The sequence below is a fragment of the Hypanus sabinus genome, chromosome 9, assembly GCF_030144855.1.
Source record: "Hypanus sabinus isolate sHypSab1 chromosome 9, sHypSab1.hap1, whole genome shotgun sequence".
NCBI classification, from domain to species: domain Eukaryota; kingdom Metazoa; phylum Chordata; class Chondrichthyes; order Myliobatiformes; family Dasyatidae; genus Hypanus; species Hypanus sabinus.
The window spans coordinates 30,419,843-30,491,931 of record NC_082714.1 but is presented as its reverse complement, the minus strand read 5'-3'; the positions used below and the strand labels follow the sequence as shown (position 1 = coordinate 30,491,931).

The following is a 72,089-nucleotide window of genomic DNA, read 5'->3' as shown; positions in this document are numbered from 1 at the left end:
CAGGTTCTTGAACCAGTGGGGCTATGGACTCACTTTCAAGGACTCTTCATCTTATGTTCTTGATATTTATTGTTTATTTATTTATTATTATCATTTCTTTTTTCTTTTCTATTTTGACAGTTTGCTGTCTTTTACATGTTGGCTGTTTGTCCGCCCTGTTGTGTATGGTCTATCATTGACTCTATTATGGTTATTGGGTGTTTTGAGTATGTTGTCAAGAAAACAAATCTCAGGGTTGTATATGGTGACATATATGATAATAAATTTACTTTGAACTTTCAACTTTTTGATTTGAATATACTGTACATACAATTCAAAATAGTAGGAGATAAATTCTGATTACAGTAGTACACAGAGGAATATCTTTGACTTTCCATAGAGATAAGCTATTTTTGTTAGACTATCTTCGACTACAGGAAACTGAGGAGGTGCCTGATAAAGGTGTACAATATGATGTGTTGACAGTAGCAGGGGTATTTATAAGTAGACAGCTTAGATTTAAGAGACTAAGATGGGAATCTTTTGGTTAGAACTTGGAACTTGGACTACCAATGAGGATGACGGAAGCAGAGACTTTTACAACATTCAAGGAGTACCAAAACAGGTACTTGATTTGCCAAGGCATTGAAAGCTACAGACCAAATACTAGTGAATAGAATTGGCATAGATAATACTTTATAGTTCCTTAAGGTTGTTATAGCCAGGGGTGGTAATTTGGACCAGTTCCCATTACCTATTAAATGCTCCAATGGCATGTGCTTCAAATAGCCTCTGACAATCAAGTTCAGCTCCTGGCCTTCACGTATGGTTTAGCTACTAAGCCTGGTGGAACCATTTCTACTGTCCAGACAAGGGGCAAAGACAGGTTAAGGGTGCCTTAAAACCAGTTGCTTCAGGTAGATGGGACTTGTCAGCCACGGTTAGCAGCTCACCTAGGAGAAGGAAAACTCTGATCTCAAACGTGCACTGCCTTGTGCCTATACCCACTCAAGGAGAAGGTTTTGGAAATAAACCCTGAGAGGAAAAATCTGAAGGTGGAGTCCCGAAGGCAGTCCTACATTGAGTTCAATGTAGACTGGCAACTCCAGCGACTCAGCTGGTACCAATCTGTATTGGTCTCTGCCATTCCTTTGGGTCCTTCAGAAGCCTGGAGAGGGGGAGCTTGCTACATGGGCAACAGCTTGCTCTCCATAATGTACTTCCAAGGCTTGCGTATCTAGTCAGCTAGGCTACAATATCCATGGTCAACTCCGACTGACGAAGACCCTCACAATACTTTATAGTCAGCATGGATAGATCAGCCTGTTTCTGTGTTGATTGTATTCTATGACAAGTTAACCTTCCTCCTCACTCCTTCATTAATTTTTCCAGTCACTACAATGGGATCTGTAGTGCCAGTACTGAACATAAAGAGATTGGAGAAGATCTTCTAATAATTGGTGAGGTTCTCAAGTTCACTGGTTGTACACCAATGGGAACAAACTTTTCACTCAGAATGTTCTCAGGTGCCTTCTTCCAAAAGGAGGCCAAGAACGGAATCAGATTCAGAATCAGGTTTATTATCACTCTGACATTGTTGTGAAATTTGATTTTTTGCAGCAACAGTACAGTGCAAGATATTAAAAAACACTAAAAGTTACAAAAATAAATAAAATAGTGCTAAAGGTGAATAGTAAGGTCATGTGCCTGGTACATGGACTATTCAGAAACCTGATTGCAGAAGGTAAGAAGTTACCTTGGGGCTCAGGATAGATCCTTGGAAATGTTGACATCTAGGAACTTAAAGCTGCTTTTTCTTTCCACCACTGACTCTCCAATGAGGATTATTGAGTGTCTTCCTACCTTCCCCTTCCTGAAGTCCACAGTCAGTACCTTGTTCTTGCTGGCATTGAGTGTGAGGTTTTTGTGAAAACACTCAATCTGCTGATCCATTTCACTCCTGTGCATTTTCTCTTCGCTATTTGAGATTCTACCAACACTGGTGGATGGGCAAAGTCCTACACAGTGCAGGTCCCTCTGATCAAAAGTCTGGCTCACCCTAAAAGTCTTGACAACTTGGCAGATTATTGCCAGCAGGCTTGCAGCCATTAAATAAACTGGATCCTCTGACTGCTGCCAGCAAAATTTTCCTTACAAATCAGATTAATTTTACTGTGTTGACCTCCCAATGAGGAGCAGTTTTTTAATGTGCCAAATGGCTGCATATTTTCTCATTGGTATCTTCCTTCTCTAAGATCATCATTATTGACAATGACCCTAAATAATCTCCAGTCTGTGACCAAGCTGGCTGAAACATCCCAATTAACTCAAATCAGCTCACTGAGCTGAGCTCTGGGCTTATCTTGCAGCTGACCTCAGGACACCCTGGACAAAACCCAAATCTGATCTCTGGGATGCACAAGAGATTCTGCCAATGCTGGAAACCTGGAACAACACATACCAAAATGCTCCAGGAACTCATCAGGTGAGGCAGCATCAATGGAGGAGAATAAATAGTCGATGTTTCACACTGAGATGTCCCGATGAAGGTTCTTGGCCCGTAACATCAACAGTTTGTTCTTCTGTAGGTGCTGCCTAACCTGCTGAGGTCCTCCAGCATTTTGTGTCTGAATGCAGGGGTGCACTGGGTTAAAGCTGAGGAATCTGATGTCTGTTGACCTACAGAAAAATAGCGCACCCACCTCCCAGCAGTCCAACCCATGTCAGTAGGTAGTTAGTAACAGAGGCCGTTCAGGACCAGGAGGCACCTACTCATTGAAACTCAACCTTGCAAGTGGACAACATTCCATCACACTTCTGGCTTGTGCCTTGTAGATGATGGAAAGGTTGAATCTGGAACTGAATAAGTCACCTCGGGGGATCCAGCCTGTGATAGGACATCTGCAGGGATGGTCTGGTTAATTTCTGGTCAGTTGTGGTCTCCAGAGTATTTACAGTGCTGATGGCAATATCATAGACTATCAGATTCAATTGGTTAGACATGTTCTTGTTGAAAATAGTTATTTCCTAGCATTGTTGAGGCACAAATGTTACCTGTCATTTATTACTCCATGTATGGAAATAGACTTAGAGTTATTTGCATATTAGTGTAGAATATTTAATTTGTTGAGGAGTCGAGAATGGTGCAAATATTAATGAACATCTGGTCTTAAGATGAAAAAAAAAGATCACTGATGATGCAGCTGAAGATGGCCTAGGACGGGGGTCGGCAACCCGCGGCTCCGGAGCCACATGCGACTCTTTTACCTCTGTGCTGCGGCTCCCTGTTGCTTTGGGAAATAATTGGTCTTTTGCAGCATCCGCGCCCATGGGGGCCAGGTTGAGGGAGGCTTAAAAGCAAGGCTGTTTAGTTCGAATAAAGTTATTCCACTGCAGTTTACTGACTGCGTGAGCACACCGCTACAACGTGTTTTTATCGCTATTAATATACGTCACCACTGCCAATACCTGACACCCGTCAGTGCGTGATTTCTTTAATTTTTCGATCCAAGGTAGGCCAACTATGGAGAATTCTAAAAAAAAGAAAAGTGACTGAAGAAAACAGAACGTTTAATGATACGTGGGCAGATTCATTTGCTTTCACTGTTGACGAGACTGGTTTACCGGTATGCTTAATATGCAATGAGAAACTAGCAAACAACAAAAAGTCAAATGTTGCAAAGCATTTCTAGAATAAACACGCAGCCTTTGCTCAAAAATATCCGGATGGAGATGAGAGAAAAAAAGCCGTTTCGGAACTGATGCGGAAGGTTGATCTGAGCAAAAATCATTTCAAGCAATGGATGAAGTCCGGAAAACCAACGACATACGCTAGTTACATTGCCGCTCAGGAAATAGTCAGGCACGGGAAGCAGTTTACAGATGGTGAATATATAAAAGAATCTTTCATTAAGATTTCAGAACATCTATTCACGGACTTTAAAAACAAGAGTGAAATTGTGCAGAAAATCAGGGATATGCCCCTCTCTGCAAAGACTGTCAAAGACAGAACCATAAAAATGGCAGAAGGCATCACAAGACAGCAAATTAAAGACATCAATTCAGCTGTGGCCTACTCGGTTGCCTGTGACGAGTCTAAAGACAAAGGTGATATTGAACAAATAGCGTTGTTCTGCCGGTATGTAAACTCCGCCGGGCCACAGGAAGAACTGATTGAGTTGATACCTCTAAAAGGCCAAACACGGGGAGAGGACATCTGTGAGGCTGTCTTGAATTGTTTAAGAGCCAAAGGAATAAAGACTACCCACCTGGTGTCAGTAGCTACTGATGGGGCACCGACTATGACGGGAACGCACAAGGGAATTGTGGCTTTACTGCAGAAGTCGCTGGACAGAAAGCTGCTGATTTTTCACTGCATCTTGCACCAAGAGGCACTGTGCGCTCAAACATTTCCTCTGGAATGCACAGAAGTAATGGATGTTGTCATTCAGATTGTTAATAAAATAATGGCAAAAAGTTTAAATCACCGTCAATTCCGTTTGTTACTGGACGAGCTGGAAAGCGCATATTCTGATCTCCTGCTGCACAACAAAGTCCGGTGGCTGTCCAGAGGGGAGGTGCTGAAACGCTTTGTCCCGTGTCTGGAAGAAGTGAAAACTTTCCTGAGCAGCAAAGGGCTGGAAAAGCTACACTTCATGGTAGTCATGACAGCGCACCTGAACACGCTGAACACAGCTCTTCAGGGGAAAGGACGTACAGCCCTGCACATGTTGGAGGATGTTTTGGCATTCGAGCGCAAGTTGACAGTGCTTGCCAGAGATTGACAGAAAGGCACTTTGTCTCACTTCCCCAATTTGAGAGAGTTCAAACAAGGTCACGATATGATAAGTTCGGAGTATTTACATTCTGCAATCATCGCAATGCAAACATCGTTTGGGAAACACTTCTGTGAGTTCAGAGAGGAAAAAAACACATTATCCTTCCCGGTCACTCCCCCAAGCATCGATTCATCTCTACTGAATACGACTGCATTGGCAGGTGTGAGTAAACCTGATCTTGAGATGGAACTGGCTGAAATAGCCGACAAAGACATATGGGTGTCCAAGTTTAGACGCTTGACAGCAGACCTTGAAGATGTTGCCCGTCAGAAGGCCGTTCTTGCTCAGAATCACAAATGGAGTGATATTGAAAACCTCCCTAAACCGGACAAACTTGTGTTCGAAACATGGAATACTATCCCCGACATTTATGTAAACATTAAAAAGTATGCGCTTGGAGTCCTGTCGATCTTTGGATCCACATATGTATGTGAGCAGGTGTTCTCCAACATGAACTTTATTAAAAACAAACATTGCGCACGCCTCACAGATGACAGCTTGCGATCTTGTGTAAAGATGAAGGTGACGTCATACAGCCCTGATGTGCAGATGCTGTGCGCTGAGGTCCAGGAGCAGAAATCCCATTAACCAAGTATGATACATATTTTAATTGCCTATTATTTTAGGAATATTCATATTTTTTCATTGTTCAGTGAAATAGTCCTTTTATTTTTCAGGTTGACAGCTGGCTGACGTTATTTTTGGTTTGCTGCTGGCGGAAAATTTAAGTTCAGCGTTTTTCATAAATACAAGAAGAACTCAAATAGACATTGAGTATTTTACTTAAAAGTAACCTTCAACCCAACGTCTTTTTTTCGGAGTTCAAAATGTTTTTGTTGCATGCAGAAATGTAATTTCATTTTCTCTGCAGGAGTTCATCAATTTCATAAATGCAACACATTATAGTTTGTTTATACATAGCATAAAGACAAAACAAAACGTTGTATGCAGTGTTATTTCATTTTAAATGGTAAATGGGTTTTGTGGCTCCCAGTGTTTTCTTTTCTGTGGGAAACGGGTCCAAGTGGCTCTTTCAGTGGTAAAGGTTGCTGATCCCTGGCCTAGGATATTGCCCTATGGAATTTCTGTGTTGAGTCACTGGAAGCAGAATGATTGATCTCCAATGATCACAATCACTTTTATTTGTGCAAATTTCATCTCTAACTACAAGAATGACTTCCCTTTGATGCTATAGACCAGTCATCAGCCACCTTGATGCCACACACAGTCAAACGCTGCTTTGATGGCAAGGGCAGTCCCTCTCACTTCATGGTTGGCTTTCAGGTGATTGGACCATGTTTGGACCAAGCCTGTGATGAAGTCTGGAACTGAGTGATCCGGGCAAACCCAAACTAGGCAAGATCTTGATGAGTAAGTGTCTCTTGATGGCAGTGAAGATCAATGTAATGACACCTTTCATCTTCATCTCTTTGCTGATGATTGATGGAAGGTTAATTGAGCAGTAATTAGCTGGAATGCATTGACCTGACATTTGAGAACAGGACATCACTTAGCCAATTTTCACATTGTTAGGTAGATTACTGAAAGCAGGGTACTGCTTGTTCTGGAGTTCTTCAGTACTCCTCTAGTCCAATAATTTTTATTGTATCCAGTGTTCTCAGCTGGTTCTTCATTTCACACTGGGTGAATCCAATTAGTCAAAGAGTGTGAGTATCTCAGGAAGAAGCTACAGTCAGTCAGCACTTCTGACTTGCAAATAATGTCAACATGAAACATTAATTCTGTTCCTGCCTCCGTAGATGCTAGATGATTTGCTGAGTATCTCTAGCATTTTTCTATCCATGAGACCATAAAGGCATTGCAGTTACTTGCATGGACTTCTTTGGTAGTACCTGACAAACCCTTGACATCTAATACCAAGAAGGTGAAGGGCAGCAGGTGGCTGGGAAGACAAAAAAATGCACCAACAAAAAAGCAGCTGCCAGGAAGAGTTACGTAATGGGTTAATATTTCCCCCTCCATCACCCCCCCCCCCCCCGCCCACCACCTTAACTAGAAATGTTTGTATTGAGCCTCTGTAGACACAAGGTACTTTCAGTCTTTGGATAAAGCAGGAAGTGGCTCAGCAGTTTAGAAGCAGGGCATATATTGGGTCACTCCAGCACAACATAGACAGAAACCGAGAACACCCCACACCCACTGGCCAGGCTTGTTCCCTACTTACCCCCATATCCCATCTCATCCCTATCCATATCTGAAACCTTGACACTGCAGTCAAGATGGCGCCAGCGAATAACAATTCCTCAGGTGGCATCTCTCAGGTAGCCAATCTCCTCAATTATTTCACTTTTTCTACATCTTCTGTTTGTTCTTTTTGGCTTGACTGTGTAACGGAAGCTGTTGGAGACTGTGACATGCAGTTTGGAATTTGATCAAATGATCTAGTCCTCTGCTGTGTCTGGAGAGCAGTCTCACGCAGAAGACCAGAGACAAGGACTCGAAGAAGACCGAGAACACAGGCTAACTCATGGAGAAGACCAGAGGCAGGTTGCAGGGTCAGGAACAACTCCATTTCAAAGTGTTGAAGAAGATTGAAGCATTGAGATGAATGTGAAGGAGGTCAGTGGTTGCTCTTAATGGAGACCATGCGGCCGGTAACCAGTTTGGCACCATTCATGTTCAGATCTGGCATGGAGGTCACTCTTCACAGAAGGACTGATCTTGTGTGGCTGCTCTCCCTGAAAATTCACGGCTGGATGTTCTCGATATTCTGAGATTTATGGGTTTATTGGGCTGTGCTTTTTCCATTGGGCTCCTTCAGTTTTTAGTGTTTTCTTTCTTGTTGCCGATAGGTGGTGGGCAATATGTTACTTTTTACGTGAGAGAGAAGTTGGGGATTTGGGGTCTGATGTTGTGTTTGTTGGTGTTTTTCAGTGTGGGCGAATATGTTGATGTTTGTGTGTGAGAGAGGAGTTGGAGATTTAACTTTTTCTGTGATGGAGGGGGCTGGGGATTTGATGTTATCGTTGTTGATTTCTTTGCGAGGGATGGGGTTGGGGATTTGATGTTATTATCACTGTTTTTTCTGTGAGGGAGGGGGCTGGGGATTTGATGTTATCGTTGTTGATTTTCTTTGCGAGGGATGGGGTTGGGGATTTGATGTTATTATCACTGTTTTTTCTGTGATGGAGGGGGCTGGGGATTTGATGTTATCGTTGTTGATTTTCTTTGCGAGGGATGGGGTTGGGGATTTGATGTTATTATCACTGTTTTTTCTGTGAGGGAGGGGGCTGGGGATTTGATGTTATCGTTGTTGATTTTCTTTGTGAGGGATGGGGTTGGGGATTTGATGTTATTATCACTGTTTTTTCTGTGAGGGAGGGGGTTGGGGGTTTGTGGATATTGGCATTTTCTAGTTTTGTTTATTTTTCTTTCTCGTGTCTGGGAGAGGAAGTGATGGCTTTTCAACAACTCCCACATTGTTTCTGTATTTCATGGACATCTGGAGAAGCCAAATATCAAAGTTGTATTGTACATGCATAAAATGAACCTTTAAATCTTTGAAAGCTTATGGTGCTATGATCACTATTTCCAAAACGTTCTTCCATTCAAATTCCAATCGCCAGGCCAGCCTTTGTTTCTAGTCAATAAAGTCAGTCCAGTTGTCAAAGAGTACAGTCTCACTTTAGCTGAGATTAATTTTGTCACATAAAGCCAGTTTGAACCATTCATATTTGCTTGTCAATCTCTGGACCAACATAAGGTCCAAATGTACGAAGTCAATGTTACTCTTGTGAGGGGAGAATTTGATAAGAGCATTCTTACTGCCTGGATCACCATACCTTGTTATTCTCACATTCTTTCTGTTGAACTAAGGCTCAATACAGGGTAGAATGAGACATGTTTCATCAGTTAGCTTTTAGATTCCCACCTGCTAATTAACAGAGCTGCATTATTCCCTGTGTGTGCATCAATCATATCCAAGTACAGTTTCCCTCCCTGATTCCCATTTTAAACAGCTTGACATCACGATACACTATTAAATACCTCCTTCTGGTCCAAGTCAGTTAACCCTTCTGCCACACATAGGTGATCATATCCCTGGGCAGCACAACTAAAGTGCTTCAGAATACCGGTATCCTAAATTTATCAGTCACATGTAGCTCCCTGGGAATGTCGTTTATCTTTTGAAAAACAACAGAGATCACGCTTCCCCAGTAATTTATTGGCTGTGAACTACTTTAGGTTGTTTGGAGAATAAGAAAGGTGTTATATCAATGCAAGTTATTTCCTTGCAAGCTGCTAGTGATGCTTCAGACCAAACAATTATGGATTTTTTAAGCTGATTATATTGTTTTGAAAAAGCCAACTAGATGCAAGGCACACCAAGTATATGAGGTGGATGTTAAATGCTCTTGATTTCTCCATGGTTAACACTGGTGTTGCAAAATAAGTTCACCCCTTTGTGTAGGAGGAAGAAAATTTTGCAATAGGGAAGCTGCTGAGACAATGGTGGCCCAGATAAGGGAAGGAAGTACAGGGAGAAGATCTGTGGAACTGGGTAAACAAGCAAAACTTCTCATTAGCTATCACATAATTCTTCAACATCAAGAAACTAATTTTTCCTATTGCCTAATATTCGTATAACCTTTTTTTAAGGAAGGAAATTAGAAAATGAACACCACTGTTTTAAATCCCTTTGATTTTAATTCTTTGTAGCAATGTTCCACAGATTCGTCATTAATTAGTAGAAACTTCAAAACAGATTGATCATGCCAGGCTTTGTGCCAACTTGGTCGGGATCTTTCCCAGCACCTAGTTCACAGCTGCTCTGTAGCAGAAATAAATCTGCGAAGAGGGATAATGAGAATATGTACATGGAGCTGGGTGGACAATGTCAAAACTCCTGATAAAAGTACCAAGGAGTTATACCAAATCAAATCTGTGGTTATTTACTTGCAGTGAGAGCCAATTATGCCGATTGGCCCTGAACAACGTAATTAATGTTTAAATGGAACAGCACATTTGATCAAACACACCATCCTTCTTTAAATCGCATATAACGGCGTGGTTTCCATGAATTATTATGGACTGCCTTATTAACCATGCCATATATCTCTATCGGCTTGAGTCCTTTTGTGGCCCTGGGTGCCTACCTGACTGCACATCTTGTCAGCAAAGTTCAAAAAGTACCTGTAAACCTTGAAAATGGGGTATGAGATGTACTACACATGCGGGCTCATTCAAGTCCTTTTATATAGTTGGTGAACAGCTAGAGTTCTGGCATTAAATACAGTGGCACCCCTTGAGTCTAGTCCATTAGTTCATCCATTTATTCACACTTGCTGTTTTCTATCTGTTAAAGTTTAAAGATATTTAAAGATTAACTTTATTTGCCTCACGTACTGTACATCGAAACATGCAGTGAAGTATGCCATTTGTGCCAAAGCAAATCAGCGAGGATTGTGCTGAGCAAGTGTCACCATGCTTTCGCACCGACATAGCATGTTTAAAAGTTATCGACCCTAATCGCACGTCTTTGGAATGTGAGAGTAAACCAGCTCACCTGGAGGAAAGCATGTGGTCACGGGGAGGATTACAGGCAACAGCAGGAATTGAACCACAATCGGTAAAAGCTGACGCTATAAGCCAACGCATTAACCACTTTAATTCTGTCCACATCCAAACCTTATCCCGCAGCAGCATGAAATTCCAATCCAATCTGCTCTAATTTTGTTTGAAAAACTTCCATGTTTCATTTCATCAAAAGCCTGGTAAGGGTCCAAACATTAGTATTGCCCTTAGCAATTCAGTTAGTTACAAACTCAAAGAACTGCCAAACTCAAGAAGAGTTAAAAATCAGGCCGTTTTGTGCATCACACCAATGAGGACCTGGGTGAAGAGGAGTTAATGGACAGATGGAGCCAGGTGGGGAAGGGAGGGGTAGACATAGTGACAGATGCTGGGAGGTGATTAATGGAGACACAAAGTGGTGCTGAGTTCCTACAGCAGTTTGATTTTTTTTGGCTCCACTTTCCAGTATCAGCAGTCTCTTGTGTCTCCATATTACAGATACCAGCTTTTACTGCAGATGATTTAATTAACTGAATATAAGTACATCAGATCATTGAGAAATTAACTCTTGTCTTCAAGACCATGTGAAAGGAGCCAGACCCCCGTGTCAATCAATGTTTCAGGCACGGAAGCCGAACTCCCACTGTATCATCCACCCTCCATACTGCCCCACCCTCCCCCACTCCCCCAACCCCCTCCACACACACATTATCCCCAATTCCCCGTCCATTGCCGTGGGCATCAATCATCTCTTTTGTTCTCTCCCTTTACTTCCTTCAGGAACAATATGTTCTGATCTTCAGACTTAACCTACTAACTGTGGGAGTTGTTGGACTGTGGGAGGAAACCAGAGCACACAGAGGAAACCCATGTGGTCACGGGGAGGTGAGTGCCATTTTGAGTCTAGCAGTGAGAGCACCGGCCGCTCAGGAAGTGGGACCCATGGGCATTTTAAAGGAGAAGGCTATACCACAGCCTTATGATAACAGAGCTCTTTAGAGATGAACTCCCTCCATGCTTGGGTAACAAGAATTTCTTTCAGAGTTTCTTCGGGGTAAGAAACATTATTAAGGACACCACGGTAGTAGCGTTTAGCAAAATGCTATTACAGCTTGGGGCTTCAGACTTCGGAGTTCAGTTCCGGCAACATCTGTAAGGAGTTTCCTTAGGAGTTTTCCTGAGGAGTTCTCCTCAGGACCAGACGGATTTCCTCCGGGTGCTCTGGTTTTTTCCCACAGTTACTAGGTTAATTGGTCATTGTAAATTGTCCTGTGATTAGGCTAGCGGGATGCCGGGTCAGAAGGATCTGTTCTGTACTGTATCTCTAAATAAATAAATAGCTTCTGTCCCAGGCAGCATTCCTTCATTCGAGCAGCAGGTCAACACCCTGAGGCAGACCATGGTCAGGAGTTTGAAAAGAATAATTAATTTCCAATGCTTCAAGTTCCATTACTGATAAAGAGAGAAGAATCCTCAGATTTATTGATCGCAAAGGTCAAAGTCAAAGAAAGTTTGTTATCAAAGTACTTATATGACACCATACACTATCTTGAGATTCATTTTCTTGCAGGCATTTACAGGAATTACAATAGAATTTATGAAAAACTCTACATAAAGCAAGGACTGACCGCAAGGGGAGACAGATTCTACAGAGGCAGGAAATAGTGAGCAACGGCCAGACAGAATGCTGGAGGAACTCAGCAAGTTGTGCAGCATCAATGAAGGGAAACACTGACTCTTTATTTCCCTCTGTAGATGCTGCTTGATGTGCTGAGTTCCTCCAGCATTTTATAAGTGTTGGGTTCCTTCAGACTAGACTATCAAGTGAATGAGCTCCAATTTCCAGGTTGGTTTGGCCTCCTGTTTCAGATCAATTTCTGAATTCATCCCAAATTAAAGCAGAAACACTGACAATGCCTTGCAAATCAGGCAATGCCTACCAAAAGTGAAACAGAGTTAATATTTCAGATCACAGCTTTCTGAGAAAACAAGAAAACAAGTTAATTTTAAGGTACAGAGAGAACACACAGTATTGAACAATACAACCCAGGACTGATCCAGAGATTGTGGGAAAGATAATAGAGTGAGGTCAGCATTGAACAGTTTAACTAATTCGTTTTCTCTCTTTCCCAGTTCTGACCATGGGTGTTCAACCTGAAATGTTAACTGTTTCTCTTTCCACAGATGATTCCTGACCCACTGAGTGTTTCCAGTTAACCGCTCCTACACGAGCCTGAAGACGCATGCTCAAAGTTTCTGCAACAACTTCTTCCCTTCCACCATCAGATTTCTGAATGGACATGAACGCTACCTCACTATTTTTTTCTTCCTCTCTTTTTGCACTACTTATTTAATTTCTTATATATACTTCTTATTGTAATTTATATGTTTTTATTATTATGTATTACAATGTACTGCTGCCACAAGACAACAAATTTCATGACATACGTCAGTGATATTAAACCTGATTCTGATTATTTCGGACATCCAAGACCTGCAGTTTTTTGATTTTCAATCAGCTTGATAAGGGTTTGTTATGATACATTTTCATGAATTACATAGAACGTACTGTAAAACAGGGGTTCCCAACCTTTTTTATGCCATGAACCCCTACCATTAACCAAGGGGTCCGTGGACACCAGGTCGGAAACCCTGCTGTAGAACATTACCACACAGTACAGGCCCTTTCGTCCACGATATAACCAGTATAAACCTACTCCATGATCAATCTAACCAATCTCTCCTTAAAGCCATAACTCCCCATTATGTTACATCCATGTGCCCATCTAAGTCTTTTAAAATGCCATCTACCATCACCTCAAGGAGAATGTTCCAGGCTCCCACCACTCTCTGTGTGAAAAACCTACGTCTAATATCTCCCCTAAATTTTCTTCTGGATGTCCTCTGGTATTGGGTATTGCTGCCCTGGGAAAAAGGTGCTGGCTGTTCACTCTATCTACATCTCTCATAATCCTGTACCCCTCTATCAAGTCACCTCTATATCATCGCTCCAAAGAGAAAAGCCATAGTTTGTTCAACCATTCCTCTTAAGGTCTGATCTCTAATCCTGGTATCACGCTAGTCATTCTTCTTTGCACCCTCTTTGAAGTATCCACATCTTTCCTATCGTGGGGTGACCAGAACTGAACACAATATCTCAGTGTGGTCAAACCAAAGTTTTAAGGAGCTGAACTCAGGCCCTGGAATAATAAATGTCAACACAACATGCACCTTCTTAACCACACTATCAAGTTGTGCAGCAACTTTGAGGGATCTATGGATTTGGGTTAGATACCATATTTACTGGTGGAACTAAACATCAGGACAGCAAAAGAATTAATAGGCTTTCTTCCTTTTAATCCTCCAGGAGGATCATAACCTTGTCATAGGGTTTGGAGGCTTGTGTGCCTCAATAACCGGAGAGCTATGTTAGCTGGAGTCAGGGCATTGTGCTTTGATTCTTGGGAGCGTCACCCATGCCAAACAGATGAAAGGGTAGTGGCCAGACTAAAAGTGGTCCACTGGTTCCCCAGGGTTCATCTCAGGGCTAACAACCCTGACTGGAAACAGCAATGAAGGATCCTTCTATGTCTGTATGTGACAGTATTCCTGAGTCTCCACCCAGGACGTGCATGGCTGACAGTAGCGAAAACCAAGAGGAAGCTACTGGCCTGAGCACCACTAAGACTAAGACCAAAACTGGTTCTGGACAGGCAGAGATGGACAACGTTCATTGTTGCCCGAAGTGCCAGTGGCGTAGAGGGCAGTAAGTTAATTTTAATGGGGATATAACTGTACACAGTTCAGCTAGTTTTGGACTCAGAACCACTTGACTGAAAGAAAACAAGAAGACCTGCTCCTCTAGGTTGAAGAGCTCACTTCTGAGATTTGAGATGACAGCAAAGGAACGTTGATTTTAGGCCTAAAGTTCGCCTGACCAAGTGACTACAACAAGTTAATAGGGATAAGGCCCTTGTTGTGTGTCTGCAAAATGAGCAGGAACACAGACAGTTGAAAAATATTCTACCTCCTACCACTCTTTTGTCAAAAGAATGTTAGCAGACATTTAGCTGCATCAAATTAAACAGTAAAGTGTGCTATGATTCTTGAGCCTCGAGAAATAATTAATAAATAAATTGCCCTACCAGCAATACCCTGAAAATGTATAAGCCAAAAATGAATAAACTAAAAATGTGCAACTTGAAATTAGGGATGTACCACTCTTGCTTGCAAATGAGCTTATTCAGTCTTATTTTATAGATTCTACTATGTTAACATCACAGGCCAGTTGCAAAACATTTTCTCATTCAATACAAAGAGGACAATAATTCTACAATGCCCACCCATTCCTCCCATTGCATTGCATTAAAAACTTCCCTTTCCATTGGACTCAGACAAGTTTATACAATCTGCTGCAGGTTTATCTTGCTTGATCAACCAAATTGTGTGCAGAGACTGCCCCCTATTGGCCATAAACTGATCTCTTCATGGAACAGTTTAAACATTGGCATGGATGATTTTGGATATTAACTTATCCCATTACAAATCTGTGTCTGTCCATAGTAGGCCAAAGATGGAACAAAGAGATAAAAATAGCAGAGATCTTGAACTTTAAAATGTGTTGCAATACTAATCCGAACTATATACACTTGCTGCCACTTGCCCCCGCTATGTCCTTCACTGTGACAGATTGGGGTACACAGGTGCCCCAGTTTGGAGAGGCAGTGCACTATATTAACATATTTCATTCAGACTCTGCAGTGTATTTGGGAAAGTAATTAAATTTTACAAACAGCCCCTGCCTCTGAAATTCCTGCCAATGAAATGGAGGTGAGCCCCAGGTATCCACCCTATTCCCACTCCCACCCCCAAACCAAAATTTTGCCCCAGCACAACCTCAACCTCAGCTCCAGCCCTAGTTCTGTTGACGTAACCTTATCATCTGTTATTGTTCAGTATGGTACTCGAGGAAGAGGTGACTTGAGTGGTGTCTTCACTAGCTTTGTGCTGCATTCTGAATTATGCTTTTTGGATTCTGAAACCACATCTCTGCTCCCTCTATTGATCCACACTTTTGATAGTGTTTGAGAAAAAGGGAGAAGAAAACTTGCACCTATCCATTGCACAGAAGGTTCTCACAAACAGCAACTTGATAATGACCTGACAATTATCATCAAACTCACTTGCTGGTGAGGTCACCGGAGGAAGGGATGAGCAGCCTTGAGTTGCTGGGTGTCAACATCTCAGTGGAACTGTCTTGGGCCCGACATATTGATGCAATTACGAGAAAGCATGTCAGTGGCTCTCCTTCGTTTGAGGGAGTTTGAGGAGATGTGGTATTTCATCAAATCTCCTCATTTTTTGACTAATGTATGGTGGAGAGCATTCTGACTGGTTACATTACCGCCTGGTTATGGCGGGGGGTGTCAATGCACAGGATCACAAGAGACTTTTAGGAAAGTAGCACTCATCATTAAGGACCTTCACCATCTAGAATTTGCCCTCTTGTCATTACTACTGTTAGGGAAGAGGTACGGAAGCCGAAAGGCCCAATGGTTTTCCCAACAGTTTCTTCCCTTCTGTTATCAAATATCGGAACAGTTCACAAATTCATGAGCACTACCTCATTATTCCATTTTCTGCACTGCTTATTTTACAATTTTTAGTAATCTTATGGTAGTGCTGCTGCAAATACCATATGTTGTTAAGAAGGCTTATGGTGTGATGGCCTATATCAACCGTGGGATTGAGTTCAAGAGCCATGAGGTAATGTTACATCTGTATAAGACGAAGTTAGATCCCATTTAGAGTACTGTGTTCATTTCTGGTCACCTCACTGCAGGAAGGATGTGGATACTGTAGAGTGAGTGCACAGGAGATTTACAAGGATGTTGCCTGGATTGGAGAGCATGCCTTATGAGGATAGGTCAAGTGAACTTGGCCTTTTCTCCTTGGAGTGACAGAGGAAGAGAGGTGACCTGATAGAGGTGTATAAGATGATGGGAGGCATTGATCACGTAGATAGCTAGAGGCTTACTTCCAGGACTGAAATGGCTAACATGAGGGGGCATAGTTTTAAACTGTTTGAAAGTAGGTACAAAGGGGATGTCAGAGGTAAATTTTTCACACAGAGTGGTAGTGTGTGAATTGCACTGCCAGCAACAGTGGTAGAGACAGATACAATAGGGTGTTTTAAGAGACTCTTAGGTAGGTACATGGGGCTTAGAAAAATAGAGAGCTATGCGGTAGGCAGTTTCTAGTGTAGTTTACATGATTGACACAACAATGTCCGCCAAAGAGTCTTTAATGTGCTGTAGATTTCTGTGTTCTATGTTCTAAAACCACAAACTTTGTTTTATAAAATATATTAATAAACCTGATGTTGATTCTGAGAATAAATGTTTGAATCATTCATGTGTATGCTAACTCTGTTTCTTTTTCCACAGACGCTGCCTGCCTGTTGAGACTTTCTAGCATTTTCTGGTTTTAGTTCAGATTTTCAGTATCAGAATTTTTTATCAACTTCCTTTGATCTAAGTTGAGCAACTTTCTGAATAAAGAACTGCAGTACAATTTTTCAATTGCAGTGAGTGAAACAAATTCACTCTGAACTACTTAATACACAAAAGTTAACGTTTGACTCTGAATTAAAATCATCATCTTCAAGGAAATTGACATTCAACAGTGCTAAAATATTTTAGACAATCTATAACGTATACAGCCAGAGCAAATGTGGAAACTCCAGTACTAATTTCCAGTCACATGAGTAAGTTTGGTGTAATATTGGCCGAAAAGAACACTGCCCATGTAATAAAGTAACACATGCAAGTATGCCAGCTTGTAGCACGGAAACGGTTGATCTACATTCCAGATAATAATTAAGTCAAAATGTCATATCAATTTATTGCCAGCCTACATGGAATCCTCAAGTAGATGAGGTGTTGAACAAACCTAAAATACACAGTATATTGGCCAAAACTGGACGCCTATTATCATGGTCAAAGCAGTAACTCTCCAGTTTTGCAGGGATCATAAAATAATCCTTAAATGAGCTGTAAATAATAAATGATTGTTCACTCCACAGGATCTATACAATGAAGTGCTATTGGCCAATGTCTTTATCAGATTGGGCTTTTCAGATGTATATCCACAAGTTAAAAGTTAATAAAGAAAGCCTACACTATCTAAAACTCAACACATATAATAGGCCTCATTTCAATACAAAATTGCATCACAGAATGAAGTTATCATCCAAAATATTTGCCATTATGATGTTTTGATCACAACTGCCAAGGAGAGGAGGAAGCTCTCTGGGTATTCAGAATAATATTAAGCCCCAGAAAAGAAAGTACAGCTTGCTACCAAGTGATTTACTTGGAACTGAAGGTGAAAGTAAAGTAGCAGATTGGCTGACTGGCAGGGGGCAAAGAGTAGGAATAAAGGGGGCCTTTTCTTGTTGGCTGCCAGTGATTAATGGTGTTCCATGGGTTGGTGTTGGGTCTGCTTCTTTTCAAGTTATATGTTAATGTTTTGCATGATGGAATTGTTGGCTTTGTTGCCAAGTTTGGGGATGATATGAAGATAGATGGAGGGTTAGTTAATGTTGAGGAAGCAGGGGGTCTGCAGAAGGACAGATTGGGAGAACGGGCAAAGAGGTGGCAGCCGGAATATCATGGTCATGCACTTTGGTAGACAGAACAAATGAGTAGACTATTTTCTAAATGGAGAGAAAATTCAAAAGTCAAAGGTGCAGAGGCACTCAGGAATCCTCATGATAGGGAAGGGGAATGTAATGTTAGCATTTATTTCAAGACTAGAATATAAAGACAAGGTTATAACACTGAGGGTTTATAAGGCATTGGTCAGACTGCACTTGGAGCACTGTGAGCAGTTTTGGGCTTCATATCTAAGAAATGCTGTGCTGGCATTGGAGAGAGTCCAGGGGAGGTTCACGAGAATGATTCGGGGAATGAGTGGGTTAAGGTATAGGGAACATTTGATGGCTATGGCCTGTACTCACTGGAGTTTAGAAGAATGAGAAGGACCTCATTGAAACCAATTAAATATTGAATTATCTGGATAGAATTCAAAATTCGAAGATCAAAGTAAATGTATTATCAAAGTACATACAGTACTTGTCACTACTTACAACCCTGAAATTCATTTTCTTGTGGGTATTCACAGCAAATACGAAGAAACACAATAGAATCAATGAAAAACAACACACAATTAGACAGACAAACAACCAATGTGCAAAAGACAACAAACTGTGCAAATACAAGAGGGAAAAAATAATAAATAAATAATAACTATCAAGAACATGGGATGAAGAGTCCTTGAAAGTGGGCCCATAAGTTATGGGAATAGTTAGTGCTTGGGTGAATGAAGTTAAGTGAGGTATCCCCTCTTGTTCAACAGCATGGTGGTTGAGGGTAATAACTGTTTATAAATCAGATGGTGTGGATCCTGAGGTTCCTGTACCTCCTTCCTGATGGCAACTGGGAGAAGGAAGCATAGCCAGGAAGGAGGTGGTCCTTGAAGATACATGCTGCTTCCCTGCATCTGCAGTCCTTATAGCTGTGGGCAATGGTGGGGACGGCTTTACCTATGACGTATTGGGCTGTAGCTACTACATCTTGTGGGCTTTGCCACTCAAAGGCAATGGTGCTTCCATACAGGGCCATGATGCAACCGGTCAATATACTCTCTACTGCCCATCTTTAGAAGTTTGTCAAAGTTTTAGATGACATGCCAAATCTTCTCAAACTTCTAATAAAGTAGAAGTATTGCATACACGAGGAAATCTGCAGATGCTGGAAATTCAAACAACAACACACACAAAATGCTGGTGGAACACAGCAGGCCAGGCAGCATCTATAGGGAGAAGTGCTGTCGACATTTCGGGCCGAGACCTGACGAAGGGTCGACAGCACTTCTCCCTATAGAAGTATTGCATGCTTTCTTTGTAATGGCACTTATGTGCTGGATCCAGGACAGATCCTCTGAAATGATAGCAGAGGAATTTAAAGTTGCTCAACCTCTCCCCTCTGACCCCTGAAGAGGTCTGGCTCATGAATTTCTGGTTTCCTCCTCCTCCTGTGCTCACAAATTGGATTTTTGCTTTTGCTGACATTGAGTGAGAGTGGATGTGGAGGGGCTATTTCCTATAGTGGGCGAGTCTAGGACCACAGGGCACAGCCACGGAATGGAAGGATGCCCATTTATAACAGAAATGAGGAGGAATTTCATTAGCAAGTGGAAAAAGAATTTGTGGAATTCATTGGCACCAAGGGCTATGGAGGCCAAGTCATCGGGTATATTTAAAGAAGAAGGTGATAGGTTCTTGATTAGTCATGGTATCAAAGGTTATGGGGAGAAGACAGGAAAATGGGGTTGAGAGAGATAATATCCAATCATAATGGAATGCTGGAGCAGACTCAATGGGCCAAATGGCCTCTTTCTGCTCCTATGTCTTATGGTCAAGTCTTGATCTGGTCAGGGACCATGTTGGACCCTTTTTAAATTCTTATCTTGTGATCAAACGTTTATCTTTTCTAGGCAAAAGCCAATCTTGGCTTTCTGCTAGACTCCACAGAAGTTTGGTTCAACTGAAGCAACAGAAGAAGGCAAACACAGTGTGCGATACTTGAAAAAAACTCCTGGTGCACTGTGGCACCCATTGCTTTGAAGAGATTACTTGTGATGCTTCCTCTTACGTCTCCTTACTGTCTCCTTTACAAAACAAAATCAGAGGAGCACCAAAGAAGCGTGCAGGACAGATTGGGTCTTCCCATGATGTTCTTCTAAGCCACACTGTGGGAGAAATGCTGATGCAAAGAAGACCCAAGTCACTCTTAAGTCAGGTTTAGTCAAAACCGGTGGGGAATCTGGAAGAAAGGAAAATGTCACGGCTTATATTATAAAGAGACATGGATCGGAATACTGATGAGGGTAGTATTCAAAAAACACCAGTCAGGTTGGACATTGAAAAATTGGGATACTATAGGAGATTTTGTTTCTCTCCTTTAATATAAGCTATGACTATAGAATGTAGCTAGCCATTTGCTTAGATGGTAAGGCTGTTTAATTAACCATTGTGTCCCATTTAATTAACTTACCCTTTGTAGACAAGGAACCCTCATGTGCCTCTACATTACAAACCCTCTCCACTCCCTTTTCCAACAGACCATCTGATTTCCTTCGCTAAATTCACAATCACTTCATGTGCAAGAGAATTTTGCTGCTGGGGCACCCTGCCTAGACTGGCGTGGGACATTTGCTGTGTTAATTTAACATAACTTTCAGGCACTCTACAGTATCATATCCAAACACCATATGCTGACTTCCCAGGGACCCCAGAGAGCCTCACAGGACTTTGTGGCTCAGTTTCAAATCTATGCGCTAATCAAATTCGCAGGCTGAAGATTTTTGACTAAATAGAATCTGCTTAGTTTTCCACAGCTGCAATAACATGTATTGCCATCAGAGGTCCTCACTGAACTATACAAAAGGGCAGAAGTTAAATTAGAAACATGGACGGCTCCATGTAAAGGAGCATTGTCAAAACAAGCTGAATAGTTACAAATCTGGACACAATCTACTTACGTCAGCTGGTTACTCCCAGTACCATTGCTAATGATGGAATAAAGACCCGCTGCTTCTTACTCTCCATATCTTCACCCAGGCCACTCAAAGTTGAAAGTTCAAAGTAACTTTACTGTCAAAGTACCTATATGTCACCGTATACGTCACCGAGATTCATTTTCTTGCGGGACAGTTGCAGTAAGTACAAGAAACAATGTAATCAATGAAAGACACACGCACCAGGATGGACGAGCAACCGACGTGCAAAAAAGAATGGACTGCACAAACACAAAAGGAAAGAGAAAAATAATAATAGTAAATTATTATTCCTGAAGAAGTAGTAGAGGCCAGTTCAGTTGTGTCATTTAAGGTAAAATTGGATAGGTATATAGACAGGAAAGGAGTGGAGGGTTATGGGCTGAGTGCGGGTAGGTGGGACTAGGTGAGATTAAGAGTTCGGCACGGACTAGGAGGGCCGAGATGGCCTGTTTCCGTGCTGTGATTATTATATGGTTAACTAACTAAGCAATAAATATCCAGAACATGAGATGAAGAGTTCATACGTTGTGGGAACAGTTCAGTGATGGGGCAAGAGAAGTTATCCCCTTTAGTTCAAGAGCTAGTTGAGGGGTAATAACTACTCCTGAACCTGGTAGTGTGGACCCTGAGGCTTCTGTATTTCCTTCCTGATATCAGCAGTGAAAAGAGAGCATGGATGGTAGGGGTTCATGAAGGTGGATGCTACTTTCTGGGGACTCTGCTCCTTGTAGATGTTCTCAGTGGTGAGAAGGACTTTAGCCATAATGGTTTGGGTTGTATCCACTACTTTTTGTAGGCTTTTCCATTCAAGGTTGTTTTCCATACCTGGACGTGATGCAACTAGTCAATATGCTCTCCACCACTCTTACCAGGACAGATCCTCTGAAATAATAATTATATTCCGATCCTTGGATTAGGACTGGCTGATGGATTTTGTATTTCCTTGTCCTGAAGTCAATAATCATCTCCTTGGTCTTGAGTAAGAGATTGTTGTTGTGGTGCCATTCAGCCAGATTTTCAATCTCCTTCCTATATGCTGATTCATCTTCACTTTTGATATGGCCAATGAAGGTGTGTCATCAGCAAACTTAAATATGGCATTGGAACTGTGCTTAACCTCACAGTCATAAGTTTAAGGAAGTAATGTCTTGCAAACTCTGCCAGAGTTGACGTGGATCAAATGTCGCCTCCAACCTTGCTTGGTATTGTCTCTTTGCTCTTGAAATAGCCCTCGGCAAGTCATATCTGGATTTCTTCTACAGACCTGGGTCCCCAGACTTAAATGCCACATATCTAGCCCTCAGAAGATGTCGTACCTCCTGGTTAATCCACAGCTTTTTGGTTTGGGAATGTACAGCAGGTTTTCATTCCCACACACTAGTCCACGCAGGTTTCAATGAAGTTGGTAACAACTGTAGCATACTCATCCAGATTTGAAGATGAATCCCTGAATACAGTCCAGTCCACTGATTCAAAGCAGAGGGGAATGGTCACAGAGTACTCCTGTGGCCATTCCCTTTAACAACAACTATGCTGCTTTGGATACTGCTGTGGGGTGGGGGGGGGGGGCGTTTGACCTAGCAGAGGAAAGCAACCATGGTCTGGTCTCTGTGGCTCAGTAGGGGAGAAGGGGAGAGGGGTAGAAGAAAAGTGCAATCATGATAAGGGAATCTATAGTTAGGGAAGCAGACTCAAGATTCTGTTGATTCGAAAGAGACTCCTGGGTGGTATATTAACTCCCAGGTAGCCAGGATACTCAGATCAGGTCTGTATCAGTCTATATCATTCTAAAGGGGGAGAGTGAGCAGCCGGGAGTTGTGGTGCATATTGGTATAAATGACATAGGCAGGAAAAGGGAGCAGGTCCTGAAGAGAGAATATAAGAGTTAGTTAGAAAGCTGAAATGCAGGACCTCCAGGGTAGTAACCTCTGGATTGCTACCAGTGAGGGTAAGAGTGAGATGATTTGGCTAATGAATGCGTGACTAAGGAATTCGTGCAGGGGCAGGGTTTCAGATTACTAGATCATTGAGATCTACCTGGGGAAGGTACAACCTCTACAAAAAAAGACGGGCTGCACGTGAACCTGAAGGGACCATTATCCTTGCAGGCAGGTTTGCTAGAGCTGTTGGGGAAGGTTTAAACTAATTTAGCAGGGTAGAACCAGAGTGCTAGAGCTGAGGATGGGGCTGTTGCCATACAAGTAAATACAGTGCGTAGTGCATTTGAGGAAAGATAGTCTGACGATAGGGCAAAATTGCTATCAGTGGGATGAGTTGAAGTGCAACATGTGGCAAAATTGAAAAGGATAATGAATACAGGACTGAAGGTGCTATATATGAACACATATAGGATATGGAATAAAAAAAATTGGAGAGGGATGGGCTCTGCCAGATTTCAGATGCCCAAGACACGCCATATGATGAGCAATCACTAAAAAGATCAGTGCAAAAAGCTTGTCGTGACAGTGCCTGGACGACTCCACCAGGAGTTAAGGGCGCATACACATGCATAGACAGAGTATATGGAATAAGGTAGATGATCTTGTAGTGCAGTTCGAAATTGATGGGTATGACCTGAGTCATGACTGAAAGAAGATCATTGTTGGGAGCTTAACATCCAAGGATACACATTGTATTGAAAGGACAAGCAGGTAGGCAGAGGGGTATGAGGTAGCTCAGTTGTTAAAATTAAGTCAAGTCCTTAGAAAGAAGTGAGATGGAATCAGAAGACGTAGAATCCTTGTGGTGGAGTTATGAATCTGCAAGGGTAAAATGACCTAGATGGGAGTTATATATAGGCCTCTGAACTGTAGCTAGGGTGTGGGGGTACAAATTACAATGGGAGATAGAAAAGGCATGTGAAAGGGGTAATGTTATGATAATCACTGGGGTTTCCAATATGCAGGTAGATCGGAAAAATCAGGTTGGTGCTTGATCCCAAGAGATGGAATTTGTAGAAAGCCTGTGAGATTGCTTTTTAGAGCAACTTGTGGTTGTGCCCACTAGGGGATTGGGTATTGTGTAATGAAAAATCAATAGAGGACAACTAAAAAAGCCATAAGGAAAGAAAAGATGAAGTATGAAGCTAAGCTAGCCAATTATATCAAAGAGGATAGCAAAATTTTTTTTCAGATATATTAAGAGTAAAAGAGAGTTGATAGTGGATATCGGACTGCTGGAAAATGATAGTGGAAAGGTAGTAATGCAGAAGAAAGAAATGGTGGATGAATTTAAGAAGTATTTTGCGTCAGTCTTCACTATGGAAAACATGGGCAGTATGCTAGAAATTTGAGTGTCGGGGGCATAAGTGAGTGTGGTTGCTATAACAATGGACAAGGTACTTGTGAAGCTGAAGGGTCTGAAGATAGATAAGTCACCTGGACCAGATGGTCTACACCTCAGAGATTGCTGAAGTATTATTAGAACTGAGAACATAGAAAGTCTATGGCACATTACAGGCTCTTTGGCCCACAATGTTGTGCTGGCCATGTAACCTACTCTAGAAGCTGCCTAGAATTACCCTAAACATAGCCCTCTATTTTTTGAAGTTCCATGTACCTATTTAAGAGTCTCTTGAAAGATTCTTAGTAGTGATACTTCTAGACTCTGGCGGAATAGAAAATTGAAAATGTTACTCCTTTCAGAAGGGAGGGAGGCAGAAGAAAGGGCCAGTTAGTCTGATTCAGTGGTTGGGAAAATGTTGGTGTCTTTTATTAAGGATGAGGTTTCAGAGTACTTAGAGGCTCATGAGAAAGGAGGCCTAAATCAAAATGTTGGAATTCTTTGAAGAAATAACAAGCAGGATAGACAAATGACAGTCAGTGCATGTAGCTTACTTGGATTTTCAGAAGGCCTTTGACAAGATGCCACAGATGAGGCTGCTTAACTTGAGCCCATTATATTACAGGAAAGACTGAAGATTGGCTGACTAGCAACAGGCAAACTGTGGGAATAAAGGGGGCATTTCTGGTTGGCTGCCAGTGATTAGTGATGTTCCACAGGGATCAGTGTTGGGTTTTCTTCTTTTCACATTATATGTCAATGATTTGGATGATGGGATTGATGGCTTTGTGGTCATGTTTGTGGACAATGTGAAGATAGGTGGAGGCGCGGGTAGAGTTGAGGAAGCAGGGAAACTACAGAAGGATTTAGACAGATTAGGAGAATGGGCAAAGAAGTGGTAGATGGAATAGAGTGTTGTGACATGTATGATAGAAGGAGTAAAAGCATAGACTATTTTCTAAACAAGGAGAAAATTTAAACATCAGAGTTGCAGAGGGACTTGGGAGACTTCATGTAGGATTCCCTAAAGGTTAACTTGCAGGGTGAGTTAGTGGTAAGGAAGGCAAATGAAATATGAGCTTTCATTTTGAGAGAACAAAAATATAAAAGCAAGGGGGTAATGCTGAGGGTTTACAAGGCATTGGTCAGACCACACAGAGTATTTTAAGCAGTTTTGGGCTCCTCATCTAAGAAAAGATAGGCTGGCATTAGAGAGGGTCCAGAGGAGGTTCATGAGAATGATTACAGGAATGACAGGGTTAATGTATGAGGAGCATTTGATGACTTTGGGCCCATATTCGCTGGAGTTTAGAAGAATGAGGAGGGGTCTCATAGGTTCAAAAGGCCTAAACAGAGTAGATTGTGAGGATGTCATCTATAATGGGGGAGTCTAGGACCCAAAGGCACAGCCTCAGAATAGAGGGACATCCACTGAGAACAGAGATGAGGAGAAATTTCATTAGCTGGAGGGTGGTGAATCTCTGGAATTCTTTGCCACATATGCCTTTGTAGGCCAAGTCATTGGACGTACATTGGATTTCAGTTAATTGAGACATACTGGGACCAATACATTTAGGCCCAATTAAGTAGCTGCCCAATTAGCTGAAGTTTCCTGGAAATAGTTTAAAAGGTATAAAAAAGGCAAACTACCATGTAATTGCATAACTAATTATGTACTTAAATGGCATATAGATCAAATTAGAATATTATCAATACGTGATTATACATTGTCAAATCTTTTTGAAATTATGGACTCTTATGAATATTTATGCACCAAATTAAAATGATGCAAAATTCATACAAGAAGCTTTTTTAAATTTGGCCGACGCACTTCATAAATTATTAATAGGTGGAGACTTTAACTTTTGTCTAGCCCTAGTTCTAGATAGGTCAATTAAGGTTGTTACAAAATCAAAAGTAGTAAAACTAACTTTATCATTGATGAAAGATTTAAATTTGATTGATATATGGAGAAGAATTAATCCAAGAGAAAGAGATTATTCATTTTATTCAAATAGACATAAAACTTATTCAAGGATTGATTTTTTCTTATTATCAATGAATATTCAGGATAGAGTGAAAAGTGTGGAATATAAAGCAAGAATACTGTCAGATCATTCCCTTTTGATAATGACAATGATAATGATGGATAAATAGGAACTGATTTACAGATGGAGATTTAATTCAATATTATTAAAATGTCAAGATTACCAATACTACTACAGTACTATATAGCTATGGGGTTGTTCCTCATAGCTACCAACAGAGGAATTCAGCCATCGTACACTGTTGTGTTCTTTTGATTGACTGTAAATGAACAAAATCAGCATGGACACCTAATGCAAATAATGGACTGCCTTCAAACAATGCTTTCGACAATCACATCTTCCAATTTTTTTAAATTTTCATTGTAACATTAAAGATGATTGTCGATAATTTCAAATTTGTTGTAGTTGCTAAATTCTTGAGGTAGTGAAATCATTTCATTCTCATTCATGGCTATGCCTGGCATCTCCAGGCCTGAATGCTTGAAACCACAGCAAGGAAAACATTTCTGAACTGTCTTACTGCTTATTTTTTGCCAGCTGTCAGTGCCAAAAATCACTGCTGTTTGAACATAAATGATGTAACTGATACGAGGAAATCTGCAGATGCTGGAAATTCAAACAACACACACAAAACGCTGGTGGAACACAGCAGGCCTGGCAGCATCTATAAGGAGTAGCACTGTTGACTTTTCGGGCTGAGACCCTTTGTCAGGACTAACTGAAAGGAAAGATACTAAGAGATTTGAAAGTAGTGGGGGGAGGGGGAAATGCAAAATGATAGGAGAAGACCGGAGGGGGTGGGATGAAGCTAAGAGCTGGAAAGGTGATTGGCGAAAGTGATACAGAGCTGGAGAAGGGAAAGGATGGGGGGACATCACGTGATGACGTAGGATCGAGACGTGGAAATTCAGCTCTCCCGTAAAAACTAGTAATATAAAGTTTAAATGAAGAAGAGTTAATAAATACTTCCAAAAAATTACTTATAAACAACGCAGGACTATTTTTAGATATGTCTCCTAAACAGAAACAGAAGAGAACTACTACTTTGAAGACAACGCGAGTTGGCAAAGAAAGAGGGCCGAACATTATGATGGAACCTCGTACTCAAGTTGGATCTCTTCTCAGCGAAGTACACGTCACCTCTGGCGGTGCAGAACAGGAAACTGCAGCAACGTCAACAGTCTCTGAGAAGAAGTAGCAGGAACTGCACATGCGTGAAGGAGCGGGCATGCGCAAACAGGTGCAATCAAAACTACAAGTTTCAGCTGCGACTGAATGTGAAAAGGAAAGTGGAACGGAAGTAGAATCAGATTCTCTGGACAACACAGATGAGGAAAAAGAGGAAGAAGAAGAAGAACAAAAAGACATAAGAAACGCCCCGATACAAATAATGCATGAATTAAAAGCATTAAAAGTAATAAAAATGGATATTTAAAATACGAAGATTACGCTTGATAAGGTTGTGGAAAAACAGAAGAATACAATAAGAAAGTTAAAAAGTTGGAAGAAAAAATGGGAGACACCACTGAAAGGGTGGACGAGATGGAAGATAATATCCTTGCCTGAACATCAGAAAGAAAACGGTTGTTGGAAAAAGTGGATGTGCTTGAAAATTTTATCAGACGAAACAATATTAAGATTGTTGGTCTTAAAGAAGGTATAGAGGGAGAAGATCCAATAAAATTCTTTCAAAAATAGATCCTGGAAACTTTGGAAATGGAAGAGGGAAGTCAGTTAATTGAAATCGAAAGGGCTCATAGAGCTTTAAGACCAAAGCCCCAACAAGATGAAAATCCATGACCAATCTTGATAAAATGTTTAAGATATCAAGATAAAGAAAGGATCTTGAAGGCAGCTGCCCAAGGTGCCAGAAAGAGAAATGGGCCATTGATGATAGAAGGGGAAAGAGTTCTTTTCTATCCTGACATAAGTTATGACCTTTTGAAGAGGAGGAAGGAATTTAACCCAGTGAAAAAAGTCTCATGGGAAAAGGGTTATAAATTTATACTGCACTACCCGGCAACTTTGATAATCTTTTTGGATGATGAAGAAAGAAGGTTTTTTACTGATCATCGGAAAGTAGAGGAGTTTATGCAAGAACTTACAAATATTCGCTAGACGCAGTAAAGAATTTATGGAAGTGAAATGGATTAAAGATGATGACTGAGATAGGGAATGGAGTTGATTGATATTTAAGAGTAGAAGAATATACAAATATACTCTAATTATATGATAGAAGGGGAGAAAAAAAAACTTGAGAAATATTAATTGGGAGTAGGGATATTAATTCTTTTTTTCATTACGGGGGAACTGGGGGAGCTTCTGATCAATTGCTGCAGGATTCACGTGTGTAATCATGGCGATTGCCATGACCCGTAAAACAGAGGGGGGTAATGTTGTGTTTCTATTCATTCACAACATTAGTAGGGGGATATTTTGTTATCTTTTTCTTTACTATCTATCTTTCTTCTATTTTTCTTTTTTTGCCTGGATGATCGGGGCGGGGTGGAGAAACACATAGCAACATGGAGAATTTTAAAGAGATTCCCCAAGGTACTATGAGAGCTGAGATATTATGTATTGTTATAGATTGGAGTAATCTTGTTAAAAACAATGACTAATTTACTGAATTTTTTAAGTTTTAATGTTAATGGGCTTAATGGACTGGTGAAAAGAAAAAGAATTTTAACATATATTAAGAAAATGAAAGTAGATATAGCCTTTTTGCAGGAAACACATTTAACAGAGATAGAACATCAGAACGTAAAGAGAGATCGGGTTGGAAGTGTTATTACAGCTTCATTTAATTCAAAGGCAAGGGGAGTTGCAATTTTGGTTAATAAAACCTTACCAATTAAAATACAAAATATACTAATTGATTCTGCTGGGAGATATGTGATTATACATTGTCAAATCTTTTTGGAATTATGGACTCTTATGAATATTTATGCACCAAATTAAAATGATGCAAAATTCATACAAGAAGCTTTTTTAAATTTGGCCGACGCACTTCATAAATTATTAATAGGTGGAGACTTTAACTTTTGTCTAGACCTAGTTCTAGATAGGTCAATTAAGGTTGTTACAAAATCAAAAGTAGTAAAACTAACTTCATCATTGATGAAAGATTTAAATTTGATTGATATATGGAGAAGAATTAATCCAAGAGAAAGAGATTATTCATTTTATTCAAATAGACATAAAACTTATTGAAGGATTGATTTTTTCTTATTATCAATGAATATTCAGGATAGAGTGAAAAGTGTGGAATATAAAGCGAGAATACAGTCAGATCATTCCCTTTTGATTATGACAATGACAATGATGGATAAAGAGGAACTGATTTACAGATGGAGATTTAATTCAATATTATTAAAACATCAAGATTTTTGTGATTTTATGGAAAAACAGATTCGATTTTTTTTTGATACAAACTCACATTCAGTTGAAGATAAATTTATATTATGGGAAGCAATGAAAGCATATTTGAGGGGCCAGATAATAAGTTATACTTCTAAAATTAAGAAGGAATATATGGTAGAAATAGATAAACTAGAAAAAGAGATTACAAAATTAGAAAAAGAATCTCAGACCTATATGACAGAAGAAAAAAGAAGACAACTTATCAATAAGAAGCTACAATATAATGCACTTCAGACATACCAAACAGAAAAAGCAATTATGAGAACTAAACAGAGATATTATGAATTAGGTGGAAGATCACATAAGATTCTTGCTTGGCAGTTGAAAACAGAGCAGGCTTCCAAAACAATAAATGCAATTAGAACAAATGCAAATAAAATTACTTATAAAGCTCTAGAAATTAATGAAACCTTTAAAAATTTTTATTCTGAATTATATCAATCAGAATCACAAAATGAGGTTCTTGAGATAGAAAGATTTTTATCACAATTAACTCTTCCAAAATTGGATTCGGAAGAACAGAAGGAATCAGATATGCCCGTAACAGTAAAAGAGGTTGAAGAAGCTCTAGGATCACTCCAGAGTAATAAATCTCTAGGAGAAGACAGTTTTCTGCCTGAATTTTATAAAAAAGTTAAAGATTTATTAATCCCTCCCTTTACAGAGTTAATATATCAAGCAGAAAGAACACATAAATTTCCAGAATCTTTTTCGACAGCGATCTTAACAGTATTGTCAAAAAAAGATAGAGATCCTTTAAAACCAACATCATATAGGCCTATTTCTTTGTTGAACATGGATTATAAAATAATAGCAAAAATTTTATCTAATAGTTTATCTAAATATTTACCAAAATTAATACATATGGATCAAACAGACTTGATTAAAAATAGACAATCGGCAGACAATGTAACTTGGTTACTTAGCAGAATTCATTTGGCACAAAAGAGGGAGGAAATGAGTGTGGCAATTGCTTTGGATGCAGAAAAAGCATTTGATGGATTGGAATGGGACTTTTTATTTAAGGTATTGGAAAAATACGGGTTAGGAAAATCTTTTATAAACTGGATTAAAACCTAACATACTAGTCCCAAAGCTAAAAGAGTGACAAATGGCCAAATTTCAACATCATTCTAGTTAACAAGGTCAACTAGACAAGGCTGTCCATTATCACCTGCCCTATTTGTATTGGCGATAGAACCATTAGCTGAATTAATTAGAAACGATTCAGATATTATGGGCTTCAGAGTTAACAGGGAGGAATATATGATTAATCTATTTGCTGATGATGTTCTGATTTATCTAACAAACCCATTGCATTTGTTGCATAAATTATCTTTTAGATTGGAAGAATATGGGAAAATATCAGAGTATAAAGTAAATTGGGATAAAAGTGAAATTTTACCCCTTACTAAAGGAGATTATAGTCAATGTCGATTACTAACTCAATTTAGATGGCCGATAAATGGTATAAAATATTTAGGTATAAGAGTTGATAATGACATAAAGAATTTATATAAATTAAATTATTTGCCATTATTGAAAAAAATTCAAGAAGATCTTGATAAATGGATGATGTTACCAATAACACTAGTAGGTAGAGATAATGCTGTAAAATTGAATATATTTCCTAAATTACAATATTTATTTCAAACATTATCAATACAACTACCATAGAAGTTTTTTCAAGAGTTGAATAAATGTGTGAGGAAGTTTCTTTGGAAAAGTAAGATGTCAAGAATCGTTGGAAAAATTGACTTGTAAATTTGACCTAGGAGGGTTACAACTCCCAAATTTTAAGAATTATTATAAAGCAAATCAACTTAGATTTATTGCATCTTTTTTTGATGAAGATAAACCGGCATGGATTAGAATAGAATTAGATAAAATAGGAGAAAATATACCAGATGCTTTTATAGATAAATGGGAATCCAAATGGATACGGGAAAAGAAAGAATCTCCTATATTAAAACATTTGATTGATTTATGGAATAAGATAAATGTTGATGATGAGATAAAGAAATCTTTATTAGCAAAGAGATCCCTAATTTAAAATAGACTTGTTCCTTTTACAATGGATAACCAACTCTTATATAATTGGTTTCAAGAAGGGAGTAGATATATAGGTGACTGTTTTGAAGGAGATAAATTGATGTCATTTGATCAACTAAAGAATAAATATAAAATATCAAATAACACTCTTTTCTGTTATTTCCAATTAAGGGATAAAGTTTAAGAGATAAACTGGGTCAAACAATGTTAATGCTGAAGCCTAATGAAATAGAAATTTTAATTCAAAAAGGAAAAATTTAAAAATTTACTTCTTGCATGTATAATTTGATTCAAAAACAGACAATTAAACAAGGAATTCATAAGTCAAGACAAAAATGAGAAACTGATTTGAATATTAAAATTGATGAAACAAGTTGGTTAAGACTATGCCTTGATAGTATGACAAATACAATAAATGTCTGACTTAGATTAGTACAATACAATTTTTTACATCAATTATATATTACACCACAAAAATAAATAGATTAAACCCAAATTTATCTGATCAATGTTTTCGATGTAATCAAGAAATTGGTACTTTTTTACACTCTACTTGGTCATGTTTTAAAATTCAACCTTTTTGGATAAATTTAAGAGTTTTATTGGAAAAAATTATTGGAATATAACCCAATATTTTTTTATTAGGTGATATTGAAGGGATGAAACCGAAACCTAAATTGAACAAATATTAGAAAAAAATTATAAAAATTGCATTGGCAGTTGCCAAAAAGGCTATTGCAGTTACTTGGAAATCAGATTCATACTTAACTAGGGACCATTGGAATAATGTAATTTTTAGCTGCATTCCACTTCAAAAATTACTTATAATTTAAGAAATGAATATGACATATTTCTGAAAATTTGCCACCTTTATTTACAAAAGATAGAATTAAATATACAGACCCTTTGAAGATAAAGTTATTAGCCATTTGGGGAAAGAAAGAAATATATATATTAAAGTTATTTTGAATTCCATGGAGCATGTGGGGATCCTCCGATATCCAGGCAATCTTTCTTTCTTTTTTCTTCCTTTTTCTCTTTTTTTCTTTTTTTTAGATAGGGATGTTAAAGGGGGAAGGGTTAGGGGGATAGTATTTTTGAAAGAGACAGGGTCCCCTTCTCACAATTCCTCTGTCTCTGCCGCATCTGCTCTCAGGATGAGGCTTTTCATTTCAGGACGAAAGAGATGTCTTCCTTTTTTAAACAAAGGGGCTTCCCTTCTTCCACCATCAACTCTGCTCTCAAACGCATCTCTCACATTTCCTGCACATCTGCCCTCACCCCATCCGCCCGCCACCCCACTCGGGATAGGGTTCCCCTTGTCCTCACCTACCACCCCACCAGCCTCCAGGTCCAACGTATAATTCTTCGTAACTTCTGCCACCTCCAATGGGATCCCACTACCAAGCACATCTTTCCCTCCCCCCCCCCTTCTGCTTTCCACAGGGATCGCTCCCTACGCGACTCCCTTGTCCACTCGTCCCCCCATCCCTTCCCACCGATCTCCCTCCTGGCACTTACCTTTGTAAACGGAACAAGTGTTACACCTGCCCTTACACTTCCTCCCTCACCACCATTCAGGGCTCCAGACAGTCCTTCCAGGTGAGGCGACACTTCACCTGTGAGTCGGCTGGTGTGGTATACTGCATCCGGTACTCCCGGTGTGGCCTTTTATATATTGGTGAGACCCAACGCAGACTGGGAGACCATTTCGATGAATATCTACGCTCAGTCCGCCAGAGAAATCAGGATCTCCCAGTGGCCACACATTTTAATTCCACGTCCCATTCCCATTCTGATATGTCTATCCATGGCCTCCTCTACTGTCAAGATGAAGCCACACTCAGGTTGGAGGAACAACACCTTATATACCGGCTGGGTAGCCTCCAACCTGATGGCATGAACATTGACTTCTCTAACTTCCGTTAATGTCCTCCTCTCCTTCTTACTCCATCCCTGACATATTTAGTTGTTTGTTCTTTTTCTCTCTCTCTGCCCATCATTCTGCCTGTTCTTCATCTCCCTCTGGTGCTCCCCCCTCCCCCTTTCTTTCTCCCGAGGCCTCTTGTCCCATGATACTTTCCCTTCTCCAGCTCTGTATAACTTTTGCCAATCACCTTTCCAGCTCTTAGCTTCATCCCACCCCCTCCGGTCTTCTCCTATCATTTTGCATTTCCCTCTCCCCCCACTACTTTCAAATCTCTTAGTATCTTTCCTTTCAGTTAGTCCTGACGAAGGGTCTCAGCCCAAAACTTCAACAACGCTTCTTCCTATAGATGCTGCCTGGCCTGCTGTGTTCCACCAGCATTTTGTGTGTGTTGATGCAGCTGATGCTATTTTAAAACTGTTCACTCTAAGCACAGTGTAGTGTCCAAATAGAGGTTTATAGGTTCTTGATTTGTCAGGGTGAAGGCAGAAGAATGGGGTTGACAGATAATAAATGGAGTCATAGAGTCACAGAACATGACATCAGAGAAACAGACCCTTCGGTCCATCTAGTCTGTGTCAAACCATTAATTTGCCTAGCCCTATTGGCGTGCACCAGGACCATAGCCCTTCATACTCTTCCCAACCATGTATCAACAAAAATTTCTCTTAAATGTTGAAATCGAACCCACATCCAACTCTTGCACTAGCATCTTATTCTACACTCTCACCACCCTCTGAGTGAAGAAGTTACCCCTCATGTTCCCCTTAAACAATGCACATTTCACTCTTAACGCATGACATCCAGTTGTAGGCTCATCCTGCCTCAATAGAAAAAGCCTGCTTGCATTTACCCTAGCTATATCCTTCATTATTTTGCACACCTCAGTCAAATCTTCCTTGAATCTTCTACATGCTAGGGATAAATTCCTAACTTATTCAACCTTTCCCTAAACCTCAGGTCCTCAAGACCAGGCAACATCCTTGTAGATTTACTCTGAACTCTTTCAATCTCATTTACCTTTTTCCTATAGGTAGGTGACCAAAACTGCACACACTACTCCAAATTAGGCTTAACCGACATCTTATACAATTTCAATATAACATCGTATCTATCTCCTCTACTCAATACATTGATTTATGAAAGGCTGATGTTCAAAGAGGTTTCTTTATGACCTAATCAATCTGAGACACCACTTTTAAGGAATTATGGATCTGTATTCTGAGATCTCTTTGTTCTACCGCACTCTTGCCACTCGACCATTCACTGTGTAAGTCCTGTCCTGGTTTGTACTCCCAAAGCGCATCACCTCACACTTGTCTGTATTTAAGCTATTTGCCATTTTCAGAGCAAACACAAAGAAATCTGCAGATGCTGGAAATTCAAACAACACACACAAAATGCTGGTGGAACACAGCAAGCCAGGCAGCATCTATTGGAAGAAGCGCTGTCGACGTTCCGGGCCAAGACCCTTCATCAGGACTAACTACTGTCAAGATGAAGCCACACTCAGGTTGGAGGAACAACACCTTATATACCAGCTGGGTAGCCTCCAACCTGATGGCATGAACATTGACTTCTCTAACTTCCGTTAATGCCCCTCCTCCCCTTCTTACCCCATCCCTGACATATTTAGTTGTTTGTTCTTTTTCTCTCTCTCTGCCCATCAATCTACCTGTTCTCCACCTCCCTCTGGTGCTCCCCCCTCCCCCTTTCTTTCTCCCGAGGCCTCCCGTCCCATGATTCTTTCCCTTTTCCAGCTCTGTATCACTTTCGCCAATCACCTTTCCAGCTCTTAGCTTCATCCCACCCCCTCCGGTCTTCTCCTAACATTTCACATGTACCCCTCCCCCCACTACTTTCAACTCTCTTAGTTTCTTTCCTTTCAGTTAGTCCTGACGAAGGGTCTTGGCCCGAAACTTCGACAACACTTCTTCCTATCGATGCTGCCTGGCCTGCTGTATTCCACCAGCATTTTGTGTGTGTTGTTTGCCATTTTCAGCCCATTTTTCAAGCTGGTCCAGATCCCTCTGCAACCCCCCCAGTCTTGGTGTCATGTGCAAATTTGCTGAACCAGTTTAGTATATTATCATCCAGTTCATTGATGTACAGATGATAAAGAAGAACAGAGCCAGCACCAATCCCGGCAGCACACCACTAGTCACAGGCCTCCAGTCAGAGAGACAACCATCTTCCACCACTGCCTTGTTTTTTTCCCCTAAACCAATGTGAAATCTAATTTACTAACACATCTTGAATGCCAAGTGACTGAACCTTCTTGACCAATCTCCCATGCAGAATCTTGTCAAAGGCCTTGCTGAAGTTCTAGTAGAAAACATCCACTGGCTTGCCGTCACAAGATGCTAGTGGAACTCAGCAGGCCAGGCAGCATCTACAGAGAAGAGTACAGTTTTTCTCCAGAACATTTTCTCTAGGCTTGCTGAAGGGTCTTGGCCCCAAAACATCGACTGTATTCTTTTCCATATATGTTGTTGGCTTGCTGAGTTCCTCCAGCATTTTGTATGTATTACTTGGATTTCCAGCACCTACAGATTTTCTCTTGTTCATGCTTGGCTTGCCTTCATCAACTTTCCTGGTAGCTTCCTCGAAAAACTCCATACGGTTGGTTAAACCTGACCTACCTCGCACAAAGCCATGTTGACTATCACTAATCAGTTCTGTCTATCCAAATACTTATATGTCCAATCCCTTAAAATATGTTCCAATAACTTTACCACTGCTGATGTCAGGCTCACTGGCCTATAATTCTGGACTTGTTCTTAGAACATTTCTTAAACAATGGAACAACATCAGCTACCTGCCCATCCTCCAGCATCTCACCTATGGCTAAAAGTGACTTAAATATCCATAGAACACTACAGCACAATACAGGCCCTTCAGCCCTCCATTTTGTGCTGACCCATATAATCCTTTAAAAAAATGTACTAAACCCACACTACCCCATAACCTTCCATTTTTCTTTCATCCATGTGCCTATCAAAGAGGCTCTTAAATACCCCTAATGTTTTAGACTCTACCACCATCCCTGGCAAGTCATTCTAGGCACTCACAATCCTCTGTGTAAAAAACTTACCCTTGATGTCTCCCCTAAACTTCCCTCCCTTAATTTTGTACATATGCTCTCTGGTGTTTGCTATTGGCGCCCTGGGAAACAGGTACTGACTATCCACCCTATCTATGCCTCTCATAATCTTGTAGACCTCTATCAAGACCCCTCTCATTCTTCTACACTCCAAAGAGAAAAGTCCCAGCTCTGCTAATCTTGCTTCATATGACTTGTTCTCCAAACCAGGCAACATCCCAGTAAATCTCCTCTGCACCCTCTCCATAGCTTCCACATCCTTCCTATAATGAGGTGAACAGAATTGAACACAATACTCTAAGAGCGGTCTCATCAGAGATTCATAGAGTTGCAACATGACCTCTCTACTCTTGAGCTCAATCCCCCTGTTAATGAAGCCTAGCATCCCATAGGCCTTCTTAACTACCCTACCAACCTGCGCAGCGATCTTCAGTGATGTATGGATTTGAACCCCAAGGTCCCTTTGTTCATCCACACTCTTAAGTAACTGACCATTAATCCTGTACTCAGTCTTCTGGTTTGTCCTTACAAAATGCATCACCTCACACTTGTCCGGATTGAACTCCATCTGCCATTTTTCTGCCCAACTCTGCAGCCTGTCTATATCCTCTTGTAACCTTCGACAACCTACAGCTCCATCCACAACTCCTCCAATCTTCATGCCATCCCTTCAAGGACCCCTGCAATTTCTGCACTAGCCTCCCATAGGGTCCAAGGAAACAATTCGTCAGGCTGTGGGGATTTATACAGTTGCAAAAAAATCCATTTAAAATCTCTCCCATTTCTTTTGGACCCACACCTATATTAACATTCTGATCTTTCAGAGGACCAACTTTGTCCCTTCTAAACTTTTTGGCCACTAAGGACGAAAAGCTGAGCATATTTGTAGATTCTGAATGAATAATTTGTATGTTTTCATTGGGAAGAAGACACTTCTAAAGGAATAGTGATGAAGGAGATGGTTATGATAACAGTTGATAGGAAAAGAGATTTGAATTTAAAAGGTCAGAAGGAAAGCATCCTAGGTTTTTGAGGGAAGTATCCAGGGAAATTGGGAGGGCCATGATCCTTTAATGTGGGGTTACCAGAGGACTGGAGAGTAGCAAATATTATTTTATTCAAAACTAAAGAGTCAGGATAAGCCCAACAGCTACAAGACAATCCATGTTGGAAATACTTTTAAAATCATTAATCAGGGACACATTAATAATCACCCAGAAGGTAAGGATCTGATATGAGAAAATCATATTTTAATAAGTTAATAGGTAAGAGTTAACAAGGATATTTCAAATGCGGTAAATTATTTACTTATTTAGAGATACCGCGAGGAACAAATCCTTCAACCCACCAAGCCGCGCCTTCCAATCCAACAACCCATCGATTTAATCCTAGCCAAATCACGGGACAGTTTACACTGATCAATTAACCTGCTACATCTTTGGACTGTGGGAGGAAATCGGAGCACCCGGAGGAAACCCATGCACACAGAAGGAATGTACAAACTTGCTTACAGAGTTCACTGGACTTGAACTCTGAACTCCAAAGCCCCAAGCTGGAACTGCGCCGTGCTAACCACTACACTACGTGGTCTTCCATAAGGTTTTTTGATAAGATGCCACATAATAGTCTTATGGTGACAGCATGTACACAAAGCTGACTCTGTAACAGACAGAAGATGTAGTGAACAGTTATTTCTTGGACTGAAAGAAGGTATTTTCCCATAGATCAGTTTTCAGTCTGTTGCTTTTTAAGTCTATATTAATGAATTAGATTGAGGGAATGTATAAGCTACAACTTCTAAATTTGTGGATGACAAAAATCTTGGCAGTACAGTAAACTGCAAGGAGGACAGTGAATGATTTCAGTAAGATATGAACAGGCTGGTGAAATAGGAAGATGCATGGCCAATGTTGTTTAATGAAGAGGGTATGGCAGTATGTGCACACAAATCATTGGAACTGGTTGAGAAGGCAAATAATAAGAGATACCTGATTTGAGGCTTTAACATGGAAGCTTTATAAAGCACAGATCCGGACTCAATTGGAATATTGAATTCAATTCTGGTCGTTGCGGTAAAGGAAGAATGTTAAGACATTAGAGAGGATCAGAAAACATTCTGTGATGAGGGCACGTTAGAGACGCTTAGGCTGCTTCTTAGAAGTAGTGAAAACTGGGGTGAGATGGTGTAGTATATAAGAAGAATGAAGGCAGAGGAATGTTAGATTGATTGTTGAATAAGTCTATATGGGTCAGCAGAATATTGAGGGCAAAGGGCCCATACTAGGCTGGACTGTTCTATTTTCTATATTCTGCATTCAAAGCCATATGGGCCTATCTGAGAGTCATGGACAGATTAGGCATGGAAATAGGCCCAGAGCCCACTGTCCACACTGACCCATCCATTTAGACCAGTACTACATTAGTCCTATTTTTATGGGGAAACAGAGAAGCAGAGGCATGTACGTTCATCCAGTAATGGTATGAATCTGTGCGGCTATCCCTCCAAAATCTGACGAGTCCATGTTCTTTTGGAGATTTGATATTGTACTGTTAAAAATGTAAGTGCTCCTGGTGGGAATAAACTATATTTCCTTATTCAGTTATATTGGAAGCTAAAGACCAACAAAATACAAGCGATTTTGCCCTGGTTTCTTTCACAAGGATTTTGATCAGGGCAGTAAAAGACTGGTTTGATTTAGTAGTGATTAGCTTGGGCTGGAACTCAACACTACTGAGCATTTAATTACAGCAGGTTAGGCCACTCTATGTTTAGTCACAATGCATGAAAAGAGAAAAACATTTGAATACTAAAATAATGCCCCAGCCAGGGTTTTGTTTAAGGCTGGCTGACCATTTCAGCAGTCATTCAAAAAATAGAAAAATAGGACAGCCAGCCCTGAGAAGTTTATATATATATATAGACATCATCTGCCTAGCCACATCAGTGATTGCATTAGTAAACCTCTACTTTACTGAAACTGGAAAAAAAAATTAAAGTACAGATTTTTGTGTAATTTCAGCTGTCTGCAAGCAGTACTGACAAAGGCCACAAATTGTTGACAAAAAACTGTTAATGATTCTCTCCATGGTGATCAAGAGTCTATTCACAGTAAGTGCAAAATATCCACTTTCGTGTGGCTTTTCAATGAGAAATTAATTGGCCCTGGGACCTAGGAGAGCTCTGTGTCTTAAAATGCATCTACATTATAGCACTGAGACGTCTCACGCTGTTGGACATAACCCATTTTATAAATATATCTTGATATTAAGGGAACAAGTGACATCATGGGTCCTCCAAAATATAGTTCTATGAGTGAATACTGGCTTAAAGAAGTCAAATTCAATAAACATTGTGAATTGGTATGGTGCGAAATCTTCTCTCCGTCCTATATTGAACATCCAGAGCAACTGCATTCAATGAATAATTACAAGTCAGTCAGACATAATGAAATTACAATCCCCAAGTTTAAACTGCTGGAGAAACAACATAAAATCAACTAAGCACAATGTTTAATCACAAACAAGAGAAAATCTGTAGGTGCTGGAAATCTATCTGAGTTCCTCCGGCATTTTGTGTGTGTTACTAAGCACAATGTTTTACGGGCAGAAAACTCCTTCAGCCTGGATATATTTTCCACCTTTCAATCCTGAAGAAATAACAATGCGGATGACACTAATGGGTCCAGCTGGTCGTGCACAGGTCTTCCGTACTCAGTCAGGTGCCCTGTCTCTGGGTTCACACTCCTAAAGGATGCCCTCACATCGGCCTCTGAGGGGCTACTGGGGACTGTGGGAGTTTGTGAAGGTGCCTCCATGTTTTGACAGTCAAATCAAACACAAAAGGAATTGAGCTCGTCTGGGAGCAAAGGCATGTTGTCTCCTATGTCGCTTGGTTTCACTTTGTAGAAGGTGATGGTATTCAAGTCCTGCCACAGCCATCACGTCTCCTTCGGTGATTCAGATTTAGTCCAGAACTGCCACTTCACACATGAGATGGCTATCCAGAGGTTGTATTTACCTCCTCAATTTTACATGGTCAGCAGACCTGAATAAGATCATAGGCCATGGGAGCAGAATTAGGCCATTTAGCCCATCAAATCTGCACTGCCATTTCATCATGGCTGATCTATTTCCCTCTCCATTCCTCTACCTTCTCCCTGTAACCATCCATGCCCTGACCAACCAAGAACCTATCAACCTCTGCCTTAAACACACCCAGTGACCTGACCTCCAGAGCCACCCGTGGCAACGAATTCCACAGGCTCACCAGCCTCTGGTTAAGGAAAATGGACATCCCTCTATTCTGAGGTTGTGCCTTCTGGTCTTTGACTCCCCCACTATAGGAAACATTCTTTCCACATCCACACCATCAAGGCCTTTCAATATTGTTAGGTTTCAATGAGATCCCCCCCCCCCCATTCTTCTAAATTCCGAGTACAGGCCCAGTGCAATCAAATACTCCTCACATGATAACTGTTTTATTCCCATAATCATTGTCATGAATCTCTTCTGAACTCTCCCCAATGAAAGCACATCCTTTTTAAGAAAAGGAGCCCAAAACTCCTCACAATACTCCAAGTGAGGCCTCACCATTGCCTTACTAAGCCTCAGCATTACATCCTTGCTTTTATGTACGAATCCCTTCAAAATGAATGCCTTCCTCACCACCGAATCAACCTGAAAGTTAACCTTTAGAGAAACCTTCACGAGGACTCCCAAATCCTTTTGCACCTCAGATTTCTGAATTTTCTCCCCATTTAGAAAATAGTCTGCACTTTTACTCTTTCAACCAAAGTGCATGATCATACACTTCCCAACACAGTATTCCTTCTGCCTTTCCCGTTCCCATTCTCCTAATCTGTCTAATTCCTTCTGCAGCCTGCCTGCTTCCTCAACACTATCTGCCCTTGCACCTATCTTCATATCGCTAATGCCACTGGTTTAGCCCTCAGCAGGTTGCCGATCTCATGACTCATCCAGAGATTCTGGTTGGGGAAATCTTTGAATGGTTTTGTGGGAACACACTGGTCTACAACTGTTTTAATGAAATCCATGACAACTGTGGTGCATACATTCTGATCCACAGTTAAGGCCTTGAACACGGCCCAGTCCACTGACTTGAAACAATCCCATAGATGCTCCTTCGCCTCCCGTAACCACCTCTTTGTTGTTCTTAGCCTCTGTCTGTATGCAGGTAAGAGGAGGACAGCCAAGTGGTCGAGTGTGATGGGACCCCTGGTGCTGCAGGTAATATATTGTTGATAATTGTGCAGAGATGTCATCAAACAAGCCTGATTGAAGTTCCCTGTCCAGAAAGGTTTTAGAGTAAGCTGTTTCTTGCTTGCTGATCATAGCATTCAATACTTCAAGTGCCTCTTTAACATCTGCCTTTGGTGGTATGTAAACAGCAGTCAGAACAGTGGTGCAGCCTTCACAATGGACCTGTAGGAAGCTTTTGTGATCACTGCACCAGCTATTCTTGGGATATTTTCACAAAACAAGGGATGTTCTTCCAATCAGAGGTGAGTTCTGCTACTCTAGGATGGAAGTGTACGGCTTGGGGGACAGAAGGATCTTAGCACACTGGTGAAAAATTGTGCCCTCAGCTGGTGTGTTCGTTAGAACTGTTCCAACATTGCTACCTATCCAGTGTCATTTTCCAGTGGTCTGATATTCCCCCCCCCCCCCCCACCTTACCTCTCTTTTACTGTTTATATATCTGAAAAAACTTTTGGTATCCTCTTTGATATTATTGGCTAGCTTACATTCACATTTCATCTCTTCTCTCCTTACTTTTTTTTCAGTTGCCTTCTGTTGGTTTTTTGAAGAGTTCCAATCCTCTAAGTTCCCACTAATTTTTGCTGTGTTATATGCTCTCTTTTTGCTTTTATGCTGTCTTTGACGTCCCTTCATCCTCCCTTTAGAATACTTCTTCATCTCTGGGATGTATCTATCCTACGCCTTCCAAGCTGCCGCCGGAACTCCAGCCATTGCTATTCTGCCATGATCCCTTCCATTCCACTTTGGCCAACTCCTTTCTCATGCCTCTGTAATTCCCTTTACTCCACTGTAATATTGATGCATCTGACTTTATCTTCACCCTCTCAACTGCAGGGTTGCCTTTCCCCTAATAGGCTCAACCGCAAGCTGCTCAAAAAAGCCATCTCATAGGCATTCTACAAATTCCCTCTCTTAAAAATCCAGCACCAACCTGATTTTCCCAATTGACCTGCATATTGAAATCCTCCATGACCGGTGTAGCATTGTCCTTTATACATGCCTTCCATATTCCTGATGAAATTTATAAAACACACTTGGCTACTGTTTGGGGTCCTGTTTATAATTCCCTTCAGGGCCCTCGCAGTTTCTTAACTATACCCACAAGGATTCTACATCTTCTAAAGGTTCTATTTTATTTTTTTACGCACTGAACCTCCCCCTCTTCGCCTGCTTGCCTGTTCTTTTGATATCAGGTGTATCCTTGGATGTTACACTCTGAACTACCACCTTTCAACAATGACTCAATGATGTCCACAACGTCATCATACCTACCGATTTCTAGCTGCATGAACTTTTTGAGTGGCAGACAGGGTTGAATTGCTGCTCCTGTTTCTATTACGTTCAGATGGTCTCACCATTAGCAACTCCAGTTTCATTTCTGCTTTATGCCCCAGTTTTTATATGCTGAGAGGCATTACCACTGCTGTTACTTTTCTTCCATTTTCATCGCTCCATATTCAACCATTTTCATCCATCATAGCATGATTACCTTAAAGTCTTTTTGCTCTCAGCCTAAGCACTTATATACTCTTTCATCAATCAAAGTCTGTACAGACTTTCCTCAGTCTCTGGGAAATCATTTTTCTGCAGCTGCTGTGTTACAGAATCCAGTCTTCACTTATTTACTCACTATATAAATGCATAACTAATATTGTTCAACTCATTCTGCTACTGATGGAGGTTTTATGCTAATTCAGGTTTGCAATCTTAAATGATTTGTTCTTCGCAAGTGAATAGGGACAAAATATAGCCAATAACATCCTGGGTGAAAACAAAATAGAGACGTTAGAGCAACACACACAAAATGCTGAGGATATCTGAATCAGGGATGCTTGCTGATAACTTTACAGTATAAAATTAGATCCATAAAGGTCATCTTAAAAAGATCCTTCTACAACTCATCTGATAGTAAATCAAATGAGCCCCAAAGTACAGCTTGATTGGCCTGACAAGTGACTGAATAACATGTGGCACTTAAGTGTCCTATAATGACCAAGCAGTATTTTATCCGTCACTTTTTGGCTTTCAATCCCATCAACGTTCTTGGTCCTCCACCACCAATATATAACCATTGATAAAAGTCTACAGATTTATCTTCTGTCAGAAGTACTAATTAAATGATCTGATTTGTCCACCCTCTCAAGGTCCCTGCTTGAGTTGGTCAGCCATTCTCCAACCAACTCAATTCCTTTCTTGAGTTGGCCGACCTTTCTCCAGCCAACTCAACTCCCTCCATGAAATAGCTGTGAGCATCAGATACAGCAAAGTTTGCAAAACCTCCCAGCCATGGTACTGAAGAGCTCTACTCCAAATAGAGCTGCACCTCTAGCCAAAGCTGTTCCACAACTGCATCAACCTGACAATTCAGGGAAAATAATCACTCAGTCCTGTTCATAAAAAGTAAAGATAAATCCAATCTAACTAATTGCACACAAAATCGCTTCACTCTCAATCCTCATAAGGTGGTAGAAGCTGCCATTATCAAATAGCAATTACTCCCCTGTAACCTTCTCACCAATGATCAATTTCATTACAGGCTTTAGTTTCTCATAGACAAGTAGGCCAGAAAACGTTTCCTCTGCCCCTCCTCATCATTCAATCCTCCTTCAGTCACCTTCCTGATCCTTCTCCTTGCCTGTATCTGGTGACTGGGGTTGTAGCCTTCTTTTTGGCAAAACATGGGGTGGGAACAGGAGATACTAGCCAGCTCTTCCTTTTGCATGTCTATGATTTGTTTTATTATATGTCTTCATATAAGTGGAGTGCATATCTGTGTATTCAGAGCCAATAGCCACATTTATCATCACTGGATATTATGGCATTGTAGTCAGCCCCTGATTTATTTTAGGCCCAAGTGCAACTGGAACCATGGACATTGGCAAAATGGATTCATCCAGCATACAGGGAATTGCTCTGCATAATTCAATGTCTAAAATTGCAGATTAGTTCCACTTCAGGAATTAATTTTTGTCTTCTTCTCTGTAGACCAAAGTTACCAGAGAGCAACGTGTGTACATGTTAATGGAATGGAGAAGTTCAGAATCCTACCAAAGCCACATCCTCACTCTACAGTCTGTTGTCTCCAGATGAGGTAAAATGACATTGACTCCCTCTGCACAGAGTCCATGCATCATCCCTCTGCAGAGGAGGAAGGAAACCATAAGGAATTATAAATAGGCTCAGCTCCAAGCTGGCAGAAGCCAGACATACTGTATAAATGTTCCACTGTAATTCCCAGCCAATGGCAGGAGCTGGACATATTAACATGTCGCCTTGATTCCCAGTAGCAATGTCCAAAAACAAAAGAAATAGTGAGAACAGACCAGCAGGACCTAGCCCACCATTCAATAGGATTATAGTGTGATAGAATTGATGGCAAGGTATATAATTTACAACCACTAACATTGAGTTAGGGTTCTCTTTAAGAGGCTGGTCTGATGTGATGACATAATTATGTAAAGGAATTTACTGCGTTTTGTTTTCAGTTTTTTGGACTTCAGTAAATGAGTTATAATAATTTTTCTTAAACATAAAATGTCTCACACTTTTTTATTTGTGAAAATCTACATTGGTGACCCCGATATTATAGGACGGTTCCAGAGTTATTGAACGTATTGGCTAATCCAGTCACTTTAAAACTGCTGGAGTTTTGAGAGCAAGATACCATTGCTTGGTTTGTACAAGCCAAGGCCCAATTCACACTGTGAAAGATCTTCACCGACAACACCAAGTATTTCTATGTGGTAGTGTCGCTGTGAGAGTGGTGAATCTACTAGAACACCCACCTGAACACAATAAATACCGATCACTGAATACTCACCTTTTACAGACTTCTGGACTATCGGTCTGAGCGTGCCAACCTTGCCCGGCCTTGGCAATGCTAAGCTGTCAGAGCTAATGAATCACATGCTGTCTCTCCTGGGAAATCACCATCCCTGTTTTATTTTTAAAGAGCTCCTCAGGCAGCAAATGCCTGATCAAGTTTGCATAGCCCTCACTAATACACCCATGAAGGACTATAGGGAGCTTACTAAAATAACTGATAGTCTACACTTGGCCAGGCAGCGGTGCATAATTCCTCCTCTTTTCCTTGCCTCAATAAGCTCAGTCAGCAAGGCCCCTAACATAAGCACATGAAACAGACTACTACCTAATGCTGTGAAACAGATGGAGCTGGGTCTGCGTTTTTACCACACACACTTTGGTATGAATGCTAGGAAATGCTGACCGCCTTGCATCTTCGACAGTACCAGCGCATCGGGACATTAGAGGTCTGTGAACACTGTGGGTTCCAGCTGCCAGGGACATCTCCTGTTCATTACAGACACCCTTTCAGGGCAACACTTCCTGTGTGACACGGGCGCTCAAGCAGTGTGCCACCAACATTGCCTATTTATGAGAAGTCAACGAGTGACAAAATGTCGCTGGGGGCCACCAGTCTTACAGGACATGACGAATACTCTCTGCTTCAGTGGAGACATTACACATGGAATTCATCCTGGCTGAAATGGCTTGACCACCACTCGGTGCAGATTTCCTGTCTGCCCAAGGACTATTAGTCCAGCTTAAAACTGCCAGCTTGTGGATGTCAAGGACTTTGGATTATTACCCTGCCCCCCCAATAAGTTCCCACAACGACTCTGTCGAGCGCACGCACCTCCACATGTAAGTTTACTCAACCGCTGGGTGAATTCCCAGACCTCAGCAAGCCCACGTTCTCCACAACAGTCACAAAACATGGGGTTGAGCACCACATTCTCACAAATGGCCCATCAGTCCATGCCCGCACGTGTAGACTGGACCCAGACAAGCTGGCAACTGCAAAGGCAGAGTTTGCCAACATGTAAAGATTTGGCACTTTATGCTGGTCACATAGCCTCTGGGTTTCACCCTCCATATGGTCCCTAAGTCCAATGGCGGTTGCCTCCCATGTGGCAAATACCGACACCTTAATAAAACCACCACCCAATTGTTACCTTGTCCCACACATCCTAGACTGCCAAACTTTTCCAAGATTGATCTAGTTAGAGGCTACCATATGGTGCCTGTGTGCTTGTAGGACATTCCCAGAACAGCTGTGACAACCCCATTTGGCCTCTTTGAGTTTCTGCGCATGCCATTTGGACTGAGAAATGCAGCACAGACTTTCCAACGGCTGATGGACTCTGTATTTAATAGACTGAGAGTTTGTTTACCTGGATGACATATTGTCGCCAGTGTGGCCAAATCTGAACATTTATCTCATCTCTGCTTAAACCATACCAGTCGAATATTAACCCTGCTAAATCCCATTGACTTTCACAGCCATTGCATCTCCACGAAGGTGAAAAACCACTCCCATCAAAAATATGTGGATATCCCTCTGCACCACACTACTGAAAAACTGCAGGAGTACAGGAGTTTTTAGGTCAGGGGAATTTCTATCATTGTCTCATTCCATGAGCTGCTGAACTAACAGCGTGCGATAGCGTAGAGTGTTGGTGCGCACGCTGTATAGTATACTTCAAGGCAATATGCCTAATCAAGTGCTTGACTGGACAGTGGACATGGCCTGGGCATTTGATGATACCAAATGAGCTCTCTCCAATGTGACCCGGATGGTGCACCATCTCCCCAACAGGCTCATAGCCATTACTACTGACACTTCAAACTGTGGGCACTGTATACAAAAGGTGATCAGAGGCGTGTGGCAACAGTTTGGCTTCTTCAGCCAACAGCTCCGCCCCCCCCCCCCCCGAAAGGAAATACGGCACATTTTACCATGAGCTTCTCGGTCTCTATCTGGCTGTTGGCCATTTTCATTTTCTTCTTGAGGGTCACCATTTCAAGTATTTATTGACCACAAATCCCTCGTGAACACGATGGCCAAAATATCAGACCCTTGGTCTGCACCGGCAGCAATGCCAACTGGCCTACGTATCGGAATTCACATCTGATATTCGAAGGATCAAGGGGAAAAATAATGCTGTGGCTCATTACCTCTCATGGCCAGCTGCTGAGACCATACACATAGGGGTTGATTATGCCGGCATAGCAGCCATCTAACCTACCGACCCAGAGATCCTGGCTTACGAACAGCTGTCACGGGCTTGCGGTTGAGGGACATTAAGCTTGGGGAAATAGGGGTTTCTCTCCTGTGTGATGTCTCAAGCAGCTGCCCTCACCCTACCATGCTCGAAAACTGGAGGCAGACCGTTTTTGATCCCATACCCGGCCTCTTGCATCCCAGCCGGAAGGCTTCGCAGAAACTGAATGCACTAAAGTTTGTGTGGCATGGCCTCAGAAGGGATTTCTGTGATTGGATTTCAGCCAGTGGGCAAAAATGAACCGTCATATCTAGGCACCACTGGTTGCTTTTGAGGTCTCTGAACATCAGTTTGACTATGTCAACGTGGACCTTTTTGGTCCTCTTCACCTCTCCCGCGGTTCCACACAGACCATGGTGGACCATACCCTGGTGGCCAGAGGTCATCTCTCTAGCAGCAACAATGGCCATAGACATAGCTTGGGCATTCATCAGTACCCGAGTTGCTTGGTTTGGCACCCCATCTGATATTTCCTCTGACCGTGGTCCCCAATTCAAATCGGATGGCCTAGAACCTTGGCATCAGGTTTCATCACACCACAGCGTAAAACCTGTGGTCCAATGGCCCATGTGAGTAGTTTCACTGCTCCTTAAAAGCTGCTCTGAGAACGTCCCTGATCCATGAGTGTTGCAATGATCATCTTCCATGGGTCCTACTGGGGCACAGAACAGCTCCCAAAGAGGTCCTGCAGTCAGCCATGCCTGAGTTGGTATACAGACAGCCGTTACAAGAATCAGATAATTTTATTCCTGTCTCCACGACTGCCTTGTCAGCCTCTCAACCCTCCTCAGTAAATTCAGTTCCTTTGCACCTATCCCTACCTCCCATCATAAGTGTGCATTACTCTTGTGTGTGTGTGTGTGTGTGTGTGTGTGTGTGTGTGTGTGTGTGTGTGTGTGTGTGTGTGTGTGTGTGTGTGTGTTTGTGTGTATGTGTGTGTGTGTGTGTGTGTGTGTGTGTGTGTACACCTGCATTCTGCTTTGTTTGTTTTCGTCCGCGATGATTCCCTTTGGCTCCATTAGAATGGCAAGTTCCATATTTTGGAATGGAGAGAAAAGACTTTCATCATAGTTAAGAGGGGACGCTTGAATGTGTTTCGGTGGATCGCCTTAAACCAGCCCACTGAAATTGGAAGGATTCCGCCACCACGCTTCTGCTGTCACAGCATAACCTCATCACACCTCAATAATCCAGAGACACCTGCTGTTCTTCCATCCATGAATCACAGGACCTGAGCTGAGCGGTTCGTACAAGCTCCAGACGGGCTCTCGATGTTCGCTTAAGTGAATTCTGGGGGTGGGGGGGGGTGCCTGTGTAGGGTATTGTAACTGAGAGAAATGTACATAATTCATAAACACCAACATTGAGTTGGGTTTCACTTTAGCAAGCTGGTCTGATGTGATGACATAATTATGTAAAGGACTTTCACTGCATTTCACGTTCAGTTTTTTTTTGGAGTTCAATAAATAAGTTCTTATGGTTTTTCTTAAACATAAAGTGCTTCATACCACTTTATTTATGAAAACCTACAGGATCATGAGGGATCTATTCCCTCTCAACTTCCTGTCTCACTCCAAGACTGTACAACTGGCAAATTTCAGTACAAATATACATAAATACATCTCTAACACATTTTTCCTCATCCAGGTTCAGATGGTTGAGGTCCTAGGAAGCCTCCTGATGAACATTGGCCTTTCCCAATTTTAACACTTTACCTGTTCTGTTCTTTCTACTAACGTAAGAGATTTTGCAGATGCTGGAAATCTGGAGTAGCATATACAAAATGCTGGAGGAAGTCAACAGACCAGGCAGCATCTAATAAACAGTTGACGTTTCAAGTTCTGATGAAGCGTCTCAGCCCGAAGTGTCAACTGTTTATTTGTTTCCACTGATGCTGCCTGACCTGCTGAGTTCATCCACCATTTTGTATGTGTTGCTGTTCTTTCTACCTATCATGTTGTTGAGTGAGGGAAGAGTTCACTGATTCATCCATAGCTAGGAACAATTAATCGATGTAGAAATCTTAAGGTCAAGACTAAATCCTTCATCATCTAGCACACCATACACTGCAGATTTCAAAAAAACTCTAGAGAGCATCCAGCACTTAGAAAATCACAGCCATAGCTACTAGAATTTAACTGGTAACTAATCTGAAAATAATTGACAAATACTTTTCATAACATAGCACCTCTGGTGTACTATGTTCAATATGCTTTGATAGGACTTTTTTTATAATATTATTTTCGGTAGAGATAATTTTTGAAAGAGAGAACACCACTGGGTTGTAATTCCATTAATGGATAAATCATAATCCTTTTCACATGGACTGCCATCTTAAACATGCCTCATGTTGGAGGACTCCCGGGTATTCAGAAATGTAGATTCAAGAGGAGACATCAGCGAGAGCTTTGAAATCCTAAGTGTTGCACACTGATTGTCCTCCTAATCTTATGATGATGAGAAGAAATATGTGACTGCAATCATCACAGGTTGTACACAATCCTTTATAAAAGCTGAGTGTTACAATTATAATAATCGAGTTGAAACTAATAAAAGCACAGATGAGCTGCTGTAGCTGAATTAAGCAGCTAGAAAATAGAACATGGAACATTGGAACAGTCCAGCACATTAATAGAACATCAAATATAGCACAGTTAAAGCCAAGATTAGGCAATGGTTATGAAGGAGAAAGAAAGCGTCATTGGCCGTGGAGATTAAATTAAATTAAAACTTCAGTTCAAGATTGACCAGGACATGATCACGGAGGAAATCAAACAATATACTTGCTTCTTTCAGCTTCTTTTGTTGATTATTTTCAAAAGATTTTATCAATGGGTAATCTAATGAAAAACTACAATACGTTTCCACTGTTTCCTCAGGATGTATATGGAGCAACACAGCTGATAAAGCCAATGCTTCACGATGCCAGAGACCTGGGTCCCATCCTCACTTTGGGTACTGTCTGTGCACATTCACCCTGTGACCACGTGGTTTCCAATTTATCATTTCACATCTCCCTAATTCACTGCTCCCATTCCCCCCCACCCCCCGTATTGCAAAGGTGTGTGGGCTCACAAGAAATGCTGGAAATCTGGAGGTGCACACAAAATGTTGCAGGAACTCAGTAGGCCAGGCAGCATCTATGAAGGGAAACAGACACTTGGTGTTTTACTAGACTTATCGGTCAGTATCCCTTGTGTACGGGTGAGTGGAGAAATCTGACTTGGAGTTGATGAAAATGAGAGATTAATGTGGGATCGGTGAAAATAGGTGGTTGATGGTCAATGTGAAGGGCTTTTGTGTTGTAATTCTCTATAATTCAAAAGAATTATCAAAATTCTGCACTATAGTTTCATCATTTCAAATCTCCACTTTTCACCTTCCATATAGCTTGAATTAATCAAAAATTCCAGAGCAAATATCTTCTGCACATCGATTATATTTACTTTGCTTAACCACATAGTACTGGGTCTTAGTGAATTACCTCATCCATTGATAATATTTCCATAGGCTTATTCCCTACCCTCAAATGAACAATACTCTCTAGCTACTTCCGTCCTCCCAAATTCTCCACTCCATTTTGTGCCAACCGTTCTGCCACTGAGCAACCTCCACCATTTGCCAATCCACTTTATTTCACGGCAATCTTCTCAAATCTATTTCGTAGGCATCATTTGATGACTTCCTGTTTGCTGTCTAATTTCTTATGAGGTGTTTTGAGAAATTATTTTACATGATCAGAATTTATTAAGCGTCAAACTACCACTGAATTTTAGCAAGGCACTTAATAACAATTAAAGAACTAATTATATTTTTTTAACTGCAGATATTAACACTTTTCTCAGTTCTTCACAGTTGTTCTTTTGAAATTCTCAAACACAAGGAGAGAAATCCCAACTTGTTGGCATTTATGTGGAGGAATTTATTTCTTTATTTCACTTTACTCCAAAAGCAACAGCAACTTCTCCAAATAAAAACAGGATAACTTCTGCATATGAATGCACTGAAGGATATTATATGTAAATGATGTGCATTAAAGCTGGCCAGTGGCCGGTGGTGTTATGGCATCCACACGGGAACTCAAGGCAAGTGGCCCCGGTTCAAATCCGACTGATTCCTTGCACACTTCCCATCCATGCTGGGTTCATGTCGAGTTAGCAACTCAGCCTCATAAAAAATATGTGAAAATGCTAAAGAAATGGCAAGATTGCCACCCAATATGCCACAAGGCATGGAAAGGAACAACAAATTGCATTAAAATCGACTTAAGTCATGCACACAATTATAGTCATCAAATATGACTGTGCTGTGAAATTACTCATTAACATTACATGGTGGGAACATTATTGGAACCATATACAGTCTTTTACATATCTTTCTAAGATATAAAAGTAGCTTGCACTGATATTAAATCTGTAGGCTATCTAAATAGCTTAAGCAGTAGATTGTTATTGTACTTGTTTTTCATGTCATTTCATACTGAACAGGTTTTAATAAATAATTTTAATGCTAGTTTTTATAGAAATAATTAGGGCCTAAAGGACACTGCTGGGTTGTAGTTGCATCTGAGTATAAAATTCGAATCTTCACCAACTGTCTCATTTCCACTTAAATGAGCCACTTTTGTCAAAGGTTCACCTTTGACTGGTTTTACCAACATGTATATTTATCAATGTTCCAATTAATCCGCACATTAAGTACATAACATGTTAAATATAATTTGTTATGTATAAAAATTCCTAATGTTGATGTACACCATGATTAAATTTAGATTTCTTTCTCCTTTACCGCCTGCTTTCCTTAATGAAATTTCTTAAGGAAAAAAAAATTGTCATTGTTTTCATAATTTTGTGAGGATTTCCATTCACTTTCCTTGCTGCCGTGGAGATCTATGGAGGGCTCGGCGTAAGGCCATGGAAGGCAATGTTCTCGATGCGGTTCAACAGTATTCAGCAGAGTAACAGTTTAGAATTAATGGAATGGACCAAAGGACCACTTTTAGTGCTGTAGGGCTCTATGACTCCAATGACTCACTGGCTGCCTGGTGTTCTTCTGTACTATGGCTGTACATTAATGGCATGCACATCAATTCCTTGGAACTGATCATACAAAGTGGTTTCAATCAAGTAATGAATGGAAAATAGGTGAACTGAATTGATTTATGGAATCTCAGACTTGTGATTTCATGCCTGTGTGTAGTTTATTTAAAAAAAAAACGCCCTTATGAAATGCTTGCAAAATAGCTGGCATAAAATTGGAGACACGGGGGACTGCAGATCCTCGAATCTGAAACAATGAATAATCTGCTACAGTAGCTCAGCAGGTCAAACAACATCTGTGGGGTGGGATGGGGGAAGGAATTGATGATGTTTTGGGTTAAAACCCCACATCAGGAATACAAAATTGGACTGCCAAATCTATAATATAATAAAAAATAAATTCAGTTATATCTGTTCCGGACAGTGTATAGATGAAACCATTACTCCTTCAAATCACTGCTAATTAAGATCATAAGATGTATGAACAGAATTAGGCCATTTGACCAATAGAATTTGCTCCAAACTTCTATCACAGCTGATTTATTTTTCCTCTCAACTCCATTCTCCTGTCTTCTCTCTGTGACCTTTGACACCCTTCCTAATAAAGAACCTATCAATCTCCACTTTAAATGTACTCAATGACTTGTCCTTCACAGCCATCCATGGTAACAAATTTCACAAATTCACCATCCTCCAGCTAAAGAAATTCCTCCTCATCTCTGTCAAAGGGGTATCCTTCTATTTTGAGACTGTGCACTCTGGTCCCTGACTCTCAGATTAGAGGAAATGTCCACTCCACATACACTCTAAATAGGTCTTTTAATATTCGGTAGGTTACATACCCATCATTTTTCTAAACACCAGCAAGAACAGGCCCAGAGCAATCAAATACTCCTGATACGATAACCTTCTCATATTTGGATTGTTCTTGAGAAACTTCTTTGGACCCTCGCCAATGCCAGCACCTCCTTTCCTAGATATGGGGCTAGAACTGCTCACTCCAAATCCTGTCTGGTTAATGCTTTGTCAAGCCTCAGCAAAGCACCATTTTTTTTAATATTCTAGTCGACTAATTACAATGTCTTTCTTATTATTGACTCAACCTGCAAGTTAACCTTTAGGGCATCCTGCACGAGAACTCCCAAAACCCCTTTGCACCTCTGATTTCTGAATTTGCTGCCCATTTCAAAAATAGCCTATACAATTATTCCTCTGCAGTATATTCCATCTGCTACTTGCTGGGTCTCCTGTACATTGGTGAGACCCGACGTAGGTTGGGAGATGCTACGACAAGCACCTATGCTCCATCCTCCAGAAAAAAACAGGATATCCTGATGGCCATCCATTTCAATTCTACTTCCTATTCCCACTCTGAAGTGTTAGTCCATGGCCTCCTCCACTGCTGAAATGAGGCCACGCTCAAGTTGGAGGAGCAACACCTTATAGTCTGCATAGATAGACTCCAACCTGAAGGCACAGACGTTGATTTCTCAAACTTCTGATAATTACCCCTCCTTCACCATCCCCCCATTCCCATTCAGCTCTCTCATCTTATCTCCTTACTTTCCCATCACCTCCCTCTGTGCTCCTCCCCCTTCCCTTTTCTCCATGGTGTTCTACCCTTCTATCAGATTCCCTCTTCTCCAGTCCTTTATCTCTTTCACCAATCAATTTCCCAACTCTTTACTTCACCCCTCCTCCTCTCCCTGTTTCACTTATCATCTACCACCTTGTACTTCATCCTCCCTTCCCACCACCTTCTTGCTCTAACTTCACATTGGTATTTTTTTCCAGTTAAAAATGTGACAGTTTATTCTTTTCCATAGATGCTGCCCAGCCTGCTGAGTTCCTCCAGCATCTGGTGTGTGTGTCTTTGCCTTTTTTCCCAATCTATCTAGTCTAAATCCTTTTGCAGGCTTCCTATTTCCTCAACACTTTCTGCCCCTCTGCCTGTCTTCATACCATCCGCAAACCTGGCCACAAAGCCATCAATTCTGTCATCCAAATCACTCATTTGTCTATTCTGCTAGAAATGTCCTCAAATAATTCCAATATATTTATCAGGTAAGATTTCCCCTTATGGAAACCATGCTGATTTCAATCTATTTCGTTGAGTGCCTCCAATTAACCCAAAACCTCAACCTTAATAATGGTTGATGAAGGGTCTCAGCCTGAAACGTTGACAGTTTACTCTTCTCCATAGATGCTGCCAGGCCTGCTGAGTTCCTCCAGCATTCTGTGTGTGTTGCTTGGATTTCCACCACCTGTAGATTTTCTCGTGTTAGTAATGGACTTTTACATCTTGCTAACCACTGAAGCCAGGCTAACTGGCCAATAATTTCCCGTCTTTTACCTCCCTCCCTTCTGAGGAGTAACATCTGTGATTTTCCAGTCGAGAATGTAGTGATGCTTGAAAAGTCACTATTAATGTCTGTACAGTCTCATTCAGAAACCTGGAATGTAGTCCATCTGGCCCAGGTGAGCTATTTACCTTCAGACCTTTCAACTTCTCAAGCACCTTCTCCTTAGTAATAGCAGCTACACTCTCTTCTGCCTGACATTGTTGAGTTTCTGGCATACTACTGTTGTCTTCCACAGTGAAGACAAATACAAAATACTTATTCAGTTCATCTGCCATCTCTTTGCTCCTTATTACGATCTCTCCAGCATCATTTTCCAGCACTCTCACCTCATTTTTGCTATTTATATACAGTATCTGTAAAAAGCTTTCAGTATCCCCTTCAATATTATTGAATAGCCTACCTGCATACTTAATATTTTCTCAATTTATTTCTTTTTAATTACATTCTGTTGTTGTTTTTTAAAGTTTCCCAATCCTCTAACTTCCCACTGATTTTTGCCATATTATACCCCTCACTTTTACCTTTATGCTCTCTTTGACTTCCCTTGTCACTCAATCTTGCCTAGTCCTCCTTTTAGAATGCTTCTTCATCCTTTTGATGAAACCAATCTGGGCATTGAAAATTGTTCCCAGAAACTCCAGCTGTTGGTGCTGTACTGTCTCCTTCCAGCTTCTCCCTCCTCCCTCTGGAAGTTACCTTACTTGTATTTAGTTTGTATTGAGAGATACAGGCCTAATGAACTGCAGTGAACCCACCTTGCCTAGTCACAGGACATTTTACACTGACCCATTAAAGTACTAATCAGTATGTCCTTGGACTGTGGGAGGAAACAGGAACACCCGGAGAATATCCACCCAGTTATGGGGAGAACGTACAAACTCCTTACAGGCAGAGCTGGAATTGAACTCGGAACTCCGACGCCCCGCGCCGCAATAGTGACGTGCCGACAGCTACGCTGCCGTAGTGCCCATTTATATAATAATACTCTCTAAACTGTCAACTATTGAAATAGTTCGGTCCTTCCGGTCACTTTCAGAAATGCTGCTGTCCGCTTGCACAACGTAAAATGATACGGACAACAAATTAGTTAAGTAATCGTGTGTTTTGGTATTTTTAGCTGGGGGGGTCGTGTCCGCAGTAACATCTATCTCTTCTGTTTCTGAACAGCGTTGCACGTATTTTATTTTTTTTTCCGAATGTATTAACCTGAAAAGAAACTTCAGATTTTATTTGCAGAAGAGAAGCTTGTCAGTGTCTCCTCCGTGTTTTTGTGAACGTTGCTATCCATCTCGAGCAAGATCTCAGCAATATGTTGAAACTACAACGTTTATCACATTATTTTGGCGGGGGGGGGGTTACATATATATCACAGCGGGGTAGCGTTACCGTTGATATTGGGGAGGGGACAAAATAACGCTCAAAGATTAACCTTTGCAGCGGTGATCATAGATCAGAATAGCATTCCGTAATCTACTGCACTGGATGCGTTTCCAGTTGAACATGTGGTAACCTTTTGTTGTGTCAAAGCCAACAGCCTAAGAACTAAAGGCTGAGCTTGCTAACGCACGACCCCACTGCACCACGAAGTGGCAAACGGAGAGATTCACACCTGCAGTTGATGTAAGGCAGTTCGTAGTTCGAACCTACTTTACTTGGACTTACCAAACTGCTGGGTACGAATTCCGAGACACGGTCAGTCTCTCAGCACACAAAGACTTAGGAAACATTCCTTCATTGAAAGGATATTATGATTAATTTTGGAATGTAAATATTCTTGCAGAGTCTTTCTTTCTTAACGGCTGCATGGATCATGATACTAATCAAGACCTAGTATAAAACTTGAAACTTTGCACTTAAATAATAAATATTATTACGTAAATAACCATTTTTCTGCGTTTTTCCTTTTCATCTATTGCATTTTTTCGTAGCTATTTATTATTCTGGTAAGATAAACCAGTTGGTAAGAAATTAGTAGTTAATTGCATGAAGATGAAATTGAATTCAGTGTTTGGCGAACGTCTCCCAAAAGTACACATTATAAAACTACGCAAATGGCACGCTTGGATATTATAATTTTAGCATCTTAAACAAAAGAACGTTATTTTAATAAAAAAATAATGCTGAAGAAACGCCAGAGGGCAGCATTGTTTGACTAGGCTTGCTGCAGTGCAGATTTTTTTTATAAAATAATCAAAATCTCAGTTTCATTTAAATATTCATTGCAACAAACTCTATGTAGAAAAAAAAGTTCTAATTTTTTATCTATTTGTTCAATATTACCACAGTAAATGGAAATATGGACCGTTTATAAATGGTTTGGTATATCAGAATGCTGTGGTCGTGTTATCCAGACAAAAGGCATTACTTTCCTGATCATTAAAGTAGGGTCTTGTGTATAATTAAAGTGGTAGAGAGACATCAAAAATTTAACGTAAACATATTGATCCATCTCCGTTACTGTTAAGTGAAGACTGTAAATAAAAGGACTCTTTTTGCAGATGTGTGTACATTTATACGATGTCCACTGTATAAACCTATCACTTAAGTCTTAGAATTATTGTTTGTGAGAAATAGGAAATGTGACCACAGAACTGAAAACGACGCCTGTAATGTTATAATGACGTTCTACTGCTAAAAGGGGAAAAAAGCTAACAATGGGATTGTATGAACGGTATAGCATGGAACCAGAGTGTAAAGATGCGGTAGCTGCCCACTGCTTGGAGTAGTTTGATGATAAACATAAATGGGTGACGTTGGAACTCTTGGAAACGAATGGTGGAAAAGTTTTGGTTATGAGACCAATTGCCAGCGAGAATGGACCAGACTTTCAAAGTCCGTTACAATTGTAATGCATTCCATTGTGTTGCAACTTCTCGCTGCGCGGAGAACCTTCGAAATGATGGCTCGAATTAGGAAATGATTTTCTGTAAAGTTGATCGGTAGCCATTTCTCCTCCAAATGAGGTTGGTCTCTTGCCCTAGTTGGACAGTCCCAATGCAGGACGTGCGATTTGTCAGTTTCACATGGCTTTGGCGTTGACGTCAGGAGGGAAATTGCAAGTGGGAGCAGAGAGCTTGGGCGAGCGTTGGGCTGCGTTCGTGGATTGAAGTGAGAGGTAGCGGGGGGGAAATCGCTCGGCTCCATCGGCCTGGCCTAGCCCAGCTTCGCTCGGTCTCGACCGGCAGGGCACATAGTCCCCTCGAGAGAATCAGCTCCCACGCACCATCGAGGAGCGGGGCAAGCAACCTACTTCTACAGAATCTCTGCGCCGCATTTTAGACCGGATTCCGAGTGGAAGCTATATCGTTTGTGAGGTGTGTTCTTGTTTGGCTTGTTCTTTTGTTATTTGATATTTTAAAACAATTTCGAAAGTGACTGTCCGATATTGAGGTTTTGTTTCTGTACGAGATTGTGTATGAACACTACGCGCTCGCTGCAGAAATTGTGAATTGAAATATGTTTTTTGTGTGTGAAGAATTGTGAATCAATATTACTCAAAGAAATATCCATTGAAATGTTAGCCGGATCACAACCTTCTTTGTCGATTGTTCATACATACTGTGTTTAAAGATACATATTCACTTGCAGAAGTGGGGTAAGTGGTTTGTCGTGACTATTTTCGAGATGTTTTAACTGAATTTTCTCTTGCATTTCATTCTCAAACGCAAAAAAAAATTACGCCGATTTAACATTAATGCCGTCGTCCCTTGGTCCCTGGTAACGTAGTGCAACATAAGATGTGAGGGGGAAATATTGGTCAACCAACGCAGAAAACGACCCGATGTTAGGCATAGGAGCCATTTGGTGTAAATCAAGAATGGAAGCAAAGCGCGTGTGTATCTGGACGGAGTTCAATGTTCAGCGCTGCATAAAGCAGCGACGTGGGACTTCAATTAGGGTCACTCAACTCACTTAAGTGTGCGTGTAGATTCCGGTTCCCAGTCGGGGCAGACGGGCATGGATGGCTTTATCAGCTTGGGACCGGACAGCTCCTTCGAAAAACGTTGTCTGGTTGTCTGCTCAACAGTAGGTGTTATTTAGCATTTTCTTTATGGCAAGGGAATGAGATGCCTCATTGTTATGGTGTTTTATGGAAGGTTTCAGCTGTCGCTGCTAATTATCTGGAGAGGGGGTTATATCTGCGCGTCTAGCTAGCGATGTTTTCTGAAACCAGTTTTAGATTAAAATATTTTTTTAAAAAAGGAGGAACAACGAATATATTTACTCGCATTATGTATTTATGGCTTTCCTTGTCCTTTTGCCAGCAAACGTCCGTGTTCGTGTTATTACCGCCCTTTAGTAAATTTTAATTGTTTGAATCGCTGATGGTCGTTTAAGTCACTGACAGGCAAATAGAATATATTGTAATTGATGCCCGCTTGTGAAACATTGGACAATGGAATTATAGGACAAGAGACCTTTCGGCTCATTCTGGCTATACTGTCTCTGAAAGCTCGATCTAAATAATCCTTTCTCCCTTCTTTCCAAGTCTCCCTTTTGAACCCCTAATCCGTATCTGTGTTGCCTGCAGTTTTGAATTTCTGTGTAATCATTCAAAACGCCATCGATATCTCCTCTCAAGTCCTTGTCACCTGTCAACCATCATTGCTCCATTTTAAGCATTCCCAACCTACACATCTCTCTGTGGTGTCCTTCATACATCGAGCCTCCAAAATTACCCCAAAATCTCCGATAAAATTACCACAGTACCTCCCTCTTTTTCACGTTCACAATTACTGAGTCCTAAACTCCTTACTTTCTTCCTACAACCAGTTATGCACTCATTCCACCACCGCTATCATCTATTAAAATTTCTTTTTCAAACTGTTTACCACTGATCAAACGTTAAAAGTTATTGCCCTAATGTCACTGACATGATGAATGTTTGTTACCCATGTGGAAGTGACAACGAGATGCCTTCTTGAACCACTGCATAGCTCATGGGGTAGGTGACATATGGAAAAGCAGTGCTTTTAAAAGTTCCAGTCACACACACACACACACACACACACACACACACACACACACACATCACACACACACACTCTCTCTCTCTCTCTCTCTCTCTCTCTCTCTCTCTCTCTCTCTCCCTCTCCCTCTCTCTCCCTCTCTCTCCCTCTCTCTCCCTCCCTCTCTCTCTCTCTCTCTCTCTCACTCACCTACCTGAAGGAACTCAGCAGGTCAGGCAGCATCTATTAAAATTAAAACATCAATATTTCAGACAGAGCCAGTCCTGATGATTCCTTTCCATAGATATTGCCTGATCTGCTGAGATCCTCCAGTACATTGTGAGTGTTGCTCTGGATTTCCAGCATCCGCAGAATTGCTTGTGTCATCAAGAGTTTGAACCAACAACTTGTAAAATGGATGGCAGTTTCATGACAGTGTGAAGGCTGCTATCTGCTCTGTACTGGAAAAGGGGGTTGGGCAGAGAAATGGGACATAATTACCATAATCTATAGCTCATCTGCCCTTGCATTGAAAATAAAACTCTCAATTTAAGCCTCTAATTTAATATATAAATCTCATATCTATTTCCCCCCTGGACTACTTATCCATAATTTCTCAATATCTGCAAATTGTTTGAATGTTTATCTTCTCTGAGTATTGGTGACTAGTTGATGAGTGTGTTGAAAAGCAGGATTCAATAGCTCCCTTAATGTAAATGGTAAAGGTATGGATCATCCAGAATCCAATTGAGAAGTTAATCTTTTTAGGACATCTCACAATGTCCATTCTATCAAGCCCTCTTTATCATTTCAATCTCTAAAGTTGCATTACTGGTCTTTTACAGAAGAAAGAAATCCTCCCAAAGTCTTCACATAACTGTAGATTCAGCTTCAGTGCAAGGTCAACTTTCCACTAGATATTTTGTGAATATTTTTTGTAACTGTTCAACAACTATTGCTTTTGTACCTAAAACAAGGATTCTACCATCTTGAAAAGTGTTAGTCCTGCTCTGTCATTCATAGTATTTTAGCTTAATCCTCCTAATATCATGATGACCGTGGGTTTTATTTTTAAATCTCCCAATTCTTTGGACTTCCACAGTGTCTGGAAGATTTTCAGTAAAATCCAAAACTTTGCTTTATATTTCTTGTTTGTTTTTTGTTTGATGAGAGTGCTGAACTAAATGCACTTCCTTGAAAACAGGACATGTAAATAAACCAGGGCTTGGACAATACTGAAATATTGCTCTGTTGCTGGGGAAAATGAGACCATGCCTAGTTGGGCAATTAGCTTATAGTTTGGATGAGACTAACTTTCAATGTCATAGACAGCTGAATGGGACATTGATGAGACCGAACTTGTATGCAGTTCTGGCCACGGTACAATTAGGAAGAATGTAAATAAACCAGAAAATATTCACAACAGTGTTGGTGATACTGGTGGGCTTGAGTTATAAGGAAAGACTTGATAGGTTGGGACTATTTTCCCTGGAGTAGAGGAAACTAAGGAGGATCTCACAGCTTATAAAATCATGAGGGGCAGAGATAAAGTGGGAGGCCACAGTCTTTGTCCCAGAATAGGGGAGTTTACAAAGGGTCAATATTAAAATGGGGTCTGAGAGATAAAATTTTCCACGCAAAGGATGATGGTTATATGGAGTGTTGACAGATGAACTGGAAGATATTGTCAAGATTTTAGTATGTTATGAGGAGGATAAATAAGGGTGGCTAGCAAGAATCACTTACCCATGGTGGTAGTATCTAAAACAAAAGGGCATTTCTAGAAGGCAAGAATGAAAAGGTAATTTTATTCAGCAGTGGTTGAAACATGCTGCCTGAGGAGATGCTAGAGGCAGTTATCTGACAACATTAAAGATGCACCCTAGAACAATACTTGAACCACCAGGACATAGAAGACCACAGAATTAACATAGGTAAATGGGACTCCTTAGAAATGATGACATTGAGTATTGAACAGCGCTATAGCTGCCATTGCTATGATGGGCTGAAGGGCCTGTTTTTGAGCTCCAATAGACTCTGGTTGGAACCATTCAATGGTTTTAGCCTGCAGATTAAAATAACCCTAAAAATTCACCCTTTTAAACAAATAGGCAGTTTTTATAAAACCTTGTTGGGTACATTTTGGAAATCCTTACAGATACTATGAAATGTTTGTTTAGGATACTAACCTTGGCAACCTATATGCTTGCAAATTGTAGGCTTGAGCTTCATTGCCACCTATTTTTAAAGAGTCTTTTGTACACCTTGTCACGTTCTCAAAGACAAATTGCATGTCATTTAAACCTTGGTTCTAAAACTCCCATTGAAGTTAATCTTCAAAAATTAAACCATTTGAAATGCTCCTCTATGTGACTTTATTTCATTTAGCCAGTCATGCTTCAGACCAGATGTACAAGGCTTAAATATACCCACATATAGTTATAATTACTGTTGTGGAATACAGTCCTTCAGTCTGATCATGTAGACATTCCAGTGAAAGCACGGGTCACATGCCCATGTACAAATTTAGTACATGTTGGTTACCTGTCTAGTTGTTTGGCTGGCATTCATTTGTGGATCTCTGCCTGGGCTATCAAAGCTCAGTTGTTGTTTTCATTCAAAGCCAAATAATGGATTGCTAGATACTAACGAGATTGAAGGGTAGTGGAAAATAGTGCTGAAGTAAAATATCAGCAGTGGTTGTCATGAATGCAGAGCAGGCTTAACGACAGAGATGGCCTTCTTCTGTTCTTCATCCTAATGTCAAAATGCTGGTAAAACTCAGGTTAAACAGCATCTATGGAAAGAGAAATGGAGCTAGCAGTCCAGGTGAATGTCCTTTTCAATGGACTGCTCTAAATTCAAAACTGTCTTAATAAAATGGTCTTTGATCTTGTTAACAGCACACAAAGTGTTGGAGGAACTCAGCAGGCCAGGCAGCGTCTATAGAAAAGTCCCGATGAAGGATCTCAGCCCAAACCATCAACTGTTTACTCTTTTCCATAGATGCTGCCTGGCCGGCTGAGTTCCTCCAACATTTTGTGTGTGTTGCTTGGATTCCCAGCATCTGCAGATTTTCTCTTATTTGTCATTGATCTTGTTAACTGTTTTAATTTCAAATCACAGATGCTTCTGAGTATTTTCAGATTTCTCATTATTGTTCCTTATTAATCTTTTGTAATGTGTGAAATGATAGCAATTACAGTATCCTGGATCAGCAGGAGATTGATTTGGTTTTCCTTCTCTTGTGTCAGAAAGTTTGAGAGGAAAATTAAGTGGCATGATGGAAATTGGTTAAGCTTCTGTCTAGTGACCAGCAAATCACGTGAGCTCTAAAGTGAACTCCATGCAACTTTCCAACCTAGCTGATTAACAAACAGTGAGAGAAACAAAACTTCCTCTTACATTATTTTGTTTGTTTGGAAGCGTTAATTTCATTGCTGTGAAACCTGCTTTCTTGGTACATAAGACTTGACCTGGTAAATTTATCATTTCCTCTTCCTGTTCTATGCTACTTTTTACTTTAGCATACCACTACTGAAAATTTACTGTTTTACAATATGTCACTATAAAACTGAAGGTAATAACCTCATTGATGCATTTTGTGCAGTTTCTAGTATGACTAATTATATTTCAGTAAAAGAAACTGGGAATTGTTCATGAGGAAGCTTTGATTTTTTAATTAATTCTGTTCTAACAACTAAGGAATAATAGTACTCTCATTCAAATGTTTGTTCTCCACAATTACCGCATGATTTTCCAATAGACAAAATTGTACATGTTGCAGTTTTCACCAGATGATAAAAGAAAAGAAATACTTTGCAATGCTCCATCTAAAATTTACTATATGCTTCTCCATTCACTTCCCTCCCGGGCCCAACCCAACTTTCCAATTTCTTTTTCAGTGGGCAGTATGAAAACACTTTCGGCTGCTTCATTCATCCTTCTCTCATCAATTAATTATGGATATTCGCAGAACTCAAGCAACCCTATTTCGGACAGGGGTTGTGGATTAAACCTCCTTCCACACTATCTGAACCTCTGCAGCTTGGATGTAATATGGGGCATAGTTGTGGAGGCGGTGGCAGGCGCCGGAGTGCTCACTGCATTCTTGTTGATGCTGATCCTTCTGGTGAAGTTACCATTCATTAAGGACAAAGAAAAGAAGAGTCCTCTGGGAATCCAATTCCTGTTTTTGTTTGGCACACTTGGGCTGTTTGGACTGTCATTTGCATTTATCATACCAGAAGATGAAAGAACATGTCCTACAAGAAGATTTTTATGGGGAGTTCTGTTCGCACTCTGCTTTTCATGCTTATTAGCCCAGGCGTGGAGACTCCGTCAACTGGTACAGCATGGCAAAGGCCCTTCAGGGTTGCTATTGGCTGGCATTGCAATCTGCCTCATGCTGGTTCAAGTTATTATTGCAGTTGAGTGGTTGATCTTAACCATTGTCAGGGAACAAAAACCTGCTTGCAGATATGAGCAGATGGACTTTGTCATGGCATCCATCTACGTTATGTTCCTAATGGCTGTTACTTTTTCCCTTTCTTTCTTCACCTTGTGTGGAAAGTTCAAGAAATGGAAGAAGAATGGAACCTGTGTTATTCTAACTATGTTCTTTTCCATCTTGATTTGGGTTGCATGGATTGTCATGTACCTCTACGGCAACAGGGAACTGAAAAAACAACCTCTGTGGGATGATCCTGCCCTCTCCATTGCACTTGTTTCTAATGGATGGATATTTCTAATTTTTCATGCTATCCCAGAAGTCCATTGCTCAATTGTTCCATCAAAACAAAACACACCAGATTACTTTGATGCAGTTCAGCCAAGAATACGAGAGACTAACTTTGAAGAAGAATTGCAACTTCCACGTACTTACATGGAAAACAAGGCTTTCTCCTTAGATGAATCTGGAGCAGGTGAGCAGAAACTTTGACGTTTTGTAACAATGTTTGATCAATTAAATAGCATTGTTTTCCTATAGAATCATAAAGAGTAGTGCAGCATGGAAAGAGGTCCTAATCATGCCAACTACGATGCCTACCTAAAGCAACACACACAAAATGCTGGAGGAACTCAGCAGGTTGGGGAGCATCTACGGAAATGAATAAACAGTCGACCTTTCAGACCAAGCCCTTCTTCAGAACTGGAAAGGAAGGCAGAAGATGGGGGGAGGGGAAGGAGGAGAACTAGAAGGCGATAAATGAAGCTAGGTGGGTAGGAAAGGTCAAGGGGTAGAGAGGAAGGAATCTGATAGGAGAGGAGAGAGGACCATAGGGGAAAAGAAAGGAGGAGGGACCTGGGGGGAGATGATAGGCAGTTGAGAAGAGGTAGGAGGCCAGAGTAGAGAATAGAAGAAGAAAGGGAGGGGAAGGGATTTTGTTTACCAGAAGGAAGAATCAATATTTTTGCCATTAGTTTGGTGATGGAATTTAAGTTGTTGCTCCTCCACCTCATCGTGGCACAAGAGGAGGCCATGGTCCGACCTGTCAGAATGGGAATGGGAAGTGAAATTAAAATGTTTGGCCACCAGGAAGTTCCATTTTTGGCGGATGGAACACAAGTGCTCAAAGAAGCAGTCCCCCAATTTACGATGAGGCTCATCAATGTAGAAGAGGCTGCATTGAGAGCACCGGACGCAATAGATGACCCCAGCAGATTCATAGCTGAAGTGTTGCCTCATCTGGAAGGACTGTTTGGGGCCCTGAATGGAGGTGAGGGAGGAGATGAATAAGCAGGAGTAGCACTTTGGCTACTTGCAGGGATAAGTGCTGGGAAGGAGATTAGTGGGGAGGGACAAATTGATAAGGGAATCAGGAATCATAGAGGGAGCTATCCTTGTGGAAAACAGAGAGATTGATGTGGGGGTTGCAGGTAAAGATGTGTTTAGTGGTAGGATCCTTTTGGAGATGGCGGAAGGTGGAAAATTGTGTTTTGGATGCATAGGCTCATGGGGTGGTAGGTAAATACAAGAGGAACTTAATCACTAATAAAGGAAAGTAGGGAGAGTGCAGATGTTCGGGAAATGGAGAAGATGTGGGTGCAGACAGCATCAATGGCGGAGGAAGGGAAACCCCGTTCTTTGAAGGAGGAGGACACCTCTGATGTCCTGGAAAGAAAAGCCACATCCTGGGAACAGATGTGGTGGAGACAAAGGAACTGAGAAAAGGGAATAGCATTTTTACAGAAGACAGGGTGGAAAGAGTTATATAAAGATAGCTGTGGGAATCGGTAGGTTTAGAAAAGATGTCGGTCAACAGTTTGTCTCCAGAGATGGAGACAGAGGGATTGAGAAAGGGAACAGAAGTGTCAGAAGTAGACCTAGTGAATTTAATGACAGGGTAGAAGTAAGAGGCAAAGTTGATGAAATTGATGTGCTCAGCAAGGGTGAATGAAACAGCACCAATGTCATCATCGGTGTAATGGAGGAAGAGTTGAGGAGCATTAACAGGGAAGACTTGGAAGGTGGATTGTTCTGTGTAGCCAACGAAAAGGCAGGCATAGCTGAGGCCAGTTCTGCCTGAGGGTGGTGGTGGTGGAGGGGAACTGGTTGGTTCTTTTATTGAGAAAGAAGCAGAGAGCTTTAAGGCCTTCTGGGGCATCAAAATGTATAGGGACTGGATGTCCATGGTTAAAATGAGGTGGTCAGGGCCAGGGAATTGAAAGTTAGAAGATCGAGAGCAAGAGAAATGCCACAGATGTAGGTGGAAACGAACTTAACCCAAAGGGGGATAGAATACAGTCGAGGTATGAAGACAAGAGGTCAGTGAGGCAGGAGTAGGCAGAGACAATGGGCCTACTTGGACATTCAGGTTCATGGATCTTAAGTAGGAGATAGAAGTGAGCAGCGCAGGATAAGGGAACTATGAGTCAGGTGGCAGTGGATGGGAGTTCTCCAGAGCAGATCAGATCAGTGTTGGTGTCAAATGCCTTTCCAAGCTAGCCCCTTTCACCTGCGTTTAGCTTATATTCTAAACCTTTCTTATCCATTTTACCTGTCCAAAAGTTTAAAAGTTGTTATTGTATCTGACTCAACCACTTACTCTGGTAGGTCATTCCATATGCCAACCATCTTTTATATAAACAAAAAATGTTATTAAATAGTTACCTTCTTACCTTAAACCTATGCCTTCTAATTTTTGATTTCCCAAACCTAGAAAAAAGACTGAGTTCTTTCAGCCTATCTATGACCCTCATGAGTTTATACAACTCTTAGACACCAAGAATATCCTAGCCTGTCCAACTGCTCCCTATAAACTCTCAAATTCTTGAGAATATTCCTATATCCTTAATACTACACGGTTAATCCCAGCTGCCTGTATTTGATCTATGCCTCATTCTTATTCCTAGCCAAGGCCTCAATATCACTTGTCATCCCTACTCCTGGCGACTTTACACTGCACTCTAACATGAACACGTAGACCTTGATCGCATGCTATTTTCCTTTTGAAAGCATCCCATTTGCCAGAACTCCCTTTGCCTGCAATCAACCTACTCCAATCAACTTTTGCAACCTTTTGTCTATTATTGTCAAAGGTTATTTGCCTAAACTTTCTTATCTTGCACACAAGGATAACAGTCTATTATTATAGAAAAAAGATTCATGTTGAATATTGCTGAAGGTCTTATAGAAGTAATAGTCAGTAAACATAGGCTGGGCACAATGGCCTCCTGTGCCATACATTGTTTGTGACTTCTATATAGATATTCTATATAAATTGGAAAGAAATTTACAAATGTTAAAACATTATTAGAAATGCACATATTTGGCACCTGTTGATTGTCAGGTTTGAGCAAGAAAGATTTATTTACATTATACTTAAATGTGTAACAGATATTTTTTTGAATTTGGTTGCATTATTGTTACATTGGTTTTATTCTGCAATGCAAACTACTCTTTCTCCTCCTCCCTCTCCTATTATATAGCATTTAAATCTGGATTTCGCAATGGGAGTCTGGGACATAGACCCAACATTCAGCTTCGGAGTAACGTTTACCAACCCACTGAAATGGCAGTTGTACTTAATGGTGGAAATGTAAGTTGTTGACTCTTTTGAAGTTTGCAGTCTTTTGGCATTTTGAATTCTAATGGAAAGTATGTATTTTAAGAGAACAATAAACGAATTGGCCAGAAAGTCCCTTGAGCCTGCTTTGAAATTCAGTAAGATCATGACTGCTCTTCTAACTTGTTCATGTCACTGCCAAAAGATAACTTAAAACATTCCAAATATTGTAGAGGTATGAGCAAGTTTGGCTGATGTATAAGCTGGAATAAAAGAACAACAATAAGATTCATTTTTGAAGTACATTGCCACAAAATATACTTGTAATTCCAAAAGCTGAAGAATTCAAAACTTTTGAAGGAATGGTTTGGATTATATCAGTATGTCATACAGTTTAATCATGTAGTTATTTAACGAATGTTACACTATATTTTACAGATGCTTTTAGCTTTTGGAAATCTTGATGTCCTTCAAAATGAAGATCATTTGGGCTGCCTTCAGAGTTCAAAATAAGCAACTATTTTAGAAGTAGTCAGTTTCTATAAAAAGTCTCTAGACAATGCATTTTCTTCCCTCAGTTACAAAACTGAACTAAGTCAATGCACATACTCTTTTCTTGCCTGCAATTAATCTACGCTGCAAAATAGTGTTTTCAGGACAATTAGTTCAGGTAAAGCATATGGCAAAGTGCCATTTTCACAGGAAAATAGCAGAGTCAGGGAACTTTTGCATCAACTTTAGGAAAGCCACATTTATCTATACATCTATTGCTTACCACATTATCATATCTATAAAAAAGATTATTGTTAACGTCGTTACTTTGAAGCACAGAAATATTCAGGTACTTAAATACTTATTTGCAAATATTACTTTTGAATTTTTATTTATGCATTTGCACGTATTCACACAATGGATAAAATAATTTTGATATGTTTGAACTTCATGTTATTAGTAATATAAAATGTGGTGAAGCCAAGGCTGCATGATGGTGCAAGAGTTAGTACTGTTGTCTGTCAGCTCCAAAAACCTGGTTCCATTATGACCATGGGTGCTGTCTATAGAGAGTTTACATGCCCACAGCTTCCTCCCACATTCTAAAGCTGTGCTAGTAGATTAATTGGTGACTGCAAATTCTTTTTTAATTTCTTTATTTGTTTCTTGAAATCCAGCACTATTTAGGCCACACAGCAACCCCCGATTTAACCCTAGCCTAATCACGGGACAGCTTACAATGAACAATTAATCTGCTAACTGGTATATCTTTGGACTTTGGGAGGAAACCGAAGCACCTAGAGGAAACCCATGCAGTGATAGGGAGAATGGACAAACTCCTTATAGACAGTGGCTAGAACTTTTGATTCTTTTACCCATTAATACAGATTAACGGCTAAAAAAATTTAAAAGAGTGGGTCAAAGTGAACATGGAAGGAATTAAACTGCAAGGATACAAGGAAATAAGAAGCAAAGTATTGATGTGAATGGAATTGCCCCTCTTCCACACACCCCATGAGCCATCATGTGCCTAAAAAGCTGAATGCCTCCTTGTCTGTTGTTGTCAACCTTCCAATCAGCTGTTGTATGTTAATAATTTTGAATACTGTCAGTTATGAAAAATGTATTGATTGCCAAAAATAACTAATGTTTCATTTATTTTTCAGATCCCATCTGCTCCTCCAAGCTATGCAGGAAGACATCTTTGGTGAACGCAAAACTGTTAGAGCTGTAAGCAAATTCCAGCTGTTCATGGTGAAAAATCAGTACAAGTGGAAGCTTGTGGTAGTGAAACCAGTATAAGCTGTTTGATGCCCAGTTAAATGGGAAGATATTCAAAACAATTTTTTTAAATAAGGATGTACAGTGAAGCTTGGTGTACATATGAAGTACTCTTTCTTTTAAAGCTGCAAGCCTTTAAAATGAAAGCAGCACCAGAATGATTCTGAAGAAAACATTTGTGACTCTGGAGCATTTTTGTGTTATGTAAATATAGAGTGCATTACATTTAATAAATTATGGTAGTGTGTAACTTTCAATATTGCTTCATTTCTGCTAAACCAATATCTAATAGATACTTAAGGAAAACTCCCTGGAGGAGATGGGGATAACTTGTTTATCTTTGATAAGTTTTAATGCAGCATCAGTAATGTATGTTGTTAGTGGAGAAGAGTTAACTAGTAAAGAGCATAACTTTGGTATTTTTATTTGTTTGGGCATTCCGTATTATCCAACATAAAAGCCATAATGTAAATTGATATAGCAATTTACAGTTTCAAGTGCAGTTTATTCTATATATGACAAAATAGTAATATTTTCCTTTTGCAATGAAGATTCAGTCTGTGGTGCATGCGTACTGTATACTGAAAGCAAGTGAAATAGGAATGTTTTAATAATTAAAACATTAGTATGCTTTGTATGCAAGGAGTTTTGTTAATTCCACACCTGTAATTGAAAGGTAGGACAAAAGACTGCACAAATGGCAATTTTTAAAGCTTGTCCATACAGGCTGAGCACCTCTTATCCGAAAATCCAAAAGTCTCCAAAATTGAATTCTTTTTGAGCATGACACCATAAATGGAAAATTCCACAAGGCATGTGGAAGGTTTCCAGGTGACCCACAGGTCTCTGTGCACCACAGACAGTTCTGAGAAGAGATTTCATGTACCATGAGTGGGGCTCGGTTGGCACCAGTTAGTTTTCAGCAGTCATCATAGTCAGACCTTCATACATTACTCACAGTGATTACCGTGTGTTTTGTACTTATTCTCTGCTCTGTGTTATGAAGATATTGTTGAAAATGTCAAAAAGGCCTGTAGTTACCCCTATATGGGTAATAGAAAAATGAAAAAGAGGAAGCATTTATAACACAGAAAGGCAAGTTGTTGGAAAAATTTGACAGCAGAGGAAGTGTGAAGCATCTGATGGAGGACTATGGTGTTAGAACAACCACCATCTACGACTTGAAGAAACAGAAGGACAAGCTGCTAACAAACGAGAAAATCCTGTCAAAGGTCTCGGTTTGAAACATAAACTGTACCCTTTTTTGCATAGATGCTGCCTGACCTGCTGAGTTCCTCCAGCATTTTATGTGTATTGACAAAGTGTTAAAGTTCTTTGCTGAAAATAATGAACAGAAGTTAATAAAAGATAGAAAAACACTGCATAGAGTGAAAAATGAAGATCTCAACCATGTTTTGAAAGAGTGAATTTGTCAGAGTTGGAGTACACATATGTCACTTAATGGTATGCCGATTAGGAAAGAAGCAAAGATCTATCTCGATAAACAGAAAATTGAAGGTAATTCAGGGTACATATATAAGCTGTATATGTAATGTAAATGAATTTCCTGTTTATACTAGGCCCCATCCCCAAGCTATCTCATCATATAGAATCAAATATCCCAAAATCCGAAAAAATCCAAAATCCAAAACAGCTTCAGCCCTAAGCATTTCAGATAAGGGTTGCTCAACCTGTATTTCTTTCTCAGTTGCTGCATCAACCAACCTACTTTCAGTATCAACATGCCAAAAACTTTGTAGCTGTAAGTAAAAAGTCCCTT

The 72,089-nt window shown here is 40.6% G+C and overlaps 1 protein-coding gene across 2 annotated transcripts; it reads left to right on the top strand.

Annotated features, from left to right (window-relative positions):
- The first annotated feature begins 58,398 nt into the window (after window positions 1-58,398).
- Window positions 58,399-70,333, top strand: gprc5ba (G protein-coupled receptor, class C, group 5, member Ba). 2 transcript variants are annotated; one of them, XM_059979413.1, is made up of 4 exons: window positions 58,399-58,892; window positions 64,433-65,452; window positions 68,460-68,569; window positions 70,195-70,333. In XM_059979413.1, exons 2-4 carry the CDS (start codon window positions 64,441-64,443, stop codon window positions 70,237-70,239), a joined length of 1,167 nt encoding a protein of 388 aa, XP_059835396.1. In that variant the 5' UTR covers window positions 58,399-58,892; window positions 64,433-64,440; the 3' UTR covers window positions 70,240-70,333. The 2 variants fall into 2 exon arrangements, with proteins under 2 accessions (XP_059835396.1, XP_059835395.1); XM_059979412.1 differs by lacking the exon at window positions 58,399-58,892 and adding an exon at window positions 59,501-59,604.
- The last annotated feature ends 1,756 nt before the right edge of the window (window positions 70,334-72,089 follow it).

Bases quoted from the DNA above. Each gene is read 5' to 3' on its own strand.
- gprc5ba (XM_059979412.1), top strand. The intron at 65,453-68,459 runs GTGAGCAGAAAC...CCTATTATATAG, and splicing joins CTTAGATGAATCTGGAGCAG to CATTTAAATCTGGATTTCGC. The intron at 68,570-70,194 runs GTAAGTTGTTGA...TTTATTTTTCAG, and splicing joins TTGTACTTAATGGTGGAAAT to ATCCCATCTGCTCCTCCAAG.